Source organism: Cryptomeria japonica, chromosome 10, assembly GCF_030272615.1.
Source record: "Cryptomeria japonica chromosome 10, Sugi_1.0, whole genome shotgun sequence".
NCBI lineage: Eukaryota > Viridiplantae > Streptophyta > Pinopsida > Cupressales > Cupressaceae > Cryptomeria > Cryptomeria japonica.
The window spans coordinates 266422638-266494726 of record NC_081414.1 but is presented as its reverse complement, the minus strand read 5'-3'; the positions used below and the strand labels follow the sequence as shown (position 1 = coordinate 266494726).

The window sequence follows — 72089 nt, the reverse complement described above, 5'->3', positions numbered from 1 at the left end:
CTGATTTGGGTGGACATATTTTTCAAAAAAAAATAAATTAAATTGTGACTGTACCTGTCTAATCCCCATTTCTGCAACTTTCGGGACTCCGTTTAGGCTCATAAGAACTCCTTTTCAGGTGCCATTTTTTTTTAAAGTGCATGATTCTTCATTTACTTTCATAATAATCTATAAGTTGTAGTGATTTTGAGTAGAAATTTTACTTTCGGCATATGGTCTTTTTTGGCCAATTTGGCACTTGTATTGCATAGATCTATCCTTTTGGTATTTTGCATTTTAGTTCTTAGCCTATTGGGGCAAGTTGTAAAACAAATCAGAAGTCCACTTTGCTATTTATTGCAAGTGGCCTATTGTACACACACTACATATAAAGTGCCAAAATCTCCCTTTTTTTTTTTTTTTTTTGTGGGGGGGGGGGTGTACTTTGATAGAGTGAATTTGGGCCGGTGTGTCTTGTGCTCTTGTTCTCTTGTGTTCTTTCATTTTGCTACTATGGGTTCTCCAAATTTTCCTCTCTTAACTCCACATAATTATGCTACTTGGAAAAATGATGCATGGAGTATACTTATGGAAAAAGGATTAACTCATTACATTGATGGAACTATTGTTCCTCCCGCTAGTCCTAAGGCTAATCCTAATTCTCACTTGGATTGGATCACTAATAACATCATGGCAATTGGTACCTTAAGAAAGTATGTATCAAAGCATCTCATCTTTCATATTGAAAAATGTACTTTAACTAAGGATTCTTGGCAAAAGTTTCAAGACTTGTATGGTCAAGTTGATGAGATTAGGGGATATCAAATTGATAGTGATCTCACAATGTTAACCCATTTTGGGAACAAAGGGTGATTAATGTGTAGTGGGTGAGATTCCCAATTAATTGCTCTCCCCACTACTTGGCATTGATAAGAAGGATACTCAATTGATCTTCAATTTGATGGGAAAACTTCCACAAGAATATGCAACATTTGTTTTTAGTTTCCAAACCAATAGGATGACAATGGGTTCAAGCTACACAATGCCTACATTTGATGCTTTCACCGACATGTTGATGATGGAACAAACTTAGTTGATAAGCATGTGCATTCTTAAGACTTCTAAGTCTCAAGCATATGCGGCAACTCAAGGGAACAAAGGAAATCAAGGAAAGGACAACTCAAACAAGAAGAAAGGGCAATCAAATCCTAAGGACAAAGCACCACCTTCTCCACAACAAGGAGATTCATCATCTTCCAAGAATGACAATTTAGCAAAGAAGGAGAGACCTACTTGTGCTTATTTTAAAAAGGTTGGTCATGAGAAGCGTCGTCGTTGTTCTAAAAAGATTGATGAGCTCCTCCATATCCTCAAAAAGAACAACATTGATTTGCCTAATGCCTACAAGAAGGAGGATTCATCACCTTCCACTTCCTCACAATCAAAGGGGAAAGGACAAGAATTTATGGTATCAACAAGTGGGAAGACTCGCTCTTTTGGGACAAGAAAAGGACAAGCTCTTTGTGCTACTACAAGTCATGATTCAGGGAGATGACTTCTAGATTCAGGGGCTTCTCATCATATGACATCTTCACAGACTATATTTTCTACATTTGAGCCTTGCACCATGCCGCATATTTTGATGGGAAATCATACATACATGAATGTAATTGGGAAATTATCTATTGTCATTGGGGATAACTCCTTCAATGATGTGTTGTGTACCCCATTTGACAAACAATCTTCTTTCCATCTATCAAATCACACATGGGGCAACAAAGAAAACTATGGAGTTCACACTTGAGTCAGTTATCATTAGAGACTTGGAGAGTAGAGCTATCATTGCGACTGGGGTTGTGGATCATGCATCTCGGTTATATTATTTTTCAGATTTTGTTCCTATTGATGAGGATGATTCTTCACATGATGATTCATATTTTGAGGAGAACTTTGGGTACTTGAACTTGGGGATTCTCACACGTGACCTCATTCTTGAGCCTTGCATTTCATCTCCTCCACTTGATATCACATCACCTATTGCACCTAATGATGCAGATGATGCAACAGTTTTGCCTTCTTGTGATTCAGTGCAATAGGATATTCCTTGTCTTCTAGCTTCAGTTGATTGGGATGACTACTTGACAAACATTGCAGGTTTGTTTGTGGAGTCCTACATTGCAGATTTGGGAGACATCATTGATGACATTCATCTTCTCTTTGATGAAGATGATCCTTCTTTGATTGTTGTGAGGGAAAACTCTAACCCTCTTGTTCATTCTCTACATGATCATTCTTTTGAGGTTGATATGATTGTGGATTCTTATGTACAACAGTTGGAGGAGGTCTCTTTATCCTTAGAGGAGACATGTGAGTCTTTGGAACTTGTTCTACATTCTTCTCCATTAGATCTTGGAGTTCCTTTTTTAGTAGTGTGGATCAGTACACCACCTTTGGAGGGGGTAACCTTCCGCATCAACATAGGGACACTTGACTAGTTTTTAGAGACTTCTTTCATCACGAGTTTTTTTCCTACATCTTCCCTTCATGATTGGGGAGACTTCATTGATATAACTTTGGTTTTGTTTCTTCCCAAGGGGAGGAATATTGTTTGATGTTCATGGAGCAGTTTCTTCATTCAGTTTTGAGCTTCTACCATTGGTGCAGATTCTACATTGAGGGGGGGCTACCTAGTCTCTCTTCTTTCTCTTCTTCTCTCATATGGGGGGGACATTTTCCTCACATGGGGTTTGGTCCTTCACATACTTTTTTGAGAGTTCTTTGTATAGTTTTCATCTCTCTTTTTTTTTTTCTTGGGGGGGGGGGGGTGGGTTTCCCATTGGGTTTTTCTCACTTTCCTTTCTTTATGAGAGATTACATTTACATTTTTACATGGGTACCTAACATGGCCTTGTAGTCGGGACCCATCTTGCATTGCTTAGTTGCATTGTAGACTTAAGTGTGTTACCCTACGTTACACTTAAGGGGGGGTGTTGGTATAATTATTTATTCATCTTGGATATAATTACACTTTACTTAAGTTTACTTAAGTACATGCATAACATTGTAGTTTGCATATGAGATACTTAGAGAGATGTACATACATTGGGAGTGTGTATGTAGGAGAATTTCCACCTTTTATGGTGTGATCTTGTTATTACTTTATTATATCCACTTATTGTGGAGTGATAAATCTACCTTCGGTGGGTGATCCACCTCATGTGGAATATTTTACAATTTCTCCTACCTACCCTTACCTACCCTTGCATCTCATTGATCCACATGTCATCATTGTGTTCTCTCTTGTCTCTTAGCCTTGCCTTTATAAGCAGGCTCATCTACATTATATGTAACAATTCTTGATGATCCAGTTGATCTCTTTTACATCTTGATAGGAATACAATTTATTCTTGTCATGTTTTATCTCTCTTGTCATTGTGTTATCTTTTGGTCTCTTTGATCTTGGTTGCTTCAAGCATAATCTCACACATTTAAATTTCATTCATTAGAAATTGAATGGTTTCTGATGCACATGAAAGGGGACAAGCCAGAGACAAGGTTCAAGTGTTAGTATGTTAGTTTCCAACCATAAAAACTAAAACAAATAAACTAAAATCCTTCACATACATATCAAAAGAGACTTAAACGCACACAAATGAAGCATGAACATAATAAAAGAAAGGAGAAGAAACTCCCTAAGATGCTTCCATGATGCCCTTGTTTCTCTCCTCTCCAAGATCCAAATAAGTGTAGCCCTCAGTTTTAGCACTAACCATGGATGCCAAATGGAGATTCAAGATGGTTGAAAATGAAACACTAATGCTATGCTAATGCGAAAGGTTATTGCTATGAGAAAGCTTAAGTGTGAACGCAAGTATAGTAACAATGATAAAATGCTTCCTCTTTTGCTTGAGGAATGAGGCTCTATTTATAGGCAAACTAGAAGATTGGATGGTCAAGATTGATTGGGATTGTGAAGGGCTAGGATTGAATGAGAGGAACATGATCCTCAATCCATGTGACACTTTCAAACCAATGCAGTGATGATAAGTGTCACCATGAGAGGGCTTGAGAGGAGAGGGAAGAAGCATTTAATGTTTGAGATGACATGAGGGTTACCCTTCATGGTTTTGTTTATGGGATAAAGCTTTTATCCACTGGGTAAATTCTTGCGCAAGGTTTACCCATGATTAAGCCTTGACTAAAGGGTCAAGACCCATGTGGGTTAGTGTGTTGAAGAAGGAAAGCCATTAAGACTTTGTAAGAGTCTTAAATGGTTGAGATGATGGGTTGGGGGTTAATATTGGATTAGGATTGTGCAAGTGATTAGAAGCGGGTTTAGGCTAATTTAGAAGGGCTTAGAAGATTCTAGAAGGAGGTTAGTAAACAAGTGGGTTAGGATAATAGATCTTTTAATTAAATGTTTTATTTAATTAAAATAGTGAGTGCAACTTGTATTTACAGGAGAATGCAAGTGGATGGGGAGTTTTAAATAAATATCGATTTATTTAAATAGGGATTTGATTTGAGTTTTAAAATAAATGTTTAATTTATTTAAATAAGAGGGAAGGGGGATTAAATAAATTTATTAATCTATTTAATAATTTGGACTATAGAATTTATGAAATTTAACTAGAATAGAAGAATAGGCCGAGATGAATTAATTAAATGTAAATTTAATTAATAGAAGAATATTAGTGCATTAAATAAATATTAAATATTCATTTAATTAGTGGACTGATTTATGTGTCTACATTTACCCATATTTGAGACGGTGTTGTTTATTGTGCCCTTTCAAACAAAAACCGATAGGCATGAGAAAAATGCCTCAGGGATGTTAGTTTGTGGTGGTTGCCCCCGCAAGAGATGGGCTGAAATTTTTTTAAAATTGAGTGAGCTCTCAAAAAATAGAATGAAGTGGGGGAATGATAGATAAGAAGAAATTGGATTAAATGGAGAAATAATAGAATAAAACAAGATTAAAATTCCGAAATGGCGAGCCTCGAAAGTTTCGAAACGGTGAGCCTCAGAAGTTCTCGAGGTCCACGTCGATGATTGGGGTGAAGCAGGGGTAGGGCAGGGCAGAGTATATTTGGGTGAGAAGGATGAGTCGGTGAGTACCCTTAGGTCATGCAAGAGATACTATGTAAATGTTGTGTGGTGCATTTTATTGATGCTATACAATTGATCAATATTGGTTGGATAGCTCAAAGCATGACAGTTGATGTCAGATGGGCACTTGGATAGGATAAAGTCTAAGTAAGTGAGTCAAACTGACCTGATGAGACTTAGACAATTGATGTAACTGCCTGATGAAGTCAAGGTATCTGAAGCAAAATACTTGTTGAGACTTAGATAATTGATGTAATTATTTGTTGTGATTGTATTTGATTGGTTGATCAATTGATAGTTGGGTTTAAAGGCAGACACAATATTGCATACATGATGACCAAGGTGACACAAGCTATGTAGCCCCTTTCTGTTAGATGGACTACAATGTGCTTGGCTTGATCAACTTGCAGAACACGATAGAGGGTATGTGATGCAGATGATCTGGATGGGGAGGGTAGGGAGGGTTAGTTATAGAGAGAAGGTTTGGAGACCTAGTACCCAGTCATTATACTCAGTCATGTTTTGAAAAGATAGGTCTTGACAATTAGCTTTCTCATAGCAACCCTATTCCTTGCATATGCATGCACATGAAATATTTACAATTTATGAATGAACAAATGTATGGGTGATATGCAACAAAATGCAATATATACAAATGAGATGAAATGGTGATCCATGGGCTATTCATAATGCTTTATTTCCTCATCGAGCGTGGTAGTAGCGATCTTGGCTGAGGTATTAGAAACCAAGGTTGAGTGTTGCACCTATAAACAAACATTGCAGACAAAAAAAGTTCCCCTCCATTGTGGATCATATACACATGGTCGAGGTATACGTTGTAGTTAGTAAGTCATAGTGATCCATGACTTGTATTTTTGTATAGGATCTTGTAGCTTAGTGAACTTCCTATGTAGACACCATTAGTATTTTCCTCATAAATTCATTGGAACAATCCATCGACATAAAATTTAAAAAAAAATATATCATGAACCATCCTAGCCACTCTAATCACTTGTGGATATCTTGGAGCGGTGTAGGAACCTGATATAAAAAGCAAAAATTTGACCAAGTGCTTATCAACCAAATAGAATCTCCTTGTCAAAGAGATATGTCACCATGTCTTGTTTTGAAGGAAGGATGTATCCTTGTTTAAGACGATCTCGTGTATGTGTTGCTCATATTTTTGTTTGTTTGTTGATCTGATAGTTGGTCATCTTTTAGGTAGCTCAAATGTTGTTTTATGTCTAGTTCAATGCTTATGTACAGTGAATAAGTGTATTGCAATGTTTGTGATTGATGTTGATGTTTTCTCATGTTTTTTGCATCTTTTTGTTTGTTTTGAATGTTTTGCTTTTCGTTAGGACATTTTTTGAATTTTTTTTAGTCTTTTTTAATGTTTTATGAATGTTTTGGATCATGTCAAAACATTTTCCGAATGAGTAACTCAACAAATCACCAATATTTAGTGTAGACGTCCAAAATTAATTAAATTAAATATTTAATTAATTTTATCCTTTCTATGTAATTAATTGATTTAATTATGTTACCTTTATTCTTCTCAAAATTAATTAAATTAAATTTAATTAATCCTGTCACTATAGTCCAAATAATTGATTTATTAAATAAATTGATTAATCTTTATCTCTTCTAAAGTCCTCAAAATTAATTAATTCTTCTAGAATCCCCTCTTGGTTAATTAATGACAATTAATTAATTAATTCCTCCACACATTTATCTCTCTCCTCTTGTCAAATCCTCCTACAAATCCCACTTTCCATCTAATCATCTATTATCCCACCTAATCACCCCTCTTAATCATTTGCTAGTGGCTAATCTCCATGATTAGCCACCAAGTCAACCAATAGCCATAAATGACTAAATCCACTTGTCCTCTCCTCACCTCCCAACCTTAAATGCACCTAATTCAATCATTTGAAAAATTTCAAAATCTCACACTCTCCCATGACTCTCACCTTCCCAAAGAATTTTAAATTCCTTTTCCCATTTCCTTTCCCTATGCACTCCATTATTTGGGAATTTTTAATTCTCTTGTTCATCGCCCAAGGAATTTTTAATTTCTTCTTGTCTTCCCAATATACTTGGGATATCTTCCCCATGTACATTGTGGAGTGTGGAGACAAGAAATGCCTTTATGGAAAATCTCTCGGTCTCCACACCCTGTCCTCTCATGTCCTCTCAATCCATGTGTTTTCTCTCCTTCAATCTCCACCCTTGATCTATCTTCAATCTTGACTATCCATTTAGGCCCCTTCAAATCTGTAAATTGGGGTCTCCTCCCCTTCATTTCATATCTCCATTTTTTTTCAATGTTATGTTGTCCACGTAGCTTTAGCAATCCATCAAGAGCATCACTACTATAGTCAAACATCCACTTAGCATCCATGGCATCCATATCCACCCATTGAGCATTCATCCTCCACTCCCATTATCATTGTTGTGCAATCTTGGAGAGAAATCCACATCAATCAAGAAGGGAAAATCCAAACAAGTGGAGCACAAGGGCGTATCTTCCACTTCATCAAGCCCAATCCGAAGGAGAAGGTAAAATTAGTAAGGTATAATGGTTTTCATTTTGTGTTTTGATTAATTTATTTACATTATAACCATTGAATCTTTCCTTTCTAGTTTTAGCCCTCTTCATTTAGAACCCACTCCCATCATATAAGTAAAAAGTTTCCCCCAGCTAGGTGTTAGTGTGAAAGCATGATGTGTGACACATGTGGTAATAACCCTGATTGCATATCAATAACAAGCCATGATAGATATGATGTATAAGCAGATGTAATGGATGTGGTCACAACAAGTCTGAAAGATAGTGGAGTCATAACCTTTATGAATGAAGCCTGTTTTCCAGGTTTTCACCACCATGATTATCCAACGTGCCACTGAAGTGGTTTTCACCGTTTGGATGAATGATTTTTTTTTTACTATTTTCTTGATTTTTCCATTTTTTGTACTTTTTTCAGGACTTTTTCTGAATGTTTTTGGTATTTTTGAGATTTTTTGAGCCTGATGCTCTGCACAGCTTATGTATGGAACTTTTTGAGATGCATGTTGTTGATTGGATCTGCTAGTGGTTCTCCTTCTGAAGTTGCCAAGTGATAAGCTCCAGACACGAAGACTGCAATGATGACATATGGACCCAACCAATTAGATTCAAATTTGCTCTGATGTTCTATATTTGGTTGATTGAGAGGATTTTATCTGAGAATAAGATCACCTACCTCAAACATGCAAGGTCTGACCCTATGATTGTAGCTTCTGCTCATGCGTTGGTGATATGCTTTAAGGTGATTATAGGTAGCTTGCTACTTCTCATCAAGCAGTTCCAAGTCCTAAAGACGTGAGACTCGATACTCTTCATCATTTATCAGATTGTGCAAGGAGATCCATAGGGATGGTGATTCTACCTCATCAGGCAAGATAGCTTTTGCTCCATATACAAGTGAGTATGGGGTTGCACCTGTAGGGGTTCGAATGCTAGTTCGATATGCCCATAGTGCAGGATTCAGACTAATGTGCCAATCATGACCGACATCATTGACTATCTTCTTTAAGATTCTTGGGATATTCTTTTTTGAGGCCTCTGCTTGACCATTTCCTTGTGGTTAATATGGGGTGGAGAAGTGGTGTTGGATATGAAACTTCTCACAGAGTTTGTGGACATCCTAATTTTTGAAAGGAAGCCTGTTATCAGTGATGATGGACATAAGTACACCATACTGGCAAATGATGTAGTTTAAGATGAATGAGGTGATTTGCTTGCCGGTGACTTGGGTGAGTGGAACGACTTCGATCCACTTTGTAAAGTACTCAGTGGCGGTAATGATGAAGTTGTGACCATTGGACGAAGATAGATGGATTTTACCCACAAGGTATAGTCCCCACTGACAAAAGGGTCATGGTGTTGCAATAGGTTGCAGTTCTTGCATTGGTGCATGTATCAAATCTCCATGCACTTGGCACTTCTTGAATTTCCTGACAAAGTAGTAGGAATCTTTTTCCATGAGGGCCAATAGTATCCTACCCTCATGATCCTTTTAGCTAATGAAGGGCCACTTGAATGAGCCCCACATATACCTTCATGTACTTCTTTTAAAGTTGTGATCACCTCATCTAGCTCTAAACATCAGAGGATAGTACCATTGAGACTTCATTGATATAGGGTTTTGACAATGATAGTGTAGCAGGTGGATTGGCACATGAAGGTTTTTTGTTGATTGTTTGAATGGTGTGGTGGAAGGATTTGGTCGCATAGGTAAGTGTAAAACTCATTTTTCCATGGAGAATCGAGACCAATGAATTGACATATCATCTCGGATTCTTGGATATCATAAGAGAGGATCCAAAGCTGTTCAACTAAGAACTCATAGTGTGTTGAGTTATGTGGAAGGTCGAGGAGAGAGGCTATGGTAGCCATTGCATATGCACCTCGGTTTTGATCTTGAGGAATCTGCTCAAAAGTGATAGTTGTAAATAATTCTTTGAATCTATCCAACATTTTTTTGTAAGGCATGAGCTTATCATCCTTAGTTTGGTATTCATCATTGACCTGTCGAATTACCAGTTGTGAATCGCCATAGACCTATATCTCTTTTAAGTTCCATTGTACGACCATTCTTAGTCCTATGATCAAAGCTTCATACTATGTTATGTTATTTGTTCAAGGAAATGTTAGCTTGTATGACTTTGGCATGCTGTCACCTTGAGGGGTGATTAAGATAATGCCCGCTCTTGAACCATGCCTAGTGTAGGACCCATCAAAATATCACTTCCATTGTTGTGTTGGTATGACCGTGAAGATTTCCTCATCTGGAAAATTTGAGATAAGAGGATGGTCTCCTATGAGTGGAGCTTCGGTCAATTGATCTGTAATGATCTGCTCTTTGATTGCTTTTCGGTCCACATACTTTATGTCAAATTCGTTGAGGAGCATAGCCGACTTTTCCACACGACCTATTAGTGATGCTTTAATGAGTAGGTATTTGAGTGGATCTATCTATTCAATGAGTTGTATCTTGTGTGTCAGCATGTAATGTCGTAGTTTGGTTGCTACCAAAATCACTACTAGGTAGGCTCATTCAATAGGGGTATAATTGAGTTCATACCCTACTAGTGTCCTAGAGATGTAGTATACTACACATTATTTGCCTTCTACATTATGTTGTGCTAGTAATACTCCTAAGGCCATAGTTGTAGTTGATATGTATAACAACAATGGCCTATTTGGAGATGGTGGTGATAGCAATGGCGGTGTCATCAGGTAGTCCTTAAAGCTACTGGAATGCTTGTTGATAATTCTCTTCCCATTTGAAATAAATATTCTTATGGAGCAGATGTGTGAAGGGATGACATTTATCAACCAATTGTGCAATGAACCGACAGATTGATTGTAGCCTTCCTTGTAATGTCCTCAACTGACTGATGTTCTTAGAAGGTGGCATCTCCATGATTGCTTTTACCTTGGCAAGATCAACCTTGATTCCTTTATTTGAGACAATGTATCCTAGGAGCTTCCCAGAGGTCACTCCAAAGACACACTTCTTTGGATTTAGGCATACATTATATTATTCCAGTCTAGTGAAAATTTTGTTTAGCACGGCGAGGTGACCCTCTCTTGTTAATGATTTAGCTATTAAATCATCTACATAATCTTCCATTAGTGTATGCATCATGTCGTGAAAGATAGTAGTCATTGCCCGTTGATATGTAGCTCTTGCATTCTTGAGACTAAATGGCATGACATTCCAACAGTATGTACCCCATAGGCATGTAAAATTTGTTTTGTGTTGATCCTTTGGGGCGATCTTGATCTGGTTGTATCCTGAAAAGCCATCCACGAGTGATAGCATTGCATGTCCTGTTGTGAGGTCCATGATCATATCAATGTTTGGAAAAGGCAAGTCATCCTTAGGACATGCCTTGTTTAGATCTCTAAAAGTCGTATGGATACGGATGCCCCCATTTGGTTCAACCGTTGGGACAATGTTGGAGATCCATTCTGCATAATCAATGGGTCTTATGAAACACACATCTAATAACTTCTTGAGTTCTGCTTTTACTAATAGTGCAATCTAAGGGTGCATTTTTTTGAGCTTTTGTTTCACCGGTTTTGCGCCTTTTGCTATTGTCAAGTGATGCATTAATAGCTATGGATCTAGCCCTAGCATGTCTTCATATGTCCATGCAAAATTTATTTGCCTCTTGTGAAAGAATTCTATAAAATCAGGATCTTCAGCTGCAGTCAATGATTTTACTAGATGTATTATGTGTGGATTTTCTAGTGCCCCCGGATTGACTTGTTTTGTCTCTTCTATGAGAATGGATGATCTCTCCTGATTAGTGTTGAAGGGGAGAACATTAAACCTTCCATCTTCAGGCGCCTCAGAGAGGTTTTCACATTTGGATGTGTCATTTGTTTTTACTTTTTTGGGATCTAAAAGCGCTGCAGTACAATTTTCACTAGAAGATCCATTCTTTATTGTTATATTTTTGTGACTGAAAGGTTTGGCATTCTCTCCAAAATAAGTCACGCTCTTAAGCTAAATAGCGAACCCTGCTTGGTATGTTATCCCGTAATTCGAGAAAGTCAATGATTGCCTCATCATTTTGGAAGGTGTTGATGCACGAGGAAGTTTGCTGGTTCTAGTCAATGAGGTCGAGGTGGATTATTGGCATTACCTCATCAATAAGGTTGATTTCATAGGATGCATTGGTCATGGTTAAGATGGAGGTATCAAGGTCATCATTAGTACTATCCTCATCGTAATCGGGCTCGAGAGGTGACCTATCTATTAGTGAAGTATCTTTAGTATCCGGATCCCAAAAGGTTTTGATCCATGACCCTCCTTCAACTACTTTATCTTCAAAAGTATCAAGAGACTCCTCTTTAGATTCATGTGAAGCCAAAGAACCCCATTCCTATTGAAGTGAATCCGTCTCAGAATCACTTAGTAGAACTCTATCACTATATATTATAGGGATGTATACAGGTGTGAAAGGTTTGTCGACAATTGCTTCAGGGGTTATATCTGACGAGGTTATTGAGGTTTCTTTGGTATATGAAGTAGACAAGAGTTTTATCCTTGGAGTGATGGGTTTTTGTGCAACATAACTCTTCTGCTTATTTGTTGTATGTGTGGAATTCATCTGAGAAGTTCTTTCATGACTTGTATTTTCTAATCTTGTAGGTTGGTTTGTAATGAAAATTATCCTTCTTCTGACAAGGATGAATTTAGAATTTGTTTACTTTTGTTTGCTTGTAAGACTGAGCTTAGAAGAGCTTGCTGAACTAGGGTTGAATCCGAGTCCTATTTTATCTCGTGGTTGTAACAAGGGTTGTAATGGTTCTTGTACACCTTGCTTGTGGGATCCTAGTGCACTATGGCCATCATAACCCATCTTTTGCATCATGGTGAAACCTTTACCATACCTCTCTATAGGGATCTTGATTTGTTGTTTACCTTTGTTGGAAGGGTTTGTGTAGATCTACCTTGCCAATTTTGTATCAATAGTTTCATGTTCTAGTGATCTTCCTAGGATGAATCCATCAAGTGTATCAGTATTGGATGCAATAGGTGGCTTGAGTGACATTTGTGGTTTTCCATGAGTCCTAGATGAGAGGGGTAGTTGGCCAATAGAAAAAAGTTGATAAATATTATACTCTCATGGGCCTTCATCCTTTACTTTCATTTTCAACTTCCCCTATTTGGGTGTAGGGATCGGTGTACTGGTGAGAGAAGTTGGGTGGATGTAGGATGATGAGGCGGTGGCTTCTCTGTTGTTGGGTACTGTGATATTTGGTTGATGCCTTATATTGTTGCAAAAGGTGAATGGGTTGGCATCACCAAGGATAGTAATCTCTACTCTATTATGTGGAAACTTGATACATTGATGGTAAGTGGATGGTATTGCTTGCATGACATGAATCCATGGTCTACCTAATAGGAGATTGTATGGAAGAGGGAGGTTTAGGACTTGACAAACCACATTCTTCACCACAAACCCTATCCTGACTGGTAGAGTAACACACCCTTTAGAGGAGCATTCTACATCATCATAGGCCTTGATGGTGATCTTCTTTCTGGCATCAACTGCTTTTGCTGCATATCCCAATGTTGTGATTAACTGCAATGTGCAAAGGTTAAGACCAACTCCATTGTCAATCAAGACTCGCTTGATTATGTGTTTACGTATGAATCCCTCAATGTGGAGAGGGGCATTATGCGGTTGTTGAAAGGACACGTTGTCATTCTTAGCAAAAGTGAGACATGGTGATGATTTGAGACTTCCAACCACGACTTGAAATTGATTTGTATTGAGGTTGGATGGAATTGATGTTTCTTGGAGAGCTTGGTCCAAGATGGTTTTATGTGAGGGTGATAGGCGCAAAAGCTCTAGTATGGAAATGAGTGCTAGTGTCTTATCCAATTGGTCCACAAGGCTATATTGTTTGGGCACGTATTCCACTCTTGATGGTGCTCCTTATACGATAATCTTGCTACGACATGTAACAACGTTGCATGCGGGATTTTTGCCTTTGATTGTAATAGTTGCAACTTGTTCATTGGCATCATAAAGGTTATTGACGGTATAGGTATATGGTCTGCGTGTATAGTTTGTCGTGTTATCTTGGTTCTTACTTTGATGGGAAGGACCTATTTTCTCATATGATGGGAGTGGATTTTTGAACATGGTATGATCTGTGTTAGAAGTTTTTGCATTGTGGCCATCCACTTCTATATCACCTCGATCAAAGAGGTCTTGAATGATATCTTTTAACCGATGGCAGCTGTTTGTTTTGTGTCCTTTTTCCCTTGTGAAATTCATAATACTCTCCACCATGAAAGTTTAACCCATGGATCATAGTTTGATGTTTTAGGCAATGTGATGAGATCGGAAGAAATGAGTTGTTGTAATATATTTTCAAGGGTTCTCCCAAGGGTGTGTGTGTTCAATTGGGTTTGTAGGTAGGGTACATGTTTTTAGATGCCTCTTGCTACATGTTGGGAGTTTGATTGCCTTGATTGTTTTGGGGATTACCTTGGTTGTTAGAGGGCTTGTTAAGATTATCTACTTGTCCTGCAATTTTGACTATGGTCTGGGTGTTTTTGATAGTTCTTGCATCTACAACGCCATCGTTAACAATCTTTTTGTTCTTGACCTAAAATTTGGGTTTATCACTGTTTGTAGGATGGTCATGGACCATCCTTGTTGTCTTTGTATATTTTGTCAAGTCCCTTTTTAATAAGGGCTTTCTCGATTTTGAGCCCTTGGGCTATCACGTCTTTGAAAGTGTCTGAACATTTGATGTCTAAGTAGAATTCCATCTCTTCATTGAAGTTTGAAATGAAAATTTCAACTAATTGTTCTTCCAGAATGGGGAAGGAACATCTAGTAGAAAGGTGTCTCCATCTTTGTAAGAATATTGATAATAACTCTCCATTCTTTTTTTTGTATTGCATAGATCAACCATGGAGACATCACGTTCTATGTTATGTGAATGATGAGTGATAAATTTTTGTACTAGGTCCTCAAATATTCGTATCCCGTTGGGCAAGAGTGAAAACCATTGCATGGCCGATCCACCTAAACTTAGAGGGAAAAAGGTACATTAAATATGTTTCGTCATATGCCACCTCTAAGCATGCAGAGTAAAATTATCTCACATGGTCCCTTGGATCTCCTTTCCCTTTGTATTTGTCAATTTTTGGTGTTTCGAAATTGTGTGGGAAAGGAGGCATGATCATGTTCCTATCAAATGGATAGGGACATATATCTTCGAGAGTATATTGCTTTTGTGACCTTCCCGAATTTACTTGTCGGGCAAAGTCTTGTATCTGTTGTCTCAACATATCCATTTTTGTGGGAGGAGGTGAGACGTTACTGTGTTGATAGTTATCATCATAATTGTGGGTATTCCGCGCCTCCTGTTGTTGTGATTTCTTTCTTGCCGATGGATGTGTTGGGATTGTTCTAATGCATCCCTAAGTTGCGATACGTCAAAGTCTGGTGGGATTTTTGCTCCCTCTTGAGCAAGTCTTAGGAAATGGGCTTCAACATTTCTCCTAAGAATTTCCTCAAAGAGTCTGTTAAATCTGGGATTACTAGTGGCTTTCTCTATTTGTGCTTATGTAGGAGTGTCTGGGTCTTCTCTTCGTCCAAAGGGGTTAACGTCTTCTTCCTCTTCCCATATTTCATTTTGCGGTTGTCTCTGACTTTGAGACCTAGTCCTAGCCATGTTTGAAGTTTGTATTCGTGGAAGTGAGGTGGGTGAAAAGTGGGTGGTTGATCCCCTTCTTATGCTTCTAAGATTTGATGATAGTGTTGAGTTTTAAGTATTTCGTGGATATTTTATCTCCTACACTAAAGGTTGGGTATCAACAAATTCCTCTTTAGAATTGCTTGTTTGGTGTTTCAACAATTGTGAGATGAGGTGTAGCAAGGTTTGTGCTTACAAATCACAAGCTACCTAGCTTTGAGAGGATGCACTCAAAAGCTAGTTTTAACCTATCTAGATGCTTAGTAATGTCTTTTAGGATGATTTATCCTAGATGTAGAGACACACTAGAGAGTAATTTTGTTGGTATGATTAGCAATATCTTGAAAGAACTAAGGACAAGACCTTTGTATGTTGAGAGTGGGATGGATTTTTTATGTTTGTTGGAATGAGTGTAAAACCTTGGAATGATTTTGTAAATTTGAAAATGACTTAAGAATAAGATGAAATGTGGAAGATTGAGGTTTTTAAGAGGTGATTGTGAATTTGTGGAAAAATTTAAGAAGAATTTATGAAAGAATAGCCTATATGGAGAATGACTCAATAAGTGATTTTTGGTTGAGGTAGATATGATAATGAGATCTTACCACTTTTATTGAGAGATTGGGAAAAGGAAGATCTTTGTTGAAAGGCACATGTTTTTAAAGATTCCTTATCAAACTTGTGTCCATGACCATGTAGATAATCGTGAAAATGGTGAAGGAGGGCTAGATGTTTGAAAAAGAGTTTGCAGTTTATGTAGAGAAGTTTCCTCTTATTTAAGATCTCTTTTTGGCTTGGTTTCTTTTTCTCAAGACGACGAAATATGGATTTCTTGATATGCCTGAGGGATTTGAGGATATGACGCATTTGTAAATCTTGTGATGTTTTGCTTGTTCAGATTGTTGTTGGGGAGTAGCTTTTGATTCAAATATTTGATGATCTCTTTGACAAGAAGACACGACAAGCACACAAGCACATATAAACAGTACTTTTCTTTTGATAATTGTTGATGAAATGTGTATGTTTAGGATCTTTTCAAATCCGTTCAAGGATATTTTTAAATCCCCTTTTGTTTTCAAATCAATCAAACTCTACTATTGCCAAAAGGTCATTCCTATTATCAATAGCCCACACTTGATACTCCGCCAGTTCAAACAACCTTGTCACACCTAAAGGTGCACCCATTTTTTTGCCTTTTTCCAGAATTCGAACCAAAGAGAATTGCTCCTCAATTGGATCATTTTCTTGGGAGATATATGGTGAGTGTCTTGGGGACAGATTCTTCCCCACCCTTGCACTATGATATCATAAATATTTGGATAATTGACTCAGTTTGGCTTCCATTTCTTAAAGATTTCTAGTATGGCTTCCGTTTGAGTGGTCATAATCAACATCATTTTCCACTCTGTTAAAGGAGGTCTCCCGGCTTGTAGAGGTTACACTCTACAAGTTTTCACACACGATATAGGCACTAAGGTAGACATAACGCCGTTATGACAACATGTAACACTTGTCACTTGCAAATTTCATCATAAACACATTTGTTTATATTGGCTTGGATTTACTTGGCTTTAGCCGTTTGCACAAGATGTTAGCACTTGCAAAACCCTGAAAACGTTAGTCCAAATGGTGGGCTCAAAACCCTAAGGTTACAAAAATGAGTTCTCTACCTGTTACAAAAGCGCTAGACTGGTAACAAAGATAAAAGTGCCTAAATAGCACAAAAATGCTAAAATAAGAAACAAAAGTGCTAACTTAGAGCAAACGTGCTACAATACGCAACAAAAGCGCTAAAACAAAAAAGTTCGACAATTTTTCAAAAGCACCAATATGTAGTGAAAAGTGCTAATACGCATGTCAAAAGCGCCAATCCGTGTGATGAAAGTGCTAAAGCGCAACCTGTGTGTGAAAATATGCAAACTTCCAAAATGGTTAGTTAAAAATTTAACTTCCTAGTGTTGGATTCATGTCGGGTTCACCAAAATGATGCACATGAAAGGGGACAAGCCAAAGACAAGGTTAGAGTGTTAGTATGTTAGTTTTTAACCATACAAACTAAAACAAATGAACTAAAATACTTCACATACATATCAAAAGAGACTTAAAAGCACACAAATGAAGCATGGACATAATAAAAGAAAGGAGAAGAGACTCCCTAAGATGCTTCCATGATGCCCTTGTTGTTTCTCCCTTGTTTCTCCCCTTTCCAAGAGCCAAATGAGTTCAACTCTCAGATTTTAGCACTAACCATGGATGTCAAATGGATATTTGAAAGATGGTTGAAAATGAAACACTAATGCTATGGTAATGCAAAAGGGTAATGCTATGAGAAAGCTTAAGTGTGAATGCAAGTATAGTAACAATGCTAAAATGCTTCCTCTTTTGCTTGAGCAATGAGGCTCTATTTATAGGCAAAATAGAAGACTGGATGGTCAAGATTGATTGGGCTTGTGAAGGGCTAGGATTGCATGAGAGGAGCATGATCCTCAATCCATGTGACACTTTCAAACCAATTCAATGATGACAAGTGTCACCATGAGAGGGCTTGAGAGGAGAGGGAAGAAGCATTTAATGCTTGAGATGACATGAGGGTTCCCCTCCATGGTTGGGTTATGGGATAAAGCTTTTACCCATGGTTAAGCCTTGATTAAAGGGTCAAGACCCATGTGGGTTAGTGTGTTGAAGAAGGAAAGCCATTAAGACTTTGTAAGAGTCTTAAATGGTTGAAGTGATGGGTTGGGGGTTAATATTGGATTAGGATTGTGGAGATGATTAGAAGGGGGTTTAGGCAAATTTAGAAGGGCCTAGAAGAATATAGAAGGAGGTTAGTAAGCAAGTGGGTTAGGATAATAGGTCTTTCAATTAAATGTTTTATTTAATTAAAACAGTGAGTGCAACTTGCATTTGTAGGAGAATGCAAGTGGATGTGGAGTTTTAAATAAATATTGATTTATTTAAATAGGGATTTGATTTGGGGTTTTAAATAGATGTTTAATTTATTTAAATAATAGGAAAGGGGGATTAAATATATTTATTAGTTTATTTAATAATTTGGACTATAGTTAGCAATCAAATAAATTTATGAAACTAGAATAGAAGAATAGGCTTAGATGAATTAATTAAATGTAAATTTAATTAATAGAAGAATATTAGTGCATTAAATAAATATTAAATATTCATTTAATTAGTGGACAGATTTATGTGTCTATAGTTTCCAAAACCTCATTAGCCTCTGACACTTGTTTCAAAACCTCTTCAAAATGTCGATAATATCATATTTAAACATACCAAGTGATCTTCCTTTCACCAATAAAAGTTTGTCACAAAGTTATGATTTGCTTGTCAATTATTATGCTAGTTATGACAACCTTATTGCTTTGTGCCATATATTTTGAAACCATCAATTTTCTTTGAAAACCTACACCATTAGTTTTTGCTTAATTCCAAGACAAAATATGAATGAGACATCTTCATTAACCCTTCAACTTCTTCTAAGTCCTTGGTTGTCTTGTTTATAGGAATTTTGCACAATGCTTCGAGCTCAAAATTGGTTATGAAAACCTTGTTGGCTTCCAACAAAGTTGTGGAAACCTCATTAAATGCAGAAAGAGTTTCAAAAAACTAAGTTAATGACTAAGTCAAATTTGAGAAATACTTTTGACATGACCTCCAAAGAATCACAAATGGAAAAAATTTTAAAGCCACTCAGAAAGAAGAGGTTGTGAAAGTACTGTCAACTTCTAACATGGTTAGAATAACATTGTTGGAAGTTGAAAAGGTTGTGGGATCCTCTTTAGAGGTCAACACAGGTTTTGAAACTTTATGGTTTAGCCAAAGACACAATATTTTAACTATTAACAAGAAAAAACAAGATGTAAGAAATTGGCTAAGAAGAGTTGAATTAGAAGCTAATATAGTTCCATGTGACAATTAGAGTGCCATATGTTTAGTAAAGAATTTGACCTTTCATACAAGGATAGAGCATATTGAAGTCGGGTACCATTTTATTAATGACATGATAGAGAATGGGAGGTGGTGTTGGATAAGGTTGTTAGTTTATAAAAAAAATGTATATACATTGGTGAAGCTAACGAGTATAAAAAATAACAGTTTTGTGAATCTATGGGCATCTAGGCCCCTAGTAATTAGTTGATAGTGTTAGTACTCCCTTTGCTCTTGCAACATGCTCAATAAGTGGGATGGTATTAGAAAATACGTCTTAACATTATTTCTAATGTTAAGAATACAAAAACAAATAAATTTTAGGCTATACAAAATAAATGAATTGGGCTATAGAGGTTGGATCTTAAACTAGGGTCTTGGGTGCCACATTTTGGTGGCTTTAGCTCATAGTTTCCTAAATATTGTTTGAAGGTTTCATGTATTATATTGTTTGGTGATTGATATGGAGGTTTGGATAGTGAGTTTTGTAAATACTATTATGCTACAAAAATTTCTCTAGATATCTTGTTGATAATGCTCCTATAAAGGCTTAAACCCCACAAGTGTACTATAAACTTGATTATTGAATAATACATTGAGTTACTTTGGAGTGTGAGGGTTTTAATCCTTAAAGAGTTTTCCTCACATACATCATTATGTTGTGACATATTATTTTGTTCATACCTCCTCTCATATATTAGCGAAGGAAGCATATGTGTGTACCTCTAATTTCTTTTGATGAGAATGTTGTTAAAGTCCCAAGATTCCAAAGTCGAGTGTTGACAAAGTTGTCTTAGTTATTAATGAAGTTTTTCAGTTATTGACAATGTTGATAATGCTATTAGATGGATAGAGGCTTGGCTCATGGTTTTAGGAATTCATTGATGGTTTATTGGGTCTCTTTGTTCCATTTATTTTTTTGTTATTGAAAATGGAGTAAAAATGAGTACAAAGAAAGACGATTAATAGAATGTCAAGAGGAGATCACAACCATTACAAAACTAGCTAGCATACAACTCATAACTATCACATAAACATTAGAAAATAACACTATTATTATTGTACTTTTCTTGTAAGAATTTTTCTAGGACAAATCTCATGTTGTCTATATTAATATCCTATGAAAATTTCTCTAGATTCATAACTTATTTCATTATTTCTCTTATAAAACTAATGCTAATTTCCTTTCAAGATCCAAAACTAAATTCCCAATCTCAATCATTGACAAATCAAGAAATCATTAAATCACCTTAAGAGACTCAATATAACACATTATTTAAAATAACTAAACACATTCCATCCCTTTTCTAATTACCAATTTTAACTTCTTATAATTTAAATCTTATAATATTTAATATTGTGAATGTTTTTGACATTAAAGCGACAAAAACTAGGGTGCTGTCCCTTAAGTACAATTGCTTAGAGGCGTAAAAGCAACCAATTAACAATTACAACACATTAACAACAACTAAAATAAAAAAATAACTACACTTGAACCACCACAATCTTCAAAAAGGAGTTTAAACTACCACCCAACATACCATCTAGGCTAGTAACCATTTGATAGAGAAGCCACCAAAGGCTATACCAGTTAACACAAAACCTAATACTACTAAACCTACTTAAAGCATGTAATATCATCCACATTGTGCCCATAGTGACACCTAGCAACCGAGAAAGCAAAAATAACCAAAAGAAGGACCAAAGTCCTTAGATATTAAATCTAAAATAATATTTATAGGTAACCATAATCACTTTTCCTCACAACTTAACAATTCCTTTTGACTTCTTTTTTTATTAATATACACAAATTAAATTGATGTATTGATTTGTTCCTTTACAATATTGTTTAAATATAAAAAGTATATTTTATGAATATCATTCCTCTATGATTTAGCCAATTTATAGAACATAAAAATATCAAACAATGAGAATACATATTTTTTCTACAATTTAAAAAAATTCTTTTCGTTAAGTAGCCTTTACCTTGTTGGCAAAATTTCATAAGAATCAATAAGAAATTAAGTTGGACTCAATGTAAGACCACAACACTTTAAAAAGAAGGCGACAAAATCTGACGACTTAGTTGGTGAAGTTTCATAAAGAATTGACAAAAAAAAAAGCTAGACTAATACAAGACTACAACACTTTAAAAAGATGAAGTGAAAATCATACATGTAGTACGCAACACTTTTAAAAAGTAAAAACCAAATCATTCCTTAAACAACATTGATGGAATAAATATTCCTTAATCATAATCATAAGCTTGTCTAATGAAGGAATTGAAATCTCCAACCATATACACATTGTAGTTGGCAAAATTTCATAAAGAATCGATAAGAAATTAAGTTAGACTCAAAGTAAGACCACAACACTTTAAAAAGAAGAAGATAAAATATGACGAATTTGTTGACGAAGTTTCATAAAGAATTGACAAAAAATACAAGACTACAACACTTTAAAAAAATGGACACAAAATCATACATTTCGTACGCAACACTTTTAAAAATAGAAACCGAATCATACCTTAAACAACTTTGATAGAATAAAAATCCCTTAATCATAATCTTGTCTAATAAAAGAACTGAAATCTCTAACCATATAAACATTGTAGAATAATATTCTTAATCATTATCTTGCCTAATGAAGAGACTGAAATCTCCAACTATGTAAACATTGTATCTAGCATTGATGGGAATATTAAATTAGATTTAAAATAAGATTATTTGGGTCATTTCAAATTTAAAAAAAGCATGGTTGGTACATCCTGATTCCTCGGATAAGCTGCACAGCAACACGACGCACTGTTAACAAGTACATAATACCCGAATAACGAGGGAGCTAATCAATATTATATTCACTACATTATTCCTCAATCCAGGAGACCAAGAATAAGATTTGACCAGCATTTTCAGAAGATTTTACCAGCGAGTAGAGTAGAGTGGAGTGAAGTGCCAGTGCCGATACTTTTGCAAAGTACACAGTACATCTGCCACCTCATACTTTTCCCATTCCCGATAATGACAATACCCAATGGAAATTAGTTTCTTAATTTCTGATTTTACAAGGTAACCGAAATTGTTTTGCACGCCTTAAATTGGAAGCAATCTAAAAGCAAAATCAATCCCAGATGAGCCAATCACAAGGAACAGATTTTACTTGATCCATATTCTTTTTCTTCTTGTTTGATCTGCTGAATTTGAAAGCATTTAAACAGTCAAAGTAGCCTAAACCGCCTGAAACGTTTAAACCATTTGTTCCTTTCCTCGCCAGGAAGAAAAAGTCATTTGTTATTCCCCACGAATGAGTTTTTATCTTAAATTTGATGGGCCTGCACTGTTTGCACGTCCAGGCTGGACATTGAAAATAACTACACGTGAGTAGACCCGTTCGTCATCAACGATCGACGGCGGTTAGGGTTCCGTGAGCTGGGAAAGGTGATCACTGTTTAACGCCACCTCCACTCGAGGCCAAAAAGTACCAGGCGGAGAGAGGAGAAGGAAAAGGAGGACAGGGATTCTTTGCAGGAACCGGCCTAGAAAAGCTTCTGTCGATTGACGACGCGTTTGCGCTGTTCAATTTGACAGATTATATGAAGGCTGAAAAATCTGAGAGCGTGAATTTCAGATAAGTTTTTTGGCGTTTTTTTTAGATTTTCGATTGGCAGGGAGAGCTTTTTTCTGCGAGGTTTGCGGCTTTAAAGTGTTATTTTGGGGGCATTTTGTGAGACAACAACATGTACTTCCTCTGGTACCATATATCATTCAAATAGTATTAAGAAAGTCTGGTCAGTGACTGGTAAGAGTAAAGGTTCTTTGGATCTTTAGTTTTTCGTTCTTCTTTTGAACAATTTGCTCCTGTCATGGGCCTCTGCCATGGAAAAGCCACGAACGAGCTACCAAAAAAAGAGGAAAATAAAAATAGTAACGGGATTATCGAGAGTAGCAACAATGACACTGGTAAAAACGAATGCAAGCCCAAGCCCTTTGTTGGTGAATCTCCGTCAGTTGACGGAATTAGCAAACCCTCGCCTTTTCCTTTCTATAGCCCTAGCCCTGCAAATAATGGTAACATCAGTTTTTTCAATTCTCCGGCGAATTCGACTCCTCGGCGGTTTTTCAAGCGGCCGTTCCCTCCGCCGTCTCCTGCAAAGCATATTAAGGCTGTCCTTGCGAGAAGACACGGTTCGGTGAAGCCTAACGAGGCTTCAATTCCTGAAGGGAGTGAGAGTGAGGTGGTTTTGGATAAGAGCTTTGGATTCAGCAAAAACTTCCCCACAAAGTATGATCTGGGCTACGAGGTAGGGCGCGGGCATTTTGGTCACACGTGCTTTGCAAAGTGCCGGAAAGGAGAGCTCAAAGGCCAGTCAGTTGCTGTCAAGGTCATATGCAAGGCTAAGGTTAGCGACCTTATTCGTTGCATTTCTATGCTTTGTTTTCTCTCATTGGTTGATCTGGTTCTTTTTGAGAATTTATCTTACATTTTCATGTTTTTTCTCTTTTACATTTATTATACATACAGAAATTTGCAACGAGTTATAAGATTTGCGACCTATGGCCTGTTTTCTCTTATTGGTGGATCGGTTGTTTTCTGAGTATCTAGGTTTACGTTCCTTTGTTTCCCTTGTTTCGTATCCTTTTCAGATGTATTTTAATGTTCAGTACCATTTTAGATTTAAAATTACCCGTGCTATTAATTCAGAATTTGAAATATTTTTTTTTGATGAGTTTGTGTTGTGTGAAAAATTAGTTCAAAATGTCTTCCTGTTGAAATATTAATTTGATATTCAGTAATTTACGACTCTGCGTCTGCATATTTTGCAGAGACATTGTATTCCCTTTGCTTTTGTGTATCTACGATGTGTTTATGCACATTTTGCTGAGTGATTGTATTGGGGTTTCTTTTTATTTCTGTTTACTTATTATTATTGACCACTTCAGAACATTTTATTCCTGTCACTTTTCCATGTGCTATTGTGTAGACGAACTTACTATTCTCGTTTACTAGTTCAACAGAAATGGCTTAATATTTGTTGATTTCATTACGAGTATTTTTAGGATACGTGTACATGTTAAGTATCTGTGTTATATCAGCATTTTCGCATATAGTATAAGTTCTAACTAATTTTTTTCTAGTATTTTTGACAAGCTGAAAACTGACAGGGACTCACCATCACATCACTTGATTCTTGTTCTGTCTTGGTTAGAAATGTTTTTGCATTATTTTGATTCCCAGCTTTTGGTGACCAACATCTCAGTCATCTTTATTTTTTAGGTGTTTCCACCTCTAGTAGTTATGTTCAGAAGAGAGAGAGGAATTACATGGGATCAATTTAAATAGTGGAAATTGGTTTTATGACTTTTCAATTAAGTTTGTTTGAGACAGAAAGTTTTCTGAACTTTCTACGAATGACAATCCATTGAAGCTGATGGCTTTTACTAAAATGGTCTAATTCCTGTTTAGTTATGTTTTAGGTTCTTTATTTGTGCAGCCAAAAAGTTATTGATTAACTTCATTGTTGTGTATCGTGAACTGTAAAAGTTTTAAAGGAGTTTGTTGACATCTTTAGCCCTTGGAATATTGGTGGGAACTTACGTAAACTGGGAGTAACTGTATTTATTCAGTTAGTTTTCCCAAAGATTCCAGCCATATAAATTAGGCTTAGCCTTTAAATTGTTTATGTTCAAGTCTTTCCTTGTTAACTATTTTCAAATTTTTTATGTTCAAGTTATTTACTTGTTAATTGCTTTCCTCATTTTCTTTTTTCTTCTGATTTCTTGTGTGTTTTAACACATGCCTAGACACTTGGAAACACAGATATTGTATAATTGGCGAATCAGGCTGGTGCAGTTTCCTTAAGATATTATCCTCCTGGTTTTCTCCTTCCTGTGACTAGTCACTGGGTACTTAGGTCATGGATTTCTGGCTTGGCTTAGGGGACTCGCCAAGTCTAGGTGAGTCCTGATGAGTCTTTTAGCTAAGATTTAAACAAACTAAAGGCAGCCAAAATTTAAAAAAGTAAATACAATGTGCTGACTTTGCAATGACAATACTTCCCCTTTTAGTGCATTGGCAGCTTTTAGCAAATTTTTCTTTAAAAAGATATTTTTATGCAACAAATAAAGCAGGTCATTCAATCTTCAAGAAAAGGAAGCCTCCTTCAAGTCTTGGGGAAGTCACCTGGACTCCTGGGAACGTGTCCTCATGAAACACTGTAGGGAATTTCTTCTCCCTCTTTTCGGTAGGCTCATGGTCCTGTGCTGGGGGATTGTCTCTGAAGATTGGTAGGTTCAGTTTTGGAGTCCACATTGTTATGGTTTCCAAAGATTGTCAGGTTCAGTTTTTAACCCCTTCTGGAGACATGGGTATGGGCTATATTACTTTGCAATATAATCACCATGAGATGTGGGTACATGTTTGGGGATGAAATCCATATCCATCAAGCAGAGTTTCCTGGGGACTGTAGTGGGCAGTAATTTACTGATCACAGTGACATAATCATTAGGATAGTAGGCTGTAATGGAGGATGCTGAATCAAAGAGCTGATAGAGAAATGTCCAAGATTTTGTTTCTGATGTGTTGAAATCTTGTTAGTTTAGGTTAAAGGAAGACTATGCACACTCAGTTAATGCTTCTGAATCAATTTTTCTAGAATTTATTTTTACATATTGATTGGTCAAAAACGTCAGTGGGTTTGAGTCTGATGCATTATCTTAGGTCAATGGTTGTGGTCAATTGTGTCATCTCGACATTGTTATATCCCAAGAGAATGATCTAGCCTCATCAATATGATTTTGTAAAATGCATCTCTTTATGATAGCAGAATGGCATAATTTTGTTTATAATATACATTGTAGATAAGCTTTCAATTCAACACATGCTAATGAACATCCACTTCAACCATAATTCTCATATAATACTCTTTTTCCATGGTATTACTCTTAGTCTTTTTTTGGTTCAATTACAATATATTTTCAACCACATTTGCTCATACTAAATTCATGAGCATTTGTGAAACTAATCACATTCTAGTCGTTGCTTTCTGTTCTTTTAGGTTTCTAGCAACTACAGGAGTGTTCAAACTTCATGTTTGAATATCTAATTAGAAGGCTTTTATAAATATTTCAGACAAATACAAAAAACAAACATTTCTCTTACCTACTTGGAAACTTTTGATTGACAGATGACTACAGCTATTGCCATTGAGGATGTTAGAAGGGAGGTGAAAATTCTAAGAGCATTAACAGGACATAGCAACTTGGTGAAGTTTTATGATGCATATGAAGACAGCGCAAATGTGTACATAGCAATGGAGTAAGTTATACGCCATTACCTCTTATACCACATCTTTTTAGTTTTACTCGCGTTTTAGAATATCTTTGTATAATGAAGATAATTCCTTATTTTTTAACTATTGTGATCACAATTCTTCATATGTTTTTCATGCATTGTTGTTTTGAAGGCGTCTGAGTAAGAAAAAAGTTTGTCACTGATTCCAGTTGATAGATATACTGGTCTTTGAACAGAGAGAGAAGTGATTGGGTGTTCAATCCTGGGCATGATAAGTGAAACACAAATTGGTGTGAAAGAAATTAACTAGAATTCTTCCAAGCAAAAGAAATTTCAATTTTAAAGCTGTGTAAGCCTTGTGGTTAATGGATGCAAATATATATTGTCTATTGTTGTTGGAATATGTGGCTCGGAGCTTGATGACAATGATTGTTTTGTAAGAGTAATCTTTCCTTGCCCTGCTATAATTATGACAAGACAAATGAAGGAATTATTGGAGCAGGTAACCTATCTAGAAGTATTGGTGTAATAATCCTTTCCACCATTTAAAAACTAAAATAGACAAATTACGACAATACATGCACTTCAAGAAAATTATTATTCATCTGGATCATTATCACTTTGGGAGAAATTTGAAAGGAATAAATCCGTTCTAGACATACTGGAATAATCCAACCTTTGAGGTTAGCTACTCTCCTCTGGTGACAACAATCAATCTTTAGGACAAATTGCTACAACATTCGGAATATCTGATTTTCCAACCACCTGAAATGATTATTCTCAAACCTTTATAAAAAAAGGGCTCAGAAGAGAAGAGGAGCCTGCTTGCAGTCATCTTACCTAATTATTCAGTCACCGTCAGTTAATATGCATAACTAAATTCTAACTGCATGTTAATTATTTATTACTTTAATTAAGTTTCCAACTAGACTCCTAAAATTAGCTTGCACTCAAGTCCCTTTTTTCTGAAGTAGAATTATTTTCGTGCTCACTAATTTCTTTCGAAAACTACCTATTTCTATCCCAGGATAGAATCTTAATTATTTTGTTTATTTATTTTTCTATTTTATTACCCAAACACACAGGGCTTATTGCAAGTCTACAATTCCTCAATTTATTGGCCTCCAATCAAGAAAAAAAAGGAAGCATGCTGAAGTATATCAGTTCCCTCATATGAAGCATGATTGTAGGAAGGTTCTTCCACCGCACCAATTATTTTGTCAGAACACTGTTACTTAATTTGTGTTCTCTAGTGGTCAGGATGTTCTTTGGTACTCATATCAGTTTTCCTTATGCATCAAGGGGAGGCAATGGTGCTGAAGGTGTCAAATTTTGACCAATTGCTATCTGAAATTAGATACTGGAAGGTATTGTGTATCTTGATACTCGTGGGTAATTCTGAGGTATATGTTACTTGCCAAACGCATTGTAGAACCTTGAATGGTCCATTGTACCTTGGGGATAGTTTTTCAGATGTTTACGTATTAAGAGTAGTCTATTTATAAGGTTGTAACCTGAGGAAAACATAATCTCCAGCTGCAAATGCCCTTTCTGAGTGCTGCTGATCAGCATGCAAGATCTATTGACTCTTAGCAATGGATTCTCTTATTTTAGGTGCTTCAGTATCTTGGGTACTCCAATCTACCAATTAGGGTAAACTATACATGTACAAAGGTTGAAACGCGGTCATACCAATTGATACATGGTGGGTCGTGTTAACCATTTTTCAGCCAAGTGTAGCCAGCAAAGCCATGCAACCTGTAAATCAGCAACGCAATTTTGTAGATATCCTGCCAAAGTCTTGTTTACGATCTTAGTGCCCACTACTAAAGGGATAGAGTTGCATTAGTCAGTCAAAGAGTTCTTTTCGAAAATGTTTGTGAATTTTGGATCCCTCTGTAAAATTCACTTAATTTTTTAAAATTTTTCTTAAATATAATAAATCCTGGCTAACAATTATAGTTTGCACATTGAATTATAAATATGAGATTAACCTAGAAATTGCAGTTTTAACAGTTTATCATCTTATTCAGATATAATGCTTAGAATATACTTCATAAAAGGTTGAATGTATCCTTTGTATCTGCTATTAATTTGTATCCAATCTGCCTGAATGAGGGGTTTTATCCACTAACTCAGCAATGGAAATTAGGGGGTTCTCAACCTCTACCTCTAGTTTCTAACCTAGAGGGGTCTCATCCTCACGTTGTTTTAGCCACAGTCCATACTCCATAAACAGTAATAATCAGATATAAAAATGTTTTCACCAACCTCTCCGCTTCTCCTTACTTGGACTCTCTTAAATAAATTATTTCTCCAAGAGTCACCACTCTTGGAGTGTCGCTTGATTAGGAACTTGATTTTATTTGGTAATATTATTTAATCCAAGTGGGCTGCCTTTTAACTTTTGTCTTCTAGCACTTAGGGAAAAGGACTGTGATTCCCTTTTGTCTTTTTTATTATGGCTCACTAGGATTTGTCTTATTCAAACCTTCTTACTAATTCCTTACTTATTAGCATTTTTAATCTCCTTTGCCCTGTAGCGGAGCTGCATCCATTTTCACTGTCTTAAAAAATTATTATGTTTTTGAATATTTTAACGAATTTTATTTCTTAGGCAGAGGCATCAAATTGTCGCTCACAATAGTCTTAGGTAGTCCATGCAACTTATAAATAGTTTTTAATTTTATGAAAACCAAAGCAAGTTGATGTGTTTTATAATTGATATCAATGGGCATAAAATGAGAATATGGTTAATTGGTCAATAACCACAAATTTGCAATCCCTTATCATGGACCTTGTGAAGGCCTGTGAAGAAATCCATGCCAAGGCATTCTCACTGTTCACTGGGAATAGGTAATGGCTTAAGTAAGCCCGGACTTTTAAGTTTTAACAACTTCCAACTTTTTTCTTTTGCATTGTTTGCAAGCTGTCATAAAATTTTGGACACCATTCTTCAAACCTTTCCATTTTTAGGATTTTCTAGTTTTGGCATAAGTTTATATAATCCAACATGACCATCTGACAAGGACGATTGATTTTCTATTATTACTTTTCATCTTGAATTTTTGACTTTGGAGTCAAAATCAGTTCCTTGGTGATAAGTGAGTCCATTGCAGAAGGAATACCTGTTATTCTTAGTTTTAGCTGCATCTGGGTCCTCCAATAGAGCAGCCAACTCATCATCCTTGGCATATTTTGCCCCAATCTGTGATTGTCACCCTGGGATGGCTGTTGGAATGGATCCAATTCTAGGAAGTCTGGATAATGCATCAATTCCTACTTTTTTGGTCACCCTTGCTATACTTAATTTTAATGTCAATATGCCTGTAATTTGCTCAGCCATTTAGATTACTGCTCAGTAAATTTATGCTGTGATAAGAAGTACTTCAAACTGTTATGATCTGTCTTTAACAGTAAATTTGTTACAACTAGATATTATTTGAACTAGGACAATGCATGCATGGTGGTTATCATCTCTATATCATACATGGGTGGATTTTTTTTTTCTCATCTAAGCTGTGGCTTTTAAAGACGATGGCCTATCTTGTTGCATCAAAACTGCTTCAATTCCCCATCTTGAATCGTCACATTCAACAACAAATGGCAAGTTGAAAATTGAAAGAGCTAAAATAGGACAAGTGCACTTTATTTTTTTGAGTTTGCCAAAGGCTTGGCCAGCCAGTTTTGACCATTCAAATTCGCTCCTTCTCGTCAAATCTGTCAGAGGAGCATCTATTTGTGATAATCCTTTGATGAATTGTCAATAATAATACATAAACCCAAGAGCCCTTTTATCTGAGTGAGTGCTTTTGGGTCTGACCAGTCTTATATTGCTTGAATTTTAGAGATACTTTGACTTATTCAAGGTGCAGCAATTCACCAAAAACACACATTTACTAGGCAGAGCAATTTATGTGCAGCAAAAACTCATTTGCTTTCTTTGGCATACAAGCTCTAAATCTTCATGACATTGAGAACATTTAAAGGTGGATTAAGTGCTCTTGCAAATTCTTACTATGCACCAGTATGTTGCCATAAAATGTCAGAACAAGCTTTCTGAGGTAAGGATGAAATATCTTGTTCATGGTAGCTTGGAAAGTCACTAGTGCATTTGTGAGTTCCAAATGGTATGATTAAGAACTCATGGTGTCCATGACATGTCTTGAGTGCATTCTTTCCGTGTCTTTTAATCTTATCTTGATTTGGTGGTAGCCAGATTTTAAATCAATTTTTGAGAAAATAGTAGCCCCATGAAGTTCATCAATCGACTCACTCACCTTAGGAATAGGAAATCTGTTTTTTATAGTCTTCTTATTCAATAGACGATAAATAATACACATATAAGGAGATACATCTTTTTTGCCAACACAACTAGTGCAACAAATCGACTCTTGTGTGGCAATGTGACCATTATCTAGCAATTCTTGTATTATCTTTTCAATCTCATCTTTAAACAACTTGGTTTATAAGGAATGATCATAACTGGTTTTGTACCCTTATCCAATTCTGTAATATGCTTCTCACCCATATCAAGGGGGAAACATTTCTGGTATGTCATGCTGCAACAGGGGACATTTCTAGCATGTTCCTCTTGTTGGGGATGTTGAGGGCATGCCGTGAAGTCCCCTAGCCATCTCAAAGACACCAACGAGTCCTCATAGTTTCTCTATGTCATGATAATGATTTTGGTTTTTGGCAAAGCTTTGAACAGATAGACAACATGATGGCATGTACAAATGGTTGATCTTGGAAGAAAGAAGGAATATTTACATGGTATTGGAGGCCAAATAGTATCAAAACAATTGTTATTATTTTTGTTTACTGAAATCCATTCTTGCTTAACTTTAATACATTCTCTCTTATCTTAACTTTAGGAAGTTGGTGTTCATATATTTCCTGATTTGCATGTTACCAATGTCTCAGGCTTAGTAGAGAATTGAGGAAGTGGAGAGGGTGTGGTGGTGGTGGATTTTATAAAGTTATCATAAATAAAAAGGAGTATCAAAAAACTCATCTACTAGAAAACAAAGAATAAATAAAATAAAAAGATTCAAGAATGATGATATTCTTGTTTAAACTGTGGAACCCTCATCATTTAGAGTGGTCAGATTCTCAAGTTCCATTGCTAATTCTTTGAAGAATGAAGATTTGGTCAAGAATAATGAGGACTTGGCATTGGAGAATACATTGTGATAAAATTATGAAAAGTGGCATGTGCCTTGAAGGTCCATGTGGTATTTGAAGGCCTTATTTGGGCTTGGTGGTAGGGGCTTTTCCTCTCAAGCTTGCTCTATATTGTGAAAGGGAATGCACCAAGGGTATTTCCTCTAGGCTCTTGCTAGAGGAATTGTCTCTCTCTCTATACATATACCACTAGCTGCCAACCCTGTGCCATCCACAAATTTGGGTCCACGGTCTCCTCGTCCTCAAAACTTTGTAGAACAATGTTTGGAAGTAGCCGACCTTCCTTGGGTATACTATATTTTTCAAATGCTTTATCCGGGGATGTTTTCTAGATATTTGATCTTAGTGTTAGATATGATGTTATGAAGTCTCTCCAATTTGCTGGTTTTTGCTTTTGTCAGACATTGTAGTGTTAGCCCTGTTTGCTTGCTGCACTTCTTGATTTTGGTCCGGGGATTTTGGAAACTCGCCTGAAAACTTAGAAATGCTAATTTGCTTGCTCCACCAGCCTTAAAGTGCAATTCTTTCCTCCACTGGAAATATGAAACTAAATTTATTTTATTTTATGTGTTTGTTGCACCTAGGAATTCTAGGATTTTGTGCCTGTTATCGTGAATTGCTGTGCCAGTGGCTGTACAGTTAATCAATAGTTTAATTTGGTCTGGACCATACAAAATGAATGAGCCTTACAACTTACAAGTACCAACAAAATATAAAAAGTTGCAATTCAGCTGTTTATGGTAACCCTGGAATCAATGAAATTATGAGTGCTGTATGAATTAATCAAAACAATTATGTCTCCTTCCAATCCATTCTTCTACTCATAAAGTGGGGTGTGATACACCTCTTACGGCTGTGAAGGATGCTGTGGGTGGATCTACTACCCACATTAGGGGGGATTCTTCTAAGGTTGAAATGACTGGAACACCTTGTCCCTGTGTTCTTATTCACCACTATCTGATTCAGTCAACATTTCAACGAGTTGAATGTATGCTATAACCTTACATTTGTGTCCTAGTACCCTTTTCTTGCATTAGAAATTTAGAAGTGTCTACCCTGCTTCCTTAATTCTTCCCTAGCCACTTTATGAGCATTAGGTCTGACCTGAAATGATTTCTTTGTATCAATATGGACTGTGGTTCAATTTGAGCTAGTCTGATCTTTTAACAAGGAACTTGGTAGCTTGCTTTTTGTTTTGTTTTTAATCAGTGTCTCATATAATCCATCTTCTAAAATGGCCTTATCCAAATTGTTGGGCTTAGAGCTTCTACACATCCTTTTATTTAATCATTCAAACCATCTACAAAGAAACATTCTTGCAGAGTAATTGGAATGCCACAGACTATCATGCAAAGTTTCATTAACATTAATGAAGAAAGCTCTTATAAAGAGATTACATACATGAAGTTTCTAAATGAAACAGAAAAACTAACTTAGAAACTAGCTAACTTAACTAACTATTGCATAATTGACCATTAATATAAATATGCTAAATATTAATCAAATACCTTCCCTTAATGGTCAATCTGTCAACTACACCAAGTTGCCCCCTAAATTTGACAAACTTATTCGGGCTCAAAGACTTGGTGAGAATATCTGTAGGCCGATCCTCTGTTGGAACATACTGCAGCTGAACTGATCCTTCTTCTACCACCTTGTGGATGTAGTGACAATGAAGCTCAACATGCTTGGTACGTTCATTGAAGACTGGATTTTTGGCTAGTTTGGATACTCCTTGATTATCAATGAATAAGGGAGAAGGATCTATTTGAGTGATTTGCATATCGGAAAACATCTTTTGTAGCCAAACTGCCTCACACGCTGCCTTAACTGTTCCCCTATAGTTTGCTTCAGTTGAGGAAAGAGCCACTGCCTGTTGCTTCTTGCTGGTCCATGTTACAGCACCTGTACCCAAACTGAATACATACCCAAAAGTGGATTTTCTGTCGTCCACTGAACCTGCCCAGTCTGAGTCTGTATAACCAATCAGCTTTAGATCCTTGCACCTGCTATACAGAATGCCAAAATCTGAAGTGCCTTTCACATATTGCAGCACACGTTTGCTGCAACCCAATGATCAGCTTTTGGGGCTGTCATGAAGCAAGAAATGTAGCTCACGGCAAAATTGAGATCAGGTCTAGTGGCAGTGAGGTAGATGAGGCTGCCCACCAAACATATGCAGTTTCATTCAAGTGTAGTGCTGTAGACTGAATTTTTTCTAGATCAGTCATTGGATTCAATTAAAATATACAATAGATTTTTATGAATCCAATCACAAGCTTCAATTTTCTCTGATGCATCAGATTTGTGGACCTCTACCTTTGGCATTATAGGCTGATTATCTGTTCTAGGCAATTGTTCCTTGTTGCACATGTTCAGTATTTCATATCATCTCACAATATGCATGAAAGTCAAATTTCAGCCTGAAATCTTTATTATTGGCCATGTAGGCTCTCCACCATCTTCTATTTGGATCTTCACCAAAACCTCATGCTTTCTCCTGTTATAGTCCTTTGTCTAGGAGGAGAGGTTGGTTTGGAAATGCCAGCAAAATCTTCAAGTTCATGTCTAGTACAATGAAAGGAAGGAGAGGATATAGAAGGAAAGAGTGATTCATGAATACAAACAAAATCTTTACTACATGGTTTGAGGTGTTTCTCTCAGATTTTGTCTCATTTGAATTATATTTTGGACCAGGAGTTGAAAACTCTTAATGTCATCTCTTGAAATTCATTTCTGCATCTTTTGTGTTCACAATCTGATCTAGACAGATTAAATTCATTTCATGGGCTGGCAGGATCAAGGATATGTTACCACTATAATGATACTTTCCACAATCTAAACTAAATAGATAAAAATCTTTACAATATTTACATTTCGAGAATATTATTCATCTCTCATTGTAGGATTCATTCAGTTCCTGAATGACAAACTTTCATTGGGATGAGTTGTGAATGTTCTTCTGAGTATCGGCCAAAACCAATGCTGCATCTTTATACCTTACCTGGGTCCATCCTCTTGGTTGAGTATCTTCTATGCCATTCATTCAGTTGACCTTCTGCCTTGGATAATTATCACATGGCGAATGTCGAAAAGGAGAACTTTGAAAGGAATAAATCTGTTTTAGACTTATTGGAACAACCTGAGCTTTGAAGTGAGGCACTCCCAACTGTTGAAGACAACCAATCTTCAGGGCAAATTGCTATGACATTCTGAATATCTGATTTTTCAATCATCTGAAATGATTTTTCTCTACTCTTTATAAATAAAGAATGCTGAAGAGAGAAGATTGGTCTACTTGCAGTTATCTTCCTCTATTATTCAGTCACCTTTAGTTCGTATGTATAACTGAAATTCTAACTGCACGTTAACTATTTTGCTACTTTCACTAAGTTTCCAACTAGATTTCCAAAATTTAGCATCCATGCAATTGAAAAACTTATTCTTCTGCTGACTAATTTCTTTCAAAACTATCTATTTCTATCCTATAGGATGGACTCCCAATTATTTCATTTATTTATTTTTCTATTTTTCACCCTAATGCATACGGGCTTATTTGAATTGGGTTTGTGAAATTAGTTATCATATGATGCTCCCTTTAAAGTACATGGAGATAATTTGGCTAATGCATATGGGCTTATTTGAATTGGGTTTGTGAAATTAATTATCATATGATGCTCCCTTTAAAGTACATGGAGATAATTTGGCTTAAATTAATACTGATGAAAGTTGCATCAAAATACACGAAAGTAAAGAATTGGAAACTGTGCAGTTTAGTTTTGTCTTGCTTGTGTTGGCATTGATAGGACTCACTCTGAATACCAATCTTGACTACTTCACTCAACACCAAAACATTAATGCCTTAGTTGGTTATGCCGTCTCCTTTTCGTGTCATCTCTGTTTGATTCAACACATCAGTAGGCAGTAGAGTTTTGCACCTCTTTGATTTCAGTGTTAGTTACAATTGTTAAGTTTTAGAGATCAGATTAGATATAGATAGTTCAAACACAAATGCACAGAATTTATCCTGGGAAAACCTTCCTCTTGAAGGTGAAAAAACCCAGCAATTAATCTCTTGTAATGTATTAGCAAATGTCTTTACTAATGCTTCACACTTTGAAGCTATGCAATAAGAAGATTCGATCTAGAACCAATCAATACAATATAGATTCTATTCGCCTTATATGAAGATCACAGCTTCGTGACTAAGTTGACAATCTGCTGAACATCAACAACGATATGCTGAAGGAGATTCCAAACTGCTGGAGTTAGAACACAGACTGCTACAGATGAAATATACGATCTGCTGGTATGTGAAGGTGAGATACCGATCTGCTATATAAGAACACGAGCTGCTGAATGATAATGATATGCTGATCAAGGAATGTGATCTGCTGAACATCAACAACGATATGCTGAAGGAGATTCCAAACTGCTGGAGTTAGAACACAGACTGCTACAGATGAAATATACGATCTGCTGGTATGTGAAGGTGAGATACCGATCTGCTATATAAGAACACGAGCTGCTGAATGATAATGATATGCTGATCAAGGAATGCAATCTGCTGAAGAATTCATATTCGATCTGCTGTTATACCTCACCTTGTGAGGAGAGAGGAAACCAAACTAAATACCGAACCACATCTTATTCCAAGCAACACAACTTCTACCAAAAGTCGGCTCTTCTACAATCATCACGTCTTCTCCAATGTTAACCAACATGTCTCATGACAAAGATTGGTTTCATTATCACTAACACGTCTTCCAAGGTGGCGGGTTACGATTCATTAACAAATCGCTTCATGGAATCGCCATTATAAAAATATGAAAGTCAGTAAGAAGTATTATTTAAATCGATGCACATAAATAAATAGAGGCAAATCGAAATAACTAAATTGTCTAAGGCTGAAAGGCCAATTTGATAATTTAGTTGTCTATGTCAGCCCATAAAGATTCTGACCGACACTATCACACTAACAACAATTTCAGTACTTATAATGGACAGAAGCACCAGTTTTTTTTGTCTCTTCATGGAGCAAGGGGCAGTTTTATGATCTGTGGATAATTGAGCGTGTCTCGATCCACAAAGGGAGGAGTGTTATTGTGGATAGTGGAATCAGTCTCAATTCACAGTTGAAAGGGAGAAGTGTTATTGTGGATAATGGAGTCAGTCTCATTTCACAGTTGGATGGTGTTTCAGATGGTGTTTTTTTCTTGTGGATAATTGCGTGTTTCGATTCACAAGAAGGGTGGTGTACTAGTGAATAGTTCAATATGTCTCAATTCACAGGTATCATTGGATAGCTAGGACATTTGCCTAGACATGAGGATTTTGGGGCATTCTAAGGAGTTTTGGTAATCAGTCATGACATTTGCTTGGAAACGAGCAGTTTGGTGTGTTTTGGATGAGCAAATAGATATGGGGAGATGCTTTCGCAGATTTCTAGATGGGCTTTGGCAGTCAGTAAATGTTGTAATGTTTCTGTTCTTTCCTTTTCTTGCTTTTTTGTAATGTAAATCTTAAGGAGGGGTGTCGGAAAATTAAGGTTTACATATTTTAATAAAGCACTTAGTTTCAGATTTAATAAATATTTAGTTGAGAGTTAATACCTGTAAGGTAGTTTAGGGAGATTTTAAAAGAAGTTACTGGAATGCAATGCTTTATAAGTATTTACACAATTCATTGCAAAATCCGTATGTATGAATTGAATAATATGGTTATTATTTGTGTTTCCTTTTTATTGTAAAATGTAGATGTCATTTTCCATTTAGATTGCACAAGAAACAATCATCAAATTGAGTCTCCAATCAATTTTTCGATTGCCAATATGATGAACAACATTGAATTGGTGGATAAAATCAACGTCAAATTAAATGAAGTTCTTTGGGGTTTAGCCTATTGACTAAGCCTGGCTAGAGCTGCCACAAACTAACTTTTCTCACTGCAGAGAGAATATGTTGGAATCTCAAATCTGTTATGGGGAAAACAATCTGAGCTGAAAATTATAAACTTTGAAATAGCTACTATCATAGATTGAGAACTTGAACTTGGCAGCCCAAAATAGGACTCGGACTTGGAACTCGGCAAAAAATTCGGCTAGGACTCGACAAGGAAGAAAACTGCAGTTTTACAAAAAAACAAAAATAAATTAATGCATTTAGAGAACATAAGAGCCATAATTCAAACATTACACGTCATAAAATCTTCAAACACTCAATATTTGAAAATTCATCATTCATGAATCATAAATTCATAATAATACTCATAGTTTTAAACTTTCAAATGTATAACAGCATCATAAGTATAAATGTTTACATATAATGATATGTCAAAATGAGAAAAACAACCAAATCAAATCTACACCTTCCTCTTTACTCTACTATTGTAATCCAATTTTTGAGGCTCAATCTAGAAGGTGCTATGGGAGGACTTTCTTGTTCTCAATGTGCACACCTGTTTTTGGCAACCAAGAGGCAAGAAATGATCAAAAAGTCAAAAAAACAACAGCAACATGTTTTAAAGCTGCCTTGATGTCTGACTGGGCACACAAGAGTTGTGGGTTAGGACTTGCGAGTCCCTACCCAGAACTCATGCGAGTCCATGCCTGGACTTGCCAGGACATGGCTTGTGAGTTTGTGGACTCGGTGAGCTCCAGGACTCGCGAATCCAACAAGTTTTTTGGCAGAGTCCTGAAACTATGGCTACTATAACCCTAGTTCTGAAACTTAAATCAGAACTGGAAACTGAAATCAAGTAGTTTGTAACCTTAAATCGGAACATGGGATCTTTAGGTTTTATGCATTTGTCATGCTCCCACCATAGACTCAGATCGCAACATTTAAAAAATATCGCCTTTAATCCCAGCGAAGGAAATACAAAGGGAAGTGATTGTTATGGGCAGCAATTCCTCCAAAAAGGGTGCATGTTTTACCAAACACAATTAAGGAAGTATTTATTGGTTATTAAGAGCAGCGATTAGTTAAGGAGGGACATTTCATTTGGAGAAGTTGTATCCCTTGTAAAGAGTTGCTATATTCATGAGAGTTGCGACTCTTCAACTCATCATGAGGAATATAAAAGGTAAAGCCATTCATTGGGAAAAGGCATCAAATGAACAAGTCTGATTTGTATATAATTCAAATGAAGTACAGCAATCTATAATATTAGGGAAGTCGTTGGAATGCACCATGATTGTATTTACTATCAGTTTGTTTATAAATCTGTTAATAAGCTTTAAGTTTATTTATTTATTTAGTGAAATTGCCAATCCATCAAGAAATATAAGATCATTTATTATTTATCTGATTTCCTTCAGTAATCATATCTGGAATCAATGTGAGACATTTGGTGGAGAGATCCAGCAGTACCAGTTCCCTCATCAAGTACACCAAACCAAAGATGGATGGACTGGCAGTCCTGCCATTCTTGTGGGCGAAGGGGCCGAATGACTCGGGGGCTCATTCTGTGCCCTTGAGCTTGGTTGAGGACAGTGTTCTGATGCCCTATCAAGCCTTTGCATCAGATTCCTAATATGGTTGGCTCTTGGAAATAAACTATGAAATGGATCCAAATAAGTTTAGGATATTTTGTTTTCAATAGGGATTATTTGTATATGATCATAAATCCTTGATTTAATGCTTGATGACTACTATTTTCTCTAAATTGAATCACAATTATGTAATTTTATTATAGAATACTATTTGTAAATAAAGTGTATTGTTGGAATTGTTATTTTTGGGCAAAATCAGGTGTCTCCCTAGAAGGGGATATTACAGCATTTCAATTAAAATAGCATGTATTACTTGGTGTTGACTCCCAAGGAAAAAATCAAAATGAAAGGCATGTCACTGATATTCCCTTCATTGTAGGTTATGCGAGGGTGGGGAGCTTTTAGATCGGATTCTTTCAAGGTATGCAAAAGCCAATTTCCATTTCATGTCATTTGTAAATTGTGATGCATGTCTTTGAGAGTTGATGCTTTTTTGAACTCTCTTTACTTGAAAGAAAAACATTCTTTTCTGACTTATAGTTTATAAGTCCTGGTGGTAAACTGCAGAAATATCTTTACTAATATTTATAATTTACTAGTATTTGAAAAACTGCGGGCTGATGGTGTGGATATTTTCTTTTTCTTATTCTGTCAAGTGTGTAAATGTTGCATATTACTTTGGTTTGTAACAGAGGAGGGAAGTACTCTGAAGATGATGCAAAGACTGTTGTTGTTCAAATTTTGAATGTTGTAGCATTTTGCCATCTTCAAGGTGTGGTACATCGGGATCTAAAGCCAGAGGTATCCTCCAATTCTTTTTTATTAACTGTGTATTGTTTATTGCTAGAAATTTGGAGATTTTTTAATACAATATTGCAAATATTGCAAATATTTAAAAATAATTATAATTTACACAAAATGTACAAAATGAAATACAGAATTGAGAACACACTACACAGCTGATAAAAATTGATAACATTGTCAATTGTCAAATCATAAAATGATAATTGATAAATAAGAAATGTTTTGTAATTTATATGGATATTAGAGTAGTTGCTAGCATTACAAACATAAAGGTACAACACAACATAGATATTTTTGAAGCTACCATTTTAAACTCCACTACTGACCAAACTTTGTCAAATTTTTTTCTGCTTCCTAGTCTTTGTTCCATTTATTTTTATTGTTCCGATATTGACAGTAAGATCTGATTGAGTATATTCTATACATTTTAAATCAGCTGACTTGCCAGCAAAGCCATCATATGCAAATACAAAGTGAAAACGCCATTTAAGAAACTGGGCAATCCAAATCCTTGAGATAAAGAAAGCTGAAGCCAAAAATTTCATTGCAGAAGACAGATTCTTGGAGGCCTAGATCCTCAACACCATTAAAACAAATTTAAAAAAATAAAAAACACAAATCCAGTCTTGTAGAAGTCAGGTGGATTGAGTTTATTAATGATCCTTAGCATTCACATTTCCATCTCCCAGAGTCTTTGTTAGTTTAAGGCAAAAAAATGCATTGACAGAAAAGTAAATGGTGAGGGTCATCCTGATGTCTTTGGGAAATCATACAAATGTTGTGACTTGTCCCATTGGGGTCCCAATGAATGGGGAACACCTCCCATATTGGTGAGATGTCTTGGGAACATCTCCAAAACTGGACCAAGAAAAGAGACAGGGAGAAGATGTATGTCTTGGGAACATCTCCAAAACTGGACCAAGAAAAGAGACAGGGAGAAGATGTTTTGTCCCAGTTTGTGATGTTCCCATATTATCAAATAATAATTATTTATATCTGAATAGGCTTATGCACTCATTATTTAGTCATGAGTTATTGAACCTCTTAATATAATCGATTATTATATTATCAATTTCATTAAATAACATCTTTATATTTAACTTTAAGATTATACTAATAAACTGATTATTATTAAGTAACATCTTTATATTTAAATTAAAGACTATATCGTAATCAAATTATGGAGCAGATCGAATTGAGAGCAATGCTAACAAATAGTCAGCGACTTGAGGGAGATAATCATTCATAGAGCAGCACTGAGAATAACTAATAGTTAGTATAAGTAAACACTAAACCTGCGATTAGTAAAGATGACCAACTTTCCTAATAATATAAAGCAGCAATTAGAGTCAAAGTTGGTGCGATCCATAAAATAATAGTTATACATTCATTAAAGAATTCAAGGAAGAAGTCAACTATGTTAATGGTAGTGCGGCGCTCATAGTTTTGTTAAGAACCATTGATGTACTAAGTTAATAAGAATTGTTTACATTAATCGACCAACTGTTGTGTCTGTTAACTTCCTTTCACGAAGGGGTATGTGGAAGATATTTATAAGGCAAGAATCGATGAAGGGAGGGAAAGAAGAACAACAGGAAAGGACGAAGGAAAGAACAGGGTAAATCCTCAGACTAAAAGACAATTCTGGCTGTGATGGCTCAGGTACATATCAGTGCATTTCCAAAATTAGAAAGGAAGTATTATACAATCCAATATGATTAAATTGCTGTAACCAGTTCATTATGACATGAAGACATAGCCGTAATATTATTCTGAAAATATTCAAATTTGTATCCATAAGAAAGAGGTATAAGTTGACTAATGTATTCGTAGCATATCGCAGTATTGCTATAACTATTAGTACGTGGAGCATTAATGGTATCATGAACCACAAAATAAGGATGGGTATAATTTATAATTCAGTAAAACTCAGTGAATTCACGTTTGGTGTATTTGTTGGACAACTGTGTAAGTCATACAAACTAATAATAATAAGATACTATGATTTAAGTTACAATATTTTCTCCAATAACACAAAATTGTAAAATACGTTAAGGTTACTCGTAATATTAATGAATATAGAGACTACTGATGTCAGAAAGACTTCCTGGGTCAGAGATTGTCTCCCTAGCATTAGACAATGATAATACTCCCAAATTAACTATTGAGGAAATCATTTAGAATAGCATCGTATCATATAATAGAGATCTTAATTAAAGAAAGTTGATGCTAATTCCATACTATCGATGGGGAATGAAAGAAAAAGGAATATATATTATTGGCAGCCATCGATCAGATCAGAACAGGACTGTTATTAAGTTACAGGCAGCAACATCCTTGTCCTTAGTGGTATGCAGAGGGATGTGCTTAGTATGTATGTTCAACATAAAAGGCCGCCGGTTCATATGCAGAGTTTAATATTATTCCGAATATTAATAATGATATAATAGTTATAAATTATTGTAATACTGGAACTGCTCTACAGTAATATATGTATAATAATAATATCTGAAAATGGATAAAAGTATATGAATATATATATATATAAATCAGAAAAATTATTAATTTACACTTAGTACAAGAATATGTTTTTTGTTATGACTGTCAGTATTCAAGAAATTTGGGAAAGGATATGTCTTTACATAGGAGATATTACGATTGGTTTGACACTTGCAGTAAGAACTATAGATGAATGATAGATGAACAATTTATTTATTAATAGTTAATTGATTGAGCTGTGGAATATCACTGATTTGATTCATAATAAGGTGGAATTGTCTCCTAATATATTTAGTTTGAGTCGCAAGTATATTGAAATAAATTAATTATGGTTAAAACATGCCTAAACCTAGTAGGGGACATTACACAGTTCCCTTGTGCCTAGGATGTCTCCAGTGTAATGCCCAAAATTTATTAAGAATGAAACATGCAAATGAAGGCCAACCAAATTTCCACGTTGACAAGTGTAATAGTAAACAGTGAAGGAATGGATTTTAATGCTCTAGTGTTGTCATCATGTGTGACATACTACACGTACATTATCTATGCATGCAAAATATACGTGCATAAATCACACAAATAGAGAGATACTCACTTCTTGATCTAGAAAGGGTTGTACACATTTCATTGTGACTCTACCAAATCATTCAATTCTTTTAAGCATAAATTAGATGAAGCAGACTCAGTAATATAATCATTTCTCCTTTTAAAGTCTAATGTATGTTATTAAATAACGATTGTATTAATCATTCTTTCTCTCATTTACTTTAAGCAAGGGTATAAGAGAGGCAATAAGGTAAATGATTTCCACACATGCATTTCAATCTCATTACAAGATGATTTCATAATGAAAGATGATGTTTACTTTTATTTAGTCATCCCAACATACAATTCTTATTTACAACAAAACAAGATAAACTAGAATGAATTAATTCTTATTTAGTTTTGCCAACTCACAATTCTTGCTTACAACAAAGTGAGATAAACTAGAATGAATTTAATTCTATAAACATTTTGAAACATACATAAATTTGCATTTAAAACACTCCTCAATACTGACAAAATATTAGATAAAGTTTAAACTATAGGTGTAGGTTTCATTGAATTAATGTCAATGAAGGATAATTTCCATGCTTTTGTGATGAGTTTGCCACTTCCACTATAGAGTTTGCAGCTATAGAGATGGCATGTGCTACGCAGCAGCATTATCTGTGGAGAAACTACTGTTCGCTGCTCACATGCTGACTGGTAAATTCTCTTTTGTTTGTCACTAACAAGTCAACTGGCAGATACTCTGTCTGCTTGCTTCCCATTTTCCAAATCCAATTGGTGAACATGTGTTTGTTGTGACTGGTAAATCAGTGTATTTAACTGTCTTAGGGCAGCAAGTATTCAATTTTGGTAATTATTAATAAAATTTTACCAAGATGATGAAATATTGATTTTCCTTCTGAAGCAACTTAGCATGAAAATCATTCTTACATGTTACTATCATGCTGAGTTGAAACAATCTTCATACTAAATGTTTTGCAACTATGTTAAGGATTCAATGTTAATATAGGTCTAGATCACTAGTTGTTGAATACGTTCTGATTTAGAACATTTAGTTACTGCTCATAAGTTCAACTAACCATGAATCTACACAACCACCTACTATCACACAGAAATCTTAAAAACAAGATTATGGAAATAACATAAAAATGTCTAGATTCATTCACTTGATTTGAACTTTGTCCTTCTTTGTCCTGGCCCGATTTTCTTCCACCTGCAAAACAAACCAAAAGGTGATTAAGGACACATAATAAATTCATTCCAACATAGCATTTCCTGCCTTAAGTCATCAACAAGAAGGCATTAGAGTGAAATTCGTTCAAGATCCTCTCTGGGGACAGACCCTATAATAATTTCGCTCTGGACCCTTTGGAAGGGTCAGGATCGAAATTTGCAATTTAGCTCAAATTTCATCATTTCTTTGCCTTGAATTTCTCTTGACCTTTGAATTGCTTTTTGCTTGAAGACATCATTGATTTGACCTCCAAAAAGACCAAAAAAAGAGGATTTTGCTTTGGACCTTGGCCAAGGATAGGACCTATAAGGAATTTCACTCTGGACCCTTTGGAAGGGTCAAGAGCGAAATTTGCATTCTAGGACAAAATCTTCACATTTTGCGACCACAACTTGATCAAATGCATGCCTAAGGATGCCTCTAATCTCAATCAACACTAGGTTTGATGCAAAATTGGAGCAAAATAGAGTTTTTAAGGATTTTGCTCTCAGGAGCGAAATTCTTGATTAAGCTCAAATTCCATCATTTCTCCACTCCAAAATGCCTCCCAAGACAAGCACATGCTAGCCTTCTCTCCACCAAGGCTTAGGAATTCATGCCTTGACCTTCATTATGGGTAAACTAGGTGATTTTGGGAATTTCGTGTTAGTTTTAACACTTTCAGATTAATATAAACTCAGAAAACCAAAATTTAGTTTCTAACTAAATTGATTAGATGAAAGATTTATAGTTTTCTAGATTTAGGCATAACAAATAAATGAACAAAATAAGAACAAGAAACGGTTACCTTGGGAAAACCTCCTAGGAGGAAAAACCCAGCCAGAAAAGATCCTTAGAACTGATTATGAATTATGTTCATATGAGGGTTACAACACTTATCTCAAGTACTTGAAGGTGTTTGCACTTAGGATTGATAATGTCTTCCACAAAACTGCACTTTCACAAGCATCAAGTAGTCACATCTACACCTTGAACCCTTCCAACAGCAATCAGGTCCAAACCATAGGTTGGTAATGTATGAAGTCTGCTCTTTGATGGACAGCAACCTTATCCCTTAGTTCGCTCTCTTCATAAATGAATTTCACACCACAACTGCCATGTGTAGTTCACTGATATGACAGGGATAAATCCCTTTAATTGCAGATGTAGTCTTCCTCTTGAATTCGCATTGGTAGGCACATATATTTCGCATGGATGAAAAACTGAATGAGTGAATGATAGAGTGAAGTTGGAGTTTATTTATATGGGGAATAATAATCTTAATCATGTCGGCTTGCATTATGATTTAATGACTTTAATTTATTTATTTAACCGAAAGCATTAGGATAGGGTTGGCCCAATACATGGTGGCGTGTTGGCTTGAGGGTAGCTTGGGATCTTCATTTGATGCCATGAGGTATAGGGCCCATCCCTACACGTTGGGGAAGGGGCTGGCCCCCTTGGGCGGATTCCAATGTTGCCCATGGCAATTGGAATCCGCCATCCCTAATTATAATCAACACTCCCTCTTAATTAGGGAGAAAGATAATCTTACAACCAGGTTACAAGATTAGGGCCCAGCCCTAAGTAATACATACAATGTTTAAATTGTAATCCGAACTTAGCTGTCAACTTCAAATACTCCTGAGAGAGTATCACAACAAGTATCCCATAGTATCCATCTTGTAGGCCCAGCCCTAAGTAATACATACAATGTTTAAATTGTAATCCGAACTTAGCTGTCAACTTCAAATACTCTTGAGAGAGTATCACAACAAGTATCCCATAGTATCCATCTTGTACTGCCTGTGGAGGATCACTTCAAACTTTAACATGCACACTTGCAAGTCATGAATACATACACAACTTATTCATGCACATCACGAAGTCTTTCCATGCCATTGATCACGCATATCCATCATTCATTTTCTTTACCTCAGTCTTCTCCCAAAGAAGAATGTAACACCATAATCTTCCATCTTGCACCCAACCATAGAGTGGAGATACATAATCATTGCTCTCCATAAGCATAAAATGAAAACATAGTCCTCCATCTTTCACACAAGCATAGAATGGAGTCTAATAAACATAATCCTCCATCTTGCACACAAGCATGAAATGGAATAGACATAATCAGAATATTGTAGTCTTCCATCTTGCACACAAGCATAGAATGGAACTACATAACATAATCTTCTAGCTCGCACACAAGCATAGATTGGATCCACTTTACATTGCCCGCAAAGGGTGGAGAGGATCTTTTCTACCATCTTACATTGCCCGCAGAGGATGGTTAACAATTACATTTCTCCTTGAGAAGATTACAATACCATCTTACATTGCCCGCAGAGGATAGTTAACAATTACACTTCTCCCTAAGAAGATTACATTACCACCTTACATTGCCTGCAAAGGGTGGTTGATACAACACAATGTATCATAGAGGTTGAGACTCCCTCTCAACCAAGGCAGTGTTCTCCACAGCTCCAAGTCTATCTCAAGCTTCAAGAGACTTGGTGAGAACATCTGCAACACATGATTGTCCTGCCATAAAACACTGAATTGTCAGGTATCTCTATACAACCCTGATAATAATTCAAAACAACATAACAAGAATTTTGAGAAACCACACTGCTTCTCTTGATGCAACACTTGCAACAATGTATTTAGCTTCAGCAATACTCAATGCAATTGAGACTGAGGACTGTTCCTGTAGGTCCAAGAGATCGCATCAGGTGAATGCTTGAAGTGTTTGTCTTGTCCGTAACACTTCTTGACCAATTTGAACCTAAGTAGCTTCAGCCTATGATCAATTGTGTCTTGCAAATATCAAAATATGCTTGGCTGCAACAATATGCTTAGCTTTGATTAGCTGAAGCACTCACCAATCAACCTGCCACTATTCAAATGAATCTGCAAGATCATAGTTGGCTGCAGACATACTCAACTTCTTCAAGTTAGTTTCCATATAAGTTTACAATCCATAATTCTAACATAACAATAGAAAACTTGACTTATAATAATTTCATTAGATCCTTGCCACACTTCTAACCTAAAAGTAATGCATTTTAGGTTTAGATCTTCCATCTCAATTCTGAGCTAATTCTTTCTTATATTAAATGAGACTATCTTTATCAGTCAGAGTTAGGTCATCCACATAAGGATTCAGAATTAGCATTTCAAATACTTTAAGGAACAGGTTAGAATCTTTACAAAACCCTAGGCTTATCAAGTACTCTTTCATACCAAGAGTTTTATTGAAGATCATAGGGCTCCCTCTTAATCCTCAATATCATACTGATAGCCAGGCATCATAGATCATAAGTATTTATAAACAAGGATGAGAAATGCCAACTTCACCTTTTATGAATTGGACACATGGCTCAATCATGATCAGGACATGTCCTCAACCTTCTTCTAAATGAGTGTGAAGATCCTTATGCCTTATTTCAAAGCTTCCTTTGAAGCCACATCAATCTAAGCTTATGGATATCTGATGTCAGTATGGCCTTGGCCCTCAACATACATCACCTACTATATGAGGTTATATAAAAATGACCTTGGGTGAGGATCACAACATTCATGATAAGTTAGATGCATCCCTTTAACAATATAACCAATGATACATAGAATGCTGAGACAATACTTATGTGACACAAATTAAAGGAGCCAGCTAGTAACACACAACCTTGAAAACTTGTATATCACCATACAGGTTATAACAAAAATCTAATTTTCATAAAGAAACTGACAAGGGTTAAGTCGTGAACATTTTCTGCCTCACCAGGGTTTCCACATATTTGAGAGTACATGCATACAACCATTAGTATGACTTAATAGAGTCTACAATTAGCTCACAAAAGTATGATAGTTATCAACTAAAATAATTCTAATTCAGCAATTGAGGATGTAGTGTATATTATTAATTTCCATAATACTTCACACTTCATGATAGCAAATACTCAACTGAAAAATCAGTTTTCAAAAACTCAATCAGATCATACGTGAGGAAGTACTACTAGAATGTTTACAAGGAGAGTGAAGTATACTTACCAATGAAGATACTAACCAAGCAATGATAGTGAGAGCCTACACTTCCATGATCAATAGCAATTAGTAAGTTGCAGTATATATAATCAAAATAATTTTGATAAAGGATTTCAGATCAAACCTCTAGATATCCAACAACAAATACATCAAAGGAATTAATCTTCGGATCAAACATTGTGAACAATAAATTCCTAGCTCACTTATTTATGATATTTATTTAATGAATACTTCATTTACTCAATTAGCAGCGATACTTATGTAACTTGCTTATTTTCCCTTACGCACATAGATAAAGACATACACAAATTAAACGAAGTTCAAAACAAAGAGGAAATATTCAAGTTTGCAATGTCTTTACAAATATATGAAGTTCAACTTTTCTTCTTTGTTTTGATCTCACTCATTGGAACAATTAAGCACTAGATATTTAATGTGGGCATACATTCCATATTTAATTTTAGTATTTAATTGATTAGGCACGTACACAAAATTTCCCTTACTAGGTTTAGGCATGTTTTAACCATAATTAATCTATTTCAAAATACTTATGACTTCAACTAAATTGATTAGAAGACAAAATCTATCTTAACATGAATCAAATTTGTGATATTCCATAGTTCAATTAGTTTATCATCCATAATTCTTAATGCAAGTGTCAACCTACGTTACTACTTCAGTTCTAAGGAAGAAGGGGATGTCTATGTTACCAAAGCGCTCAGAGACCAGAATACAATAGGTTCCCTCAAAGTTTATGGGACGCTGATCCTTATCCTATCTTGGGAATCATCCTATTGATTGGATTTAGACTGCCCCTCTTTGGAAACAACTCCATTCCCAACTTTCTTAAATACTAACAATAGTAACAAGCATTAGGCTATAAGTATACTAACTTGTCATGTATTAAGAATACATATGAAATTAAGTATAACAGTCATACATAGTGCAGTGCAGAAGAACATTATCAGGTATCATATATTAAGCATACATATTAAGCACATCCCCATGCATACCACCTAGAACAAAGATGTTACTGCCTGTAACTTAATAACAGTTCTGATCCGATCCAATCCGAGGTGATATCACTGGATGCTTTGATTCCTTTCCTTTACGTCTCTCGATATGAGAGAGAGGTCACACCTCCTCATCATGTATGCTCTTTGGCAAGAGACACCCCCTTTCACCATTAGCACCTTTTGAAAGAGTGCAACTCTTCATTATTTCTGCCTTATGAAAGGGACACAAACTTTCACAATCAGATCTGCAACTCTTATTTAAATCAGATCTTAACTACTACATAAAGTTGCAGCCCAAACGAAATAATAAGCCCTTAACAACAACCTTAATTAACCAAGCATCCTCTTATAATATTCAGTTTAACAAGGACTAAATAAAAGATTTATTCATTTAACATTTAATGTTTTCATTGACACCAAAGTCGTCTTATTGAGAGATCCTTATATTTACTAACCTACCACCAAAGAAGGAAGGAACAAGAGACTAAAATTACATGATTAAATTTGGCAGCAAAATTGAGATTCCCATCAAGCCTATCTTCAACTTTCAGCCCCATTGACTTGACTTGTGAATGAGACAAAATCTGGAAATAAAGGAGTCCTAAAATCTGAAATCTGAAAGTTGATCTAGCCTATAGCTTTGATACCATGTTAGTTTTAACACTTTCAGATTAATATAAACTCAGAAAACCAGAATTTAGTTTCTAACTAAATTGATTAGATGAAAGATTTATAGTTTTCCAGATTTAGGCATAACAAAGAAATGAACAAAATAAGAACGAGACACGGTTACCCTGGGAAAACCTCCTAGGAGGAAAAACCCAGCCAAAAAAGATCCTTAGATCTGATTATGAATTATGTTCATATGAGGGTTACAACACTTATCTCAAGTACTTGAAGGTGTTTGTACTTAGGACTGATAATGTCTTCCACAAAACTGCACTTTCACAAGCATCAAGTAGTCACATTTGCACCTTTAACCCTTCCAACAACAATCAGGTCCAAACCCTAGGTTGGTAATGTATGAAGTCTGCTCTTTGATGGACAACAACCTTATCCCTTAGTTCACTCTCTTCATTAATGAATTTCGCACCACAACTGCCATGTGTAGTTCGCTGATATGACAGGGATAAATCCCTTTAATTGCAGATGTAGTCATCCTCTTGAATTCGCATTGGTAGGCACATATATTTCGCATGGATGAAAAACTGAATGAGTGAATGATAGAGTGAAGTTGGAGTTTATTTATATGGGGAATAATAATCTTAATCATGGCGGCTTGCATTATGATTTAATGACTTTAATTTATTTATTTAACTGAAAGTATTAGGATAGGGTTGGCCCAATACATGGTGGCGTGTTGGCTTGAGTGTAGCGTGGGATCTTCATTTCATGCCATGAGGTATAGGGCCCATCCCTACACGTTGGGGAAGGGGCTGGCCCCCTTGGGCGGATTCCATTGTTGCCCATGGCAATTGGATTCCGCCATCCCTAATTATAATCAACATTTCGCTATGGACCCTTTGGAAGGGTCAGGAGCGAAATTCTTGATTTGCTTGTTTTCCTTCACCTAGATCTATCCTTCTCACTTTCTATACTTGGACTCTCATCTTTGGATCCCTCTTCCATGTATGCAACACTTTGGTTGACCTCAAAATGGCTTGAAAGGAGAATTTCGCTAAAAACCATGGCCAGGGACAGGACCTATTTAGGATTTCAACCTGGACCCTTTGGAAGGGTCAGGAGCGAAATTCTTGTTCTAGCTCAAAATCTTCAATCACTGGTGGCCACAAGCAACTCAAAGGCATGCCTAGGGGTCTCTCCAATCTCAATCCACCCTGATCCACACTTGGCTTGACACAAAAATTGGAAGAAAGAACAGATTTTGGGAATTTCGCTCTGGACCCTTTGGAAGGGTCAAGAGCGAAATTCAAGATTTAGGACAAAATCCTTCACTCCTCCACTTCTAATCACTTCCAAAGGCAAAAACATGTCAATCCACTTCCAAATATGCCCAAGGAACTAAGATGTTGGCCAAAACAAGGAAGAGAATGAGATTTATGGAGAATTTCGCTCTGGACCCTTTGCAAGGGTTAGGAGCGAAATCCACAATCCTGGACAAAATCCTCACTTTTCGATGCTTTTAATCACTTTTTAAGACAAGAACATGTTAAAACCTTCCTAACATGCCTTAGAAATTAAGATCTTGTTCTAATCCAGGAAGAAATGGGTGTCTTCTAAGAATTTCGCTCTGGATCCTTTGGAAGGGTCTGGAGTGAAATTCATAAATTAGGTTGATTTCACACTCCATTGCCTCAATTCACCTTCAAGCTTGATCAAATTCACCTCTCCTTATCACCATCAAGTCTATTTGCCACTTACTTAGCTCAAAACAAGGTCTTTCCAATGTCCTAGGCAAAATAGAGGGTCAAATGAGGATTTCGCTCTGGACCCTTTGGAAGGGTTAGGAGCGAAATTCTCATTTTGAGCTAATTTCTCACTTATTTTCTCCTTTTCATGCCTTGGACATACCTTGTTAGGCTTCCTTCCATCATGATCATGTGACTTTTCTCTTCAAGTTGACATCTAGCTCAAGATTTTGTGAAAAATAGGGTTTTTTATGAATTTCGCTCTAGACCCTTTGGAAGGGTTAGGAGCGAAATTCACCTTAGGCTATAATCCTGACTTCATTTTCTCACATTTATTCATTCAAACAAGTGTTTTGCCTTCATTCAAGCCTGGGAATGGGTTAGCTCATAGTTTGGGTCAAGGTGGAGTGTCTGGTAGAGGAATTCGCTCTGGACCCTTTGGAAGGGTTAGGAGCGAAATTCACCTTAGGCTATAATCCTGACTTCATTTTCTCACATTTATTCATTCAAACAAGTGTTTTGCCTTCATTCAAGCCTGGGAATGGGTTAGCTCATAGTTTGGGTCAAGGTGGAGTGTCTGGTAGAAGAATTCGCTCTGGACCCTTTGGAAGGGTTAGGAGCGAAATTTGACATTTTAGCCTTTCGTCAGGATTCATATATGGAATATAACATTTAAGTATAAGTATCTTTCTTCTTTCTTATACTTCAAGTTATATTCCATATATACTATCAGGATGTTTGAGAGTGGTTTCGGACCTCCAGGAGTTACAATGCAAAATCTAGTTTTTGGAGGATTCTTCAATTTTCCAAACTTAGTCAAATTTTAGGATCAGGATGACATTCCAGACTTAGCCAAATTTCAGGACATTTGAAGATCAGGATGACATTCCAGACTTCATCACTCACCAATTTGACCTAACTTAGACCTTCAAAGATGATATTCACTGACCAAGCTTCATTGACCTCCTCAAACTCAAACAAGACACAATTAGCAACAAGAGCAAAACTTTGTCCTAAGGAAGACTTTCAAAGATGACCCTAACTCGGAGCATCCACTGACTCACCTTTAGCTAAAATAGAGCCTGCTATCTTAGTGATCCCTCTGGTAACACTCAGCATGCAAAGGCTAATAGCCAAAACCCTAAAAGACCTAGAAACAAACCCCAAAAAGCAAAAAAGTAGGGTTCCCCATTTGCAATGGGGCGATGGGTGAATATGTCACAACATCTAGCGCTACCTTGAATAAATGTTCCTGAACATTTAAGAGATAAAGACTCAATTGACACTTCGAACCTCCGGAAAATTCAACCCAACTTATCAAGAGATTAGAAAATGTACTCAAAGTGGAAGGAGAATCCTTAACCAGATCAAGACACTTAGTCTTTGATTACGCAGGTGTGTGCAAGTGTATTCATTCCTCTCGACAAGACAATTATGACCTTTAGGGTATCTTGTGATCGGCTATGTAGTATATCTAAACTTCATAAGCATTCTGGATAGAGCCTCGCTGCCAATCAGAGGTTATCGCCGCAATCTCACGAGCATTGCTCCATTGCCAGCCGGACGTCCATAGCCTCGATGGAGTTACTCGCATATTCCCTTTAGCCAATTTTGACATTTCATTTCATTTCATTTTTTCTTGATTTTTCTCTTTGATTTTCTCATTTTTTCTTTTTTTGATATTGCTTTTTCGTTCCGTCAATTCCTTTGGCTTGTAAGCAGTGAAGCTTACTAGGGTTTGAGGATTGCGGTGGCGCTGAAGCAAGATTTTGGATTTTTCACTAATCACAGCTTTGCCTGAAAACCATAATGACTCGGAGTTTATTAATGTGTAAAGATATAGTAATCAACAGATGTCGGCATCAAGACACAGAAGATGATTCTCTTCCAAGTCAAGCTCAAGTCTTGATTAGATGATAAAGCTGAAGAGGAATAACCTTGGATTCAAAGCACTTCATGAATAGATATTTGAGAAATGAATCTAACTTAAGATCCAAGATATTGCCAGTATGTGAGCAACAACACATATGCCTTTCTCACGAATGGAGGTTCCTACTCAAGACACCTAAACTAAACAGACGACTGACCCAAAAGCAAACTAAGCTAAAGCGCACATCAAAAAGCAAACTATCTAAAGAAAGCAAAAAACTACCTAAGTCACTCAAGATCATGAGTCAAATGACTCAAGGCAAACTAAGAACAAGGCTCAAAAGACCTTTAATCTAAAACACATGAAAGGAAAACCTACTCTAAAACTATATACGAGACTCCCAGACTCAACACGACTCAAGGAAGCGAAATATGTACATGTCTTTACATGGTTTCTTAGGTAGTGCAACAAGAGCATGGCAAACGTGATGGTTCTCAGTCGAGCAAATTTATCCTTAAATACAAAAAAGCAAACTCTCACCATGCATTTCTCATACTCAAGCAAGTTTTCACTTAAAATGATCAACTGAGGTAATTCGTTAGGGCCATGATCAATCCAAATGCAAGTTGTTTTTCCAAAATTGCCATAATCAAAATCATAATAACTTTCAAGGCTAGGATTAAGGAAAGAGACAACCTGGCATATTTCAGGTTCAGATGGAACTGCATTGTCGGAAGCGAGGTCACCGGCTGCTTCAAGAGCTAGCCATTGATGATGAACCATTCCACGAGCATCCACAACATGTTGATCTTTACATACAAGTTCTTCTTTGAATAAGCTTAGCGCCCCTTCAAATAGCTCAACTTTTTTCGTTTTCACAATAACATCTTGTTCATCCCCATGCATAAACCACACATCGTCATGAAGCTTTGTAAGCATATCTTCAAAAATCAGGGACTCCTTGAGTGATTGAGCTTCAAACATCTCCTTTAGTTGATCAAATATAATCTCTGGTGATGTCCCATCCTCAGGTGTTGTCTCGAGAGGTCGGAGATGATGATGAACCACCTCACTCAACATAGCTTGTTTGTCTTGAGAAAATTTTGACCGTGAATCCATTTGTGCTTCCTCTATAAGATCTTTCAATGCTTCCTCAAATAGCATGATGGTGATGAAATCTTTAAGCGCCCCTTTGAATTGTTCTTCATGCCTGGGCTCACTTATGGTGTTCTATAATTCTTCATTCAATATGTCAACTTGATTGTCCTCTTTAAGAATGCCATTTGAGACCTCTTGCAATTCATTCTCAAGGATCTCCTTTAGTAGCATAAATGAGAATTCTTCAAGGAATGAGTCATCTTCTCCTTTAATTGCTTGTTCAACTCTTGGATCTTCCTTTATCACTACCTGAGCATTCTCAACTGCTTCTTCAACTTTCGTTTCATGGTATTCTTCTTCAGGTGCAAGACATGGTGAGCTATCCATACATTGATCATCAGGTGTATTTGTATCGTCAACTTGCAACTGGTCCTTCTCACAATTAGGTGCTGGAGCAATGTCTTTTTCATAGGTTCTCCTGAATTCAGTTGCAAGATGTGCACCCCAAGATTTGTTCACAATGCACTCTTCCTCGGACAAAGTTGGCATTCCAAACTAATTTCTGACTTGATTGATGGTCATTTCACATTCTGAGCAAGTAAATTCAGAGTGAGGTGCATTATGAATCCTACACCACAATGGAATTAATATGTTCTCTAAACGCATTTCACCATTAAATAAGCTGACTCTTGATCATTCATAAGAAGCTTAGAAGAGGATCTTTGCTTTTTGGGACGCTGAAACTGCTTTCTTCTGCCTCTGGTCTAGGAACATCCCAAAAGAAGATCTTTCCTTGCGTTGCTGATTCTATCCTTGATAAGTATTTCAAGCAATGCATTTCATCATGTTCATCTGTCTCATGGATTTGACACTGCCCTGACCTTGCAAACTCGGACAATCTGCGTGGATAAAGCTGTGTATCCAATCTCCATCAAAGTTGAGGAAAATCTATTTGTTGCTCATCGTGAAACTGTTGTCACTTCATCGAGAAATCTTTCTTTTTTGATTTTTTTTGATTTTCTATTTTTTCACCTTTTTTTGGATTTTTTGGTTTTTAACTTTTTTATTTTTATTTTCAGGAATAAGAGAGATCTTGAATATCTCAGATTCAACTTGAAAGCTCAACTGGTTCTAGCTTGCTTCCTTCTTTCGTAAGTCCAATTGACGATCCAGCGATCACCTCCTTTCTTTGTACCAGCTCTACTGAGTGTTTAAGAAAAGGCTTTCCATTGATCTTCCTTGGATATCTCCTCTAAATATGACTTGAGTAACTGAAATCCAGATTTTATCAAGTGTTCATCACGATCATGCCCTCCTTCTAGCACCAATTTTGTTGATGTGTCTTTTGTACATGACCAAACACAGAATAAAATACCTAAAGGTACCTTATCCTCTCTTGAATAAAGCTTCCCTGCTGAAGATCTCGCAGAAGGATCAATCGGAGTAGCTCCAAGGTTCTGATTGTAGGTTCTCTACCTGTGGATAAACTCTTGCGGTATGATGTGATTTTGTCGGAATCACAAGGGGACTTACATTCAATGACCTGAGCATCTGATTTGCTTTGGATATCACTAGAATGTGGGTCTTTACTAATCCTTGATTTTTAAAAAAGGGAAAAGGATAAGGGTTGGAGAAGGATCTAATTCTAACACTAAGAATGTAGGAGCAATGGATGACCTTTGATGAAACTCTAACTAAGTCTTGCTTTGACATGCCAGGATCATCTCCACAAGGTTAGTGCGATCTTGTAAGGAAAGCTTTATGATGTTTAGATCACCGCTACAAGCATAGACACCGTCAGGTTGATGCATATCAATGAAGAAGCAATAATTGAAATTAAGCTTAAGCTGAATGATTCCAGTTGATTACGCAAGGCAAGTTTGCAATCAACAAACTGCTAGTAGTATGGATATACAAAGGTCATCCATTGCTCCTACATTCTTAGTGTTAGAATTAGATCCTTCTCCAACCCTTATCCTTTTCCCTTTTTAAAAAATCAAGGATCAGTAAAGACCCACGTTCCAGTGATATCCAAAGCAAATCAGACGCTCAGGTCATCGAATGTAAGTCCCCTTGTGATTCCAGCAAAATCACATCATATTGCAAGAGTTTATCCACAAGTAGAGAACCTACAATCAGAACCTTGGAGCTACTCCTATTGATCCTTTTGCGAGATCTTCAGCATTCAGGGAAGCTTTATTCAAGAGAGGATAAGGTACCTTTAGGTATTTTATTCTGTGTTTGGTTGTGTACAAAAGACACATCAACAAAATTCTATCACAAATCCTTGGAATATGTCAATATTTATTACAACTTTTGAATACAAATTGTTGTTATGTAACTAGGTTGGATCCCTTCTAGGGCCAACCTATTTCACCTAAGTGCTAAGTGGCTTTTGGTCTTAGCAATTTGGCATATGTTTAATTGGGCCTATTTGGGCGATTGTGTAATATATTATAATAGGGCAGGCCCTATTTGGGCACACCTAATATGTAACTTGTAAAGTGTTATTGGTCAGGTCCTAACCGATGTAACTTGTGATATTGGTCTGACCCTATAATGTAACTTGTGAATTTGTAATTTGGTGCCAAAGCCGACCTAGGCATAAGGGTTAAGGGCATGTATATAAAAGAAAGGTGACTTGTAGTCACAAGGGCATAAAGTTGTAAGGAAAATTCATCTCTGATTCTTCAAGTTCCTCCAGCAGCGATTAGCATCTGCAAGTCATCTCTAAGGCAGCGAATTAGATCTTCCAGTCAGCAAACTGTTCCAGGCTGGGCGAATATCTTGCTAGGTCAGCTGAAGTCATTCTAGGCTGCCTAACCTGCTATAGCCTACCGAATCTGCTGCAGGACATTGAATCCTTGAGTTAGCTGTGCGACATCTTCCAAGTGCAAGCTCAATCCATCAGCAAATTATATTTTGGGCATCATTATTGGAGTGAGATCAGAATCAAGGTTCATATAAGTAGGGTTTTGGTGCTTATGTTTTGTGCCCTAGCTGGGCAAGGTTGTAATCTGTCTCTACCTTATTCTAAGCGAATCTGAGATTCTTTGTTGCTGGGTTTTTCCTCCAAGAGGGAGGTTTTCCCAAGGTATCTTTGTCGAATCTGATTGCTAAAATCAGCACAAATTCCTTCTACAACTTGTAATTCATTTTTCAATATAAATGAAAATGAGGGAATGAAAGATTAATCAATCTCTTTTTAAAATTAAAACTGCATGGCGATGTAAGCTCCAAATCAACAAGGAATATCTACCTCTCAACCAATATGATACTCTCAAGCATCATCCCTTATATCTAAGGGAGAGTACCAGGGATCCGAATAAACACATACTCAACCATAGTTCAAGGCAACATTGAAGGACACATCATAAACATAAGGCTATCTCAAAATACACGATAGAGTCATTGGTAAACAGCATGCTCTGGTGAGTTCTCTTCTGGAATCTCAATTCTTAAGTAACATATCCTCAAAGAGAATGAAATACAAACACTTGCATATACTATAACACCTCAGTCTCTCAAGGATGTAATCATAATCATAGCAAACATGTAGGTCACGTCAAAATTTCTCCCAATCATAAATCAACCTTGGGCAAGGTCATACCATAATAGGTAAGAATCATACTCACTTTCACACATGCTAATGCAATTCTACTTCAAAAAAGACCCTTAACAAGGCATGAAACTCCATTTGAGCTTACAAGAAGACGTATCAACTCTTTAAAACAAAATAGGCACAAGGGGAAATAATTATAAAGCTATAGTCTCCATTAATGGACACCAAGCTCACTTTTTTAATATAAGTATATTACTTGAGGTGTAGAAGCACTTTTAGCCTCTCTAAATGCTAATGAAATAAATAAGAATACCATTTCTATCAAGCAGGAGGGACAAACAAGAGCAAGAATAAAATAGCACAAGAATCCTACCTCTCGCAAGCTTTAAAATCTTTGGAATTATGAATGGAGTCTAAAACTCCTTCCCAGCCCCACCTGTAATGTCCCTTTTTGGTTATTCCTGATTTTTGCCTTTAAAACAATAATATTTACTCAAAATGATAATAACTTTATCAAAGATAAAGAATTTATGACAATATTCAGATCAATAAATCGTAACACAATGCCCAAAGTCAATCATATCGTGAATTCTCCGGAAATAGTTGCGATCCAGCTTAACTCGAGGTTTTTGTCCCTATCTCAACAGTGACAATACTGAGGGTTTTCATCCTTCCAACTCTTAGACCTCCTTGGAGGGTTTTCGTCCTCCTCAACCAAGATATGGGTTTGCGTCCAATTTCAGTACGAGCATGAAACAGTTTTTGTCCTTCCAATTCTTGTCGACACTGAAGGGATTTCATCCTTCCAATTTGCATGATATTACTTAGAATTCAAAACTGATAACTTGATGTATTTGCTAGACAATTGCTGATTTGATGCTTCAATGGATACCTGCTTTATATTTATTGCTGAATGAATTGATACTTGAAATATGAATTTTTGAGTTGATAACTTATTGGTTGATCTTTAAATGATTGATGTTTGAATAATTGATTTTTGGATGATTGATGTTTCAATGGTTGATGCTTCAATGGTTGATGCTTCAATAGTTGATGTTTGAACGATTGATTGATTTGCTTGATTGCTGAATTGTTTATTTCCTTAATCCCAAGATTAATTAACGATTGATGTGGATTTGATGATTGTTCGTTTGATCTTTGCTGATTGATTGTTTGTTTGATTTCTTGAGGGATCAATGATTGATGATTGCTTGAATGATGCTTCTTCGATTGATCTCCCCTTTATACTTTATTGTGAAAGAGTTACCACCTTTCACAAGTATCGAGTCACCACCCTTCATTGCTGCCTTTGATAATGGTACTTTATTTCCAAATTGATTCTTCATTCCCAATTTATAATTTATTTATTCCTTGCTTGATTATCTCCTCCCAAAGAAATGATCTCCCTTTTATATCTTATTCTTGAGGGAGTCACAACCTTTCATGATTTCTGCCCTTTGAAAAAGACACAACTATTCATCCTTAATTGCTGTCTTTTGAGAATGATCAGTTTATTTGCAAACTGATCGATTCTTTCCTTTTTTGTCGTCTTCTGAGAGAATGGTCTCTCATTTATACCTTAATCCTTCAATGGTTATAGCTCTTTATTTCGTGCCTTCTGACCATTAGTTAAATTTAATTAAATATCAATTATATATCATATTAATTTTTTTTTTTATATATCATTTTTATTTAATATTAAATCCCATCTCAAAAAGTGGACATATACACATCAGCTTTCCCAAGCATCAATACTTCTAAACTGAAGAACACTCCTCCAGCTTTCATAAATCCTTCTCTAAATCCAAATCCTTAAGGTTTTCTATATCTTCTCTGAACCTTCCAAATCCTTTCTCAAATTGTAATTATGAATTTCAAAAGAGGCAACTCATTTTCTTAACCATTATCCTTAATTAAATAAACTCTAGTTTACCAATCCTCATCAATAATAGGTTGGCAAACGTGGCATGTGTCCAGTCTCTTCGACGTGAGCCAAAGGATCCATAAAACAACTTTAAGGATAATATGGTCAATTTAATTCCAATAAAAAAATCTAAGATATTTATTTGTCACCCAAAATGTCCAAGATATTTATCCGAATTCATATTTAAAGGGAACTGTAAATTCAACTTGAGGGGACAAACTCTTACAGGCCATGTGGCCTTGCCATGGGCTTCAAGATTATGCTCGAATTGTCCAAATTGTTTCCAATTAAAATTAGGTGATTATCCATGTCCAAATGGCCACCTAAGGCCTCCTAGAGGCTTCTAGAAGACTCCATTCATAACCATATCAACCCCAAAGCCAAATTTAACTAAAACGATAAGAATTTACCTTTTTAAGATAGCTTAAAGATGCCAATTTCACACAAATCAGCTCATGCACTTTCGAAATTTAATTCAACACATTCAACAAAAGCGTATATGATTAAAACTAATTCTTTAGTCCTTGGACTGCATTAAGACATCATAAATTACATCTTAGAGAACAAAGACAATAATTTAAGTGCATGCAAAGGGGATACATAGGGCCTCATAAGACTTGGGTATTCTGGCTATATTGGCATGCAAGTGGACACATTTTAAACATCCCATGAGTGGATTAAGATGGTGACCAAAAATCAATGTTACCAGTTTGAATTAACTCCCGTTGGCTTATGCTTGTATCCTATACGCTCATTAACCACACCATGTCACATCAATGATCAAATAATAATATTTGAAGCAACAGTAATTAAATTTAAGGAGAAATGCATACAAGCAATACCCACATCTTTAGTGTTCTAGATATACATGGAATTTATCTCAATAGCATGCATCTCATAAATCTCATCATAAAATGAATACTCCAATCCATGTAAATGAACATTACATGTGATGAATACACATTTCAATAAATTTATAAATAATCAGAAATGATAATATGACACATCTCAAGATTCATAAAACAGAATTTTTTATCATACAGCTATAACATCTCATAGTATCATATAGGAAACAACGAACCTGCAAAGATTTATAATAATATACCTATTTGATTTGTTGTTTGCTACAAGAAACTTAATTGATTCCATGATATGTGCGCTCCTATTTGACTTCTTGTTTGCCTTACGAATAGTAATAGCTTTAAAATAGCTTTTGAGATTTTCAATTTTTGTGGTCTCAGTTTCCATTCGGTTAGGTTGATATTAAAGGCTGTCTTTCATTGTAAACAATCTGTTACATTTGAACAGAATTTCCTGTTTACCAGCAAAGAGGAACATGCACAGTTAAAGGCTATAGACTTTGGGTTGTCAGATTTTGTTAAGCCAGGTACAATTATTGGGTTGCAACTCGGTGGTTTATATGGATATTTTCCCATTTAGTTTGCAGCATTGGTTTCTTTTTTGGTGGAGACACAGTGTTTACAATTTGCTATGGGTTATGTGCAGACGAAAGATTAAATGATATTGTAGGCAGTGCATACTATGTTGCACCAGAAGTTCTTCATAGGTCTTATGGTACAGAAGCAGATGTGTGGAGTATTGGTGTTATTGCATACATCCTTCTGTGTGGCAGCCGACCTTTCTGGGCTCGAACTGAATCTGGTATTTTTCGAGCTGTTTTAAAGGCTGATCCAAACTTTGAGGAAGCTCCTTGGCCTACTATGTCTTCTGAGGCAAAGGACTTCGTCAAACGCTTATTAAATAAGGATATGCGCAAAAGAATGACTGCCGCGCAGGCTCTTAGTGAGTAGTATATCGTTTTAAAGGATCAACTTCGTATTTGCTTTCCAGCTTATTGATAATTGTCTGACCAACTCTATATGATAATGCAGCTCACCCTTGGCTCAGGAATTCTCACACTGTTAAGATTCCCTTGGACATTCTAATATATAGACTTGTGAAGGCACATCTGCGGGCATCGAGTCTTCGAAGAGCGGCGCTGAAGGTAATGTTTTTCTTTGAATTCATTAGCATTTGTTTTTCTCTTATTTTGCTTTGTCTATTCGAATGGCTTGTGGGGATTTTCTCTCCAATGTATTGTGCCTGTCCTATTTAATATGCATCATTCCATTTATTCTGCTGGCTGAAACAGACACAATGAATCTAATGTGGGGTATAATATAAGCTTCATTTTCTAGTCTAGGAGTGTGATCTCTCTATAGTTAATTCCACCACAGAAATAAACACCAAAGAAAAATATTATAATGTTCAAGAACTTAGGAGTGTGCTGTGAACTGAGTGCAAGCATTGTTATTGTGGATATACCTCTACAACTGATTTTTGTGTGCTAGGATGCCTTTACTTCCATAGAAGATTTTTAACTATCTCTATGACAATAAGTAATTTGAGTTTTCCACTATTTTGTCATTTGGAATTATTGATTATACGAAATGCATTTTTATATGAAATGGACCACCTACCATTTGAAATCAATGGCTGATAATCGAGGATAAGGATGTAAGACTATAGAATCAATTTTAATGTATGCTTATATTTATACTAAATTAAAATAATAAATATTTATTGATAAAAATTAAAAAATATATATTTTAATATTATATTATTAATTAAAAAAAATGCATAAAAGAAAAATCCATCTTTTATTATTATTTCTTTTGACAAGAAAATCTTTTATTATTTCTTTTAATACTTAAGATATTTTATCTTTTTTCCTAAGTTTCTTAAAGAAAAAAGTATTAAAATAAGAAAGAATTAGCTTTATTCTAATTCTTCTTCTTTTTTTAAACATAAATTACTTTTTCATTAAGTTTAATTTTTTTTTGATTAATCTCTATTCATGACATTAAAATAATAATTAAAAATTATTAAAATTAATTCAGTTCATAATTATTTGTTTTATTAAAAAATTAATTTATAGAATAATTATATTTTGAATTAAGAATCTATTACTTTCTTCTCTTGATATAAACACTTTTTTTATGTTATCTTCTTTTTTTAGATATTCTATCTTATTTTTTAATTTATTAAGAATTAAGAATCTTGTCTTTTATTAATGTCTTTTAAGGATTATTTTTTATTAGGATAAAGCTTTATTTTAATTATTTGTGTCTTCTTATAGAATTACAAATAATAATTAAAAGACATTAGAATTAATTTAATTAATAATTTTTACCTTATTAAAATTTTATTTATAGTAGAATAATTATATTTGAATTTTTATTTTAATTAATATCATAAAATAAATTTCAACTTAAAACCTAGATTAAAAGTTTAAATTTTGAGAGAGCAAGAGAGAAAAACTATATTTTGATTACTCGTTTCATGCCAATAATTTAAAGATAGCATGTGTCCTTGGTTCAACTCATGCTTGGGACAACTTGTCATTTGATTATTATCTCCATCTCTATCTCTCTCACCTATCTATATCTCCTTACCTCTCCTAGTATCTCTATTCACCCTCTATCCTTCCCACAATATCTCTCTCTATATTTATCCCTCTCCCCCTCTCTCCCTCTCTCCCTATCATTACCTCTTTTATATCTCTTTACTTATATATCCTCTCTCTATCTATTTATTTCTCTCCATCTCTATATCTATCTCCATATCTCTCTCACTCACACACATTCCCTATTTCTCCCAACCTATATCTCTATATATCTCTCTCTCACATAGACACACTCCCTAATTCCCCCCCCTCTCACTCTCATACACTCCTCTCCCTTCATCTTTCCTACTCTCTATACCCCCCTCTACCTCTCTATATATCACTTCCTGTACCTTTATCTTTCTATCTATCTCCCCCTCTCTCATTGTTGCTCTTTTTCTATATCTATTTCTCCCTCTCCCTCTCTCAACCCCTTTTTTATTTCACAATTTATATTTATTGTATCTCTCCTTATCCATATTTCTTCCTCTATATATACCTATATATCTCTCTCTCTTCCCATTGCTCCCTCTTTTTATCTCTCTATTGTTCTCTGTCTAATGGATACACACACAAACACATTGCATGTTTCTTCCTCTCAATCTCAATCCCAATCTCCCTGTCTTTTACCTTGTCTATATCTCTTCCTCTTTATGACTTTGTCACCTTTTTCATCTCTCACTCCTTTCCCATATATCGCTATCTCCATATATCCCTCCCCTTCTCTATCTATATATTATTATCTCCACCTCTTTCCATCTCTTTTTAACTCCTTATCTCTTGTACAACATATGTCTCTCTCTCTCTCTCTCCCTCTCTCTCTCCCTCTTTGATTCCGTCCCTATTCCCCTATCTATCTATTTATCTCTACCTCTCTCGTCCTATATATCTCTACATATCTCTCATTCTTTTCCAATTTATGATTATATGTCCCTCTATCTTCCCCTACTTTTCTCACCCTCTCTCCATCTCTTTTCATCTATCTCTAGCGCTCTCTATTTTTCCATCTCTTTATCTCTCTCCCTCTCTCTTCCTTTATAGATCTTTCTATCTCTTCCTCTATCCCCCTATCTTCCAATCTTTATCTCTCCATCTACCTCTCTCCATCTCTCTATCTATTTTTTCCTCTTCCTCTCTTGCTCCCTCTTTATCTCTACCTATATTATCCTCTCTCCTCTATCTCTAGACATGTCTCTCTCTCTCTAGACTACTATATCTATATCTCTTTTCCTCTCTATGTCTATCTCTCCATATTTCTTTTCTCATCTATCTCTCTATCTCTATCTTTCTCTACCACTATCTCTTCCTCTCTCTACATATCACTTCCTATCTTTGTCTCTCTATCTTTTTGTCTCACTCTTTCGCACTCTTTTTATTTTTCTCTTCCATCTCTATCTATTCTTCTGTCCTCCCTCTCTTTATCTCTCCATATCTCTCTCCATCTCTTTCTTGCTCTTTCCCTTCTAATTCTCCCTCTTTCTAGCTCTATCTTTACCCCTCTCTCTCTCTCTCTCTCTCTCTCTCTCTCCCTCTCACCATATTGCAATTATAACATTAGCATGTTGGTAATGAAACTTGGTTGTTTTCTCGATTCAAAGGTTTTGTTCAATTATGATTGGATCCTTATAAGTGGATGCATTATTGATTTGAATCTATCACTTCTCCATTGAGATCTTTGTTGCACAAACAACACCATGACCTACCAATTGACCTCATGTACTACACAAATTAATGCAAAATAGACTAAATTTTTCCCCAATTGACCTTCCATACCTCTTCAGCATACCCATTGCACCTTGGTATTAGAATTTGATCAGTACTCTCAACATCATAATGTATTTTCACAGGTACTATGATATTGTTGAACAAAAACTGTTTTGAGCCAAGGTAGCTTTCATAAGTGAAATTTATTAAACTGGTATTTTCATAAGGAATCAAGAATATTCCTGTGGATAAATTGAGACTGCTTTTGTTTAAGGATTAATGAAACTCGTCTTAGGTTCCATATATGATTTTCCTGCTGCCGGTTTAACATGGGTAGAAAATATTCTAAATATGAGATATTTAATAATCCTGCATGATGGGTAAATCTACACATTTTGATTCATATAACACAAAAAGATATGGATGCAACAACTGCTTGCGATAAAGCATACTGAGATACAAGTCTTGTGGAATTGTTATATTATTTTTTTTCTCGAGCCATTTTGTGTTAAGTATATGATTTATATGTGGTGATTACAGGCCCTGGCAAAGACACTTACTGTGGATGAACTATTCTATTTGCGGGAACAATTTGCATTGTTGGAGCCAAAAAATGGACAGGTTACTCTGGAAAATTTTAAAGTGGTAAGTTTGTGCACGTTACAATCTGGGTAGTTTTAGAGTTATGCCATGGCAATAAATTTAACTATAAGAATATATCATAGAATATCTTAGATCATGATATTTTTGTGGATCGAATAGCCCTGAAGGTAATAGTCCTGAAGCTAATGCTCTGATTACAATAGATGTTAAAGAATGTGAAGCATCGAGATTCTGATAGCTCTATTTGTAATCGGAAAAGCGAGGGTGGCTTAAAGCCATATTCCAGGGATCTAAATCATGATGTATTCGGTCATAAAATAAAAAATGAAAACCATCTTTTTTATGGTTGTAGTCTTGAAGCTTAAATTTAAACTAATACGTTTGGCTCACGATGAGAATGTCTACTTGTCAGGCTTTAACGAAAAATGCAACAGAAGCAATGAAGGAATCCCATGTTTATGACTTACTTTCATCGGTAGGTCTATAAGAATGTTGGATCAATATTTAATTAATTACCATGTATTATGTGAATATTTATTTAAAAGTAAAACTGTGAATTTTTTTAATTTAGTGCATAATGTTCTCCAACAAATAGAACAAAAGGTGAAATTTACGTTGGATTAATGAAAAGATCTAATACGTGCTTTACTGCTTGCCCTTTTCTAAATGCAGATGAGTTCTCTACAATCCAGGAAAATGGATTTTGAAGAATTCTGTTCTGCTGCTATAAGTGTTCATCAGCTTGAAGGACTAGATCGATGGGAACAGCATGCTCGTTGTGCATATGAACTGTTTGAACAGAAGGGCAATCGAACAATTGTCATTGAAGAATTAGCCTCGGTATTTCTTGTGTGTGTGTTTCAAGTAATTTATTTATTACTACCATCTCACTAAAATTACTTAATGGCCGGGATTTGTTTTCCATTTTTCTCAGGAACTTGGGCTAGGACCAGCTGTTCCAGTACACGCTGTACTTCATGACTGGATAAGGCATACTGACGGAAAATTAAGTTTTCTTGGGTTTGTAAAATTACTACATGGAGTGTCTACAAGATCATTGACAAGGCCACAGTAACACCCTTGTCCATTCTTTGACTTTGTACCTCTACCTGACATTGAGGTGAAGAAATCTGCCAGTCCTGACTACTAGTCATGATATCTTTTTCTAAAGTTGGGAGGATTTGTTCCTGTTGTGAGAGGCTTTTCACAAACACAAACATCCCTAACCTTGAAATCACAATATTCTCCCAGAGAATAATTTTGCTGACCATGATCATGTTAATGTGGTTTTTTTGCAGGCAGGGATCTGATACATGTATATTAATCCCCACTTTTATCAAGTAGCCTGTTCATACATTTTAGGGCTTTGCATTGTTTGTATTCCACAATTCATTTGGCATTGTAAAGGGAAGAAAATTTGTGGCGCCTGCTAGAGCACATCATATTCAACTGGAACCTCCTAAGTAATATTGTGTTTCACGAAATGCCTCTTATGTGTTCCCAGTAAGTGAGGCGCATTCTTTATGTAATGTATAGCTGATTGAGGGATCTGCAGACAACTTGATGCGGTGCCCAGTCAAAGCAACACTCATTTTCAGTGCCCTGTCATTTTGTCCAGTACAAAGCAATTGATCCACGTGAACTTTTATCATATTAGTTCACAAATGAGCTGGCAGGAGAGGTTTATGACATGTACGGTGAACTGTGCTTGATTATGCAGGACTTAATTTCTTGAATGCAAACATTTATCTGTTGTAGACTAGTATTCCTATGATTTTTGTGTAAATGCCTATGTCTAGATTTTTTGAGGTTTCTTACTATTGGTTGTTTTGGTATACAAACGAGGAGCACTGCATATATAGCTAAAATAATATTGATTATTTCCACACGAAACAGATTCGAAAAGAACTACAGCAAATACTGATATTGGTGGAAGAATACACACAATTACGTATGGTAAGAAGTTCACAAATGTTGCTGATTACTTGGAGAAAGAAAAAGAAATTTTAGGTAGACAGGGATTGCTGGTCTCTTCTTTGTATTTCCTTTGTGCCTATCCGATTTGCTGGTTATCCGTGGGTCGCATAGGCTGTTCAGCCTCATAGATGTCATTAAAAGTATGCATTCATTCGTTCATGCTCCTGTTACCTCTTATTTTAATCGCACTAGATCATGCTTTGGTCGTACACAACCCTTGCACTAGATATGTTTTGGTCTATTGCTACCTAATCTATTTGATGTTTCTTGGAAGCAAGGAGAAAAAAAGGAGTGTAATTTAGATATACGAATGAATTAAAAATTAATTTTTAATTAAAAAAATATAAAAGTAGCCAAGCTAAGTATTAAGCTAGCCAATCTAGGGGAAGAGCTCCCATTACTGTCATGTTTGAATTACCATTCATTCCTTGTTCACCCAACTCCATTACTAATTTTAAAGAAATCAAAAAAATAATAACTAAAAATCTACTAATAAATTTCAAATGTACCTATAGTCGCCCACTTTACCTCTAGTAGTTAGACTTTTTGGATTTTAATTGGAGTTGTCCAACTTTATTGGTATCCATAGCCACGACTTTTGGAGCATTTGTGCATAAGTATTGGTCAATTTTGAGGTGGTTGTAGTGCATGGTTATTGGGGCATCTTTAAGTAAGTTTTAAGTGACACTTTGAAATGACCACTTCTTGACCCTTGCACGCATGAGTCCCACTTTGTGCGTTATAAGCATTTAAGTCATATGCAAAGACAAAAAAAATTCGTTGAAATTTGACATATCATTTAGGATTTGTGGGTGCACGAAGTTAGTTATAATGATTATTGGTACTCTTCCCTTAATGTTGGTAATATGATTCAAATAGGGGACAAGGTATTTTGTCGAGTAATGAAAGATTCAAAGGCTAAGCGAATGAGACGAATTCAATTTAATGTGCATGAACTTTTTTCTTTTCTTTTCTCATGATAGGTGACAAATAAAATCCATTCAAGCTAGATTTAGAATGCCAAGAACTTGTATGTTTTTTATTCTTAAATGTTAGATGAGGAAGAATGCTCATTGTTTCCTTCCCATCAAGACTTTGGCCCAAAGAATCAAAAGGGAGTGGAGGAAGGTAGTGTATTGAAGTAGAAAGGAAGAGGAGAGGAGGGTAGAATCATTAAACGAGGAAGCTATACTCGTACCTTCTGGGGACATAATTCTTCCATTTATTTGTTGAGATGTGTTCCAAAATGCATCATTGGTTAATCCATGAATATCAAAGACTTTTTTTAATGATACTTGTATAGGAGATTCATGTAATCTTGAAGAGTCAATTTCCACGAAGTAATACTAAATTTGTTAATTAAACACTCATTTGTAGACAAGTTGGGAGGGAAAATAAAATGGAAGCTTTTTGTTCCTTAACACCTCTTTTTTATATCCATTTAAAATACTTAGTCATGATAGTCCTTTATGATTGCCAAACTTAGCCATTGTAGGAGAAATGAAATGGGAAGATTTGATGATTATTCAATTAGCCAAGATTTGATCTTTCAACTTTTTAAATAAGATAATTTTTAGTGCTTACCATATTAACCTAATATAATATCCATGGAAGATCAATTTCATAACAAAGAAGTCAAGTTGATATTGTTTTTGGGTGTTGATTTGAAAGGTGTTTTGATTTCTTTGAATCAATCTATTAATACAATCTAAACATACATATATAATTAGTTGACTAAAGTGATATTAGTTCTTATTTACTCATGACCATCTTCTCATTCACAATAGGTTCATGACTTGATTCATATCGTATGGGGTATAACTAGCAATTTCACCAATTTGGAAATGGACATGTCAATAGACATTTGCATGCAACACATTGGAAGGAGCAAACATGGCTAATAATATAAGTGCAAATCTTGTTTTTAGATCATTGTGCACCATACAAAGGGCATAAAGCAAGGAGAGGGCTATGTAACACAAATGAAGTTGGGAAAGCCCTTAGGCACAAGCTTTTTATTGTCTTCGTTAGACATGCATTTCCTAATTTCTTTGCATAGAAGATTGTGGAGACATGCTATTGTTAAGTAACAAACCTACGAGATTACAACATGCTCCAAACCCTAACAATCAATATCTTCAATGTTTGTTAAGAGTATTAAGTGTAAGCCCTTATTATTTATGGATAGTCAAAGCCCAAGCCATCTTGATTAGTAGCTGGTTGTGAGAACCATAAGTAACTATAATGGGCATAAGTTGCAAGTTGTCTAAATCCCATGGAGTGCCAACATATTTAAACTTGACAACAATAAAACTTGGCAGATTTAGAGGCTTATATTCATCCCCAGAACATGAAAATAAGCTAAATAGTAAGTTAATTGCAAGTCAATGTAAATATGATGCCATGTCTTATCATCCAACCATCCATATGTGATCTTCAAAGTGGTTCTAGCTTGATGATGTTTAGATTCCATCATTGATCCTCACTTCATTGCACCATCTAATTCCATTCTTCATCACCATACATCCTCCTCTTTTGCTATGGATAACCATTACTTTTACAATGTTACTAATTATGGTAATTATAAATCCAAAGTTAATTGGTCAATTTATCCCATGTAGTATCATGCCTTAATGATTGTTTTCTCCATGATTTTTGTCTCTAACATGATGGAGATGTCTTTATATTCCACCCTTTTCTATCTCTAGAATCTTTTTTGAATCTTCACCTATTTTTTCCCCTTGTTTTGTTGGCTTATGATGGGAAATAATATTTTCCTCTTGCTTCTTTACATCTATGTCCTCTTGTTTGTCCATTAATTCTTCAATGCAATCTTTAGTAGATTCTTAAATTTGTTCTACTTCGACTTTTATCTAGTCTCCATTATGTGTAATATATTGCAATGCAACATTTTTTCTTCTATACCAAAGCTTCATGAACTTGTTTAACACATTAATGTTTATCATTACCAAACATACTAAAAAAATATTCAAAAACAACATCCAACTCATCCATATCTAAAGCATATAAATTTGAATACAAAACATATTTATCCATATAGAGCTTTAAGTCTTCAAAATGCTGAATATCCTTAGCCTCTAGTTGAATTTACTTGCTTTGATTTGCTTGTACATATAATTGCTTGGCTAATTGCATGCTAATGAAGTTAGAATTATTGCTAGGGTTTACATGAACAATAGCATATCCTTTGAGGACATCGATGAAATTAAAAGATTGAATCCTTCGACCTTAAAGCTAAAGAAATGAACTTGTTTCTTTCATCTTCCTTTCATCTCCTTTTGCTCCTATTATTTCTTGGTGCCCACTTGTTCAAGAAATCTATTTTAGTTCATCCAATGAAGAAATGCCATCCCATAATGACAAAAAACATGATTTGCTTTCGTGTTATAAGTATATTAAATTTCTTCTTTCCATACTATATTTTTATCATAAGCTCTTTCACAGTAATACCATCATTCTAATACATCTTTGAGTCCATAAAAACTAAGGAATTCCATTGAAGCTAAGGTTTTAAAAAAGATCAACTTTCTAGCCATATCATTGACCTAAATTCGATAAGATAAGATCATTTTATAATATTGCTAGCCTTACAACCAAAAATATGAATAAAAGACTCTAAATGATTTTTTTTATACGAGGGCAATCAGTAGAGGCAACCCAACAACTTGGAGCTTAGCTCAAGAGAAGTTTTGACATTGAATTTTATAATGAAATCAAATTTTTAATTAAAAAAATATTGGCATGATAATACAAGGGTATTATCTAATATTAGAAATGATTTAAAATTAAGAGTAGGGTCACAAGTTTGTGATCCTCATCCAAAATATCTATTAGACATTACTCAAAACTAAAATATATAATTTTTTTAGATAATTTAGTGTTATCAAATATAAGTAAAAGATCGAGAAATATCATCTCTTCTCTCTTCTCTTGCTGTCATACCTTGATGATGGATCATGGATGGTAATAAAAATTACATGATCAAATTCAGGAAATATCAGCTAGCAATCAATACGGATTGTAGAAATTTCATGATTTTAACCATTTGAGAAATGTAAACCTTGGTATGTGAAAATTAATAAACAAAAAATCGCTTGTTGTAAA

The 72089-nt window shown here is 35.7% G+C and overlaps 1 protein-coding gene across 2 annotated transcripts; it reads left to right on the top strand.

Annotated features, from left to right (window-relative positions):
• The first annotated feature begins 22450 nt into the window (after window positions 1-22450).
• Window positions 22451-67752, top strand: LOC131039127 (CDPK-related kinase 5-like). Of its 2 annotated transcripts, XM_059212037.1 has the most exons (12): window positions 22451-23711; window positions 26496-26626; window positions 39661-39702; window positions 39974-40082; window positions 61544-61622; window positions 61742-62038; window positions 62128-62240; window positions 65925-66029; window positions 66400-66462; window positions 66660-66827; window positions 66922-67107; window positions 67286-67752. In XM_059212037.1, exons 1-11 carry the CDS (start codon window positions 23175-23177, stop codon window positions 67060-67062), a joined length of 1785 nt encoding a protein of 594 aa, XP_059068020.1. In that variant the 5' UTR covers window positions 22451-23174; the 3' UTR covers window positions 67063-67107; window positions 67286-67752. The 2 variants fall into 2 exon arrangements, with proteins under 2 accessions (XP_059068020.1, XP_059068019.1); XM_059212036.1 differs by having other exon boundaries at window positions 22452-23711; window positions 66922-67752.
• Window positions 67753-72089: the final 4337 nt, after the last annotated feature.

Bases quoted from the DNA above. Each gene is read 5' to 3' on its own strand.
- LOC131039127 (XM_059212037.1), top strand. From the start codon at position 23,175: ATGGGCCTCTGCCATGGAAAAGCCACGAACGAGCTACCAAAAAAAGAG. The intron at 26,627-39,660 runs GTAAGTTATACG...CCTTCATTGTAG, and splicing joins AATGTGTACATAGCAATGGA to GTTATGCGAGGGTGGGGAGC. The intron at 66,030-66,399 runs GTAAGTTTGTGC...TCTACTTGTCAG, and splicing joins CTCTGGAAAATTTTAAAGTG to GCTTTAACGAAAAATGCAAC.